At 43.1% G+C, this 71179-nt stretch overlaps 4 protein-coding genes and 1 pseudogene across 7 annotated transcripts in view; 2 read left to right on the forward strand and 3 right to left on the reverse strand.

The window, feature by feature from the left end:
- Positions 1–3035: 3035 nt before the first annotated feature.
- Positions 3036–12643, reverse strand: LOC311140258 (T-complex protein 11-like protein 2). Of its 2 annotated transcripts, none has more exons than XM_084175227.1 (10): positions 12536–12643; positions 8638–8827; positions 8216–8348; positions 7992–8112; positions 7449–7672; positions 7076–7212; positions 6075–6262; positions 5287–5468; positions 5026–5198; positions 3036–4824 (listed from the first exon to the last, which is right to left on the reverse strand). In XM_084175227.1, the coding sequence occupies exons 2-10, from the start codon at positions 8813–8815 to the stop codon at positions 4553–4555; spliced, it is 1608 nt and encodes a 535-aa protein (XP_084031353.1). In that variant the 5' UTR covers positions 8816–8827; positions 12536–12643; the 3' UTR covers positions 3036–4552. The 2 variants fall into 2 exon arrangements, with proteins under 2 accessions (XP_084031353.1, XP_084031354.1); XM_084175228.1 differs by having other exon boundaries at positions 10992–12633.
- A 1805-nt stretch (positions 12644–14448) lies between these two features.
- LOC311140259 (4-galactosyl-N-acetylglucosaminide 3-alpha-L-fucosyltransferase 9-like) lies at positions 14449–22336 on the reverse strand. Of its 2 annotated transcripts, none has more exons than XM_084175229.1 (2): positions 21391–21612; positions 14449–17096 (listed from the first exon to the last, which is right to left on the reverse strand). In XM_084175229.1, exon 2 carries the CDS (start codon positions 17085–17087, stop codon positions 15933–15935), a length of 1155 nt encoding a protein of 384 aa, XP_084031355.1. In that variant the 5' UTR covers positions 17088–17096; positions 21391–21612; the 3' UTR covers positions 14449–15932. The 2 variants fall into 2 exon arrangements, with proteins under 2 accessions (XP_084031355.1, XP_084031356.1); XM_084175230.1 differs by lacking the exon at positions 21391–21612 and adding an exon at positions 22257–22336 and having other exon boundaries at positions 14455–17096.
- A 4382-nt stretch (positions 22337–26718) lies between these two features.
- LOC311139624 (DEP domain-containing protein 7-like) lies at positions 26719–32885 on the forward strand (annotated as a pseudogene). The gene is made up of 9 exons (XR_014615509.1): positions 26719–26853; positions 27354–27771; positions 27926–28074; positions 28329–28542; positions 29004–29239; positions 29380–29522; positions 29722–29847; positions 30231–30309; positions 30862–32885. The product of XR_014615509.1 is annotated as a DEP domain-containing protein 7-like (transcript).
- A 187-nt stretch (positions 32886–33072) lies between these two features.
- LOC311140260 (SCY1-like protein 2) lies at positions 33073–55358 on the forward strand. Its single transcript, XM_084175231.1, has 18 exons — positions 33073–33219; positions 35536–35737; positions 35969–36126; positions 43462–43606; positions 44492–44641; positions 46505–46726; positions 47111–47227; positions 47540–47665; positions 47932–48108; positions 48628–48750; positions 50954–51067; positions 51416–51548; positions 51721–51839; positions 51933–52033; positions 52772–52844; positions 53022–53111; positions 53491–53610; positions 53842–55358. Exons 2-18 carry the CDS (start codon positions 35561–35563, stop codon positions 54460–54462), a joined length of 2766 nt encoding a protein of 921 aa, XP_084031357.1. The 5' UTR covers positions 33073–33219; positions 35536–35560; the 3' UTR covers positions 54463–55358.
- An 11658-nt stretch (positions 55359–67016) lies between these two features.
- Positions 67017–71179, reverse strand: part of LOC311139501 (uncharacterized protein) — a 12146-nt gene continuing 7983 nt past the window's right edge. The window contains exons 7-9 of the mRNA XM_084174382.1: positions 69337–69415; positions 68971–69194; positions 67017–68776 (exon numbers count right to left, since the gene is read on the reverse strand). Coding sequence (XP_084030508.1) covers positions 68721–68776; positions 68971–69194; positions 69337–69415 — 359 coding nt within the window. The 3' untranslated portion in view covers positions 67017–68720. The remainder of the gene's footprint in view (positions 68777–68970; positions 69195–69336; positions 69416–71179) is intronic.

Consider the following 71179-nt stretch of genomic DNA (forward strand, 5'->3'; position numbering starts at 1 on the left):
TGTAACTCTAGTATTCCGGCCCTCCGTGAACGCAGCACGGTTTTGAGCTGCACTGACTGAGGTATTAACCTGAGACAGAGCGCCCTCCCCGGATAGCAATTGCGTCATCATGTCATTGTCTGACTGAGACTGCTGCTTGTCATGAGATCCGTCCACTGCAGTACTCAACAGAGTCTGGAAAGTGTGGTCTCTAACTGGTACCACAAGGTGGCGCCACAATACCTCTTTTTTACTGGTCTCATGAGGTTGCTCAACAGCACACTCTAGGTGTGGTGAGCTGCACTCAGAGCAGTGGGCATTGTTACGTTCTGAATTAACCGGGGGCGCCCATGCATTGGTTACACCTGTAACTCTAGTATTCCGGCCCTCCGTGAACGTCGCACGGGTCTGAACTGCGCTGGCTGAGGCGTTAGCCTGAAGCAAGGCGTCATTCCCGGCTAGCGGCTGCGTCTTCATGTCATACTTAGACTGAGACAGCTGCCTGCTATGTGAGACCTTTACTACAGAGCTCCTAGGAGTCTAGTAACATATCTTTATTAGGTGAGCTAAGGCTACGCCTTGCTACCTTTTCCTCTTTCCTCTCCTGTGTGTGTTCAACTACGCACCCTCGGTGGGTTGAGCTACACTCAGGATGGTGAGAGAAAATCATAGGACGTGAAGTACTCTGCAATGCGTCATGGAAAAAGGGCTCTTTATTATTCACATAACAACAATAAACATTTCCCTCCATGCCCTGAACAATAGGGTGGGGGGGAACAGTGGGCTCTGTCGCGTCCAGCGCCGAGCCGTCATCCGTCCTCTCCCCCTCGTCCCGTCATTGACGCCGTCGTTTCTGGCTGACCTTCTGGTGTTGCCAGGACGGTTTTGTGACGACCTCTCTCGCCGGCGGATTCGTCGCCACCACCGTCGTCGCTGGGGGGGCCGAGCCCGCTCGCCTGCTGTCGGTGGTAGGCGCCTGGCCCGTCGCCTCCCTGTAGTTCTACTGGGGGCGTTAGAGGTTGACGGGTTAGTTGAGGCCCTGCTAAACTTGCCTGCCAATGGCAGGTGTTTAGCCAGGTGCTTCCTCTCTTCGTCTAGCTTGCCAAAACGTTCCGTCGCCTCCTTAACGGCGACCCCAAAGAGGCCCTCGCTAGAGACGGGAGCGTTTAGCAGCGAGGCTCTGTCCGTCTCCTTCATGACTGTCATTGACAGCCAGAGGTGACGTTCCATGACCACCGAGGTGGCCATGGACCGGCCTGCGCATTTCGCCGACGCCTGTGTCAAATGAAGAATAGCGCCAGAAATCCTGGACGCCTCTTCAATCTCCTCGCTGGTCAACTCAGACCTACCCGTTGTTAGACGGGATAGGGAGGCCGCGAGGAGGGCAATGTTGTTAGCCGCTGACACAGCCTGGGCTCCCAGCGTAAAGGACTTCTCAGCCAGCTGTGCTGTGAGTCTGTCCTTTTGTGCTGGCAAGGTGGCTTTCTTGGAGGCCGCCCAGGGACTCGAACCCGGCACTAGATACGCCGCCATGGCGCTCTCGAGCCTAGGGATTCCCTTAGCAGCCCACTCACGTCCAGCCACTCTCGTGAATGGGGTGTACACTTTGGCCGGCGAACGCGCCACCAGGGGTGTATCCCACGAGCCCTCGACATATTTTCCGAAGGAAGGCATAGCAGGAGCCATCGGCTCAGCTGCCTTTCTCGGTCTAGAGTAGGGGCCACCCTCCATCATGTCGACCTCCACAGGGGGGGGAGCAGGGGGCAGCGCTATCTCAAGTCGATTGGCGGCTCTCTCAATGAGTTCGGGAAAGTCCGCACGCAGAGAGGCCGCTGCGAAGGACAGGGCTGCTGACGTAACAGAGCCCGTGTCGTCATCACACAAGGAGCCTTCAGATCTCACACTCCCCAAAGGGAAGGGGGTCTTGAAGGTTGGCGCCAGAGGGTCGGATTGTTCCATTGGAACATCCATCTCTGCGTCTCTCTCCTTGTCATCCCCTGAGCCAGCACTGTCCGACGACGCCTCTGAAGCAGAGGCGAGAAGAGACAGTACATCCTCTAGGGGGATATCCTCCCTAAAGAACGCCCAACGCTGCTTCCTCACCTTCATAGGAAGGAGGGCGCAGGAGGCGCAATTAGGGGGATTGCCGGTCCCTTCCTTGGCATGCTGCGGCCCCAAACACACGAAACAAAGGTCGTGGGGGTCCGCAGATGGAGGAGCATCGGCACTGAGCCCTGAAAAGGGCTTTTGGGGGTGGAAAATCTCCTGGCGTGCTCATTTTAGAAGACGTCAATGGCTGGCTCATCGACGGCGATTTCTTCCTGAGTCTTCTTACTTCTTACTTCTTGGCTTCTTCAGTCTAGTCGTCCAGTCGCTGAAGATAATGGGAGGCTGATTGAGGGGAGGCATCCCCTCTTATAGGGACACCTGTGCTCCCATTGGCTGCAGGTGTGTGCATAATTTTGCTTCAGGCTGTTGCTGCCTTAGGGCAGAGGGTAAACCACTAGGAGCAGAGCTCCCCTATGGGGCGGAGCTCCACGATATAGAACCTTTTTTTTTTTTTTTTAAAGACACTAGGACTTAAAAATATATATTTATGTTTAGCTCACATATAATTTTAAAGTATGCATTAAGCTGTCTGTAATTGAGTAAACGTGGCAAAAACAAAATGTAGACATTAATAAATGCATTTCTAATGTTTCCTAAATATTTTCTACAACGTAGGGCAGCCAAGATGGAGGTGGCTTCAAAACAGCGCCCCCTGGGAGTCATCTGGTGGATATATCGCTCTTGATAAGAGCGTCTGCTAAATGACTAATTATTATATTATATATATATATATATATATATGAATCATTGGTACTCATACACCCCCCAGCCACTGCAGAAGAAAAGGGGTACAATACTTGTCAGGCAGCTGATTTCTCAGGTCACAGAGTTCTTCTTACATTCCTTGTCTGATTGTAATCTATACCCTGTCTTTGACTGTTGTGTCTGTATGTAGACAACTATTTTCAATAAGCCCACACACACAGGTCACTGCAAGACAAATTAGGTAACGCATTTGAGGGTTTATTGTATTATAGCTGCATTACATGAGAAGATAATGTATTTATTCAAGTGAACTTTAAAAGCTAACAACATACAATGTTTATTCTGCATCAAAAAGTTCCATCGTGGGAAGTTTTAGACATTTCTAAACACCCATCTTCAGCACCTCTCATGACTTGACTTATCTAAACCAAAGATAGATATTACATAAAATGTCCAGCTGTTGCATAGCTTTTAAGGAAATATAGGTATAGAAGGACAACTAATACTGATACCTTGAACATATCAAGCAAGTGACTTTATAAATCCACTGATACAAAATAACAAAACAAACACTACATTAAATCAACACATTCAAACAGCCCAACAAAAGTACTGAATACTATCCAAGGGCTAACATAGCATTTTCCAACAAATGTTAAACACAAAATAAAACATGCATTATATATCTCCAAAAGGTCAAAGGTCAGAATCCAGAATGCCATAACAATATCAATTAATCAGTCCCTAAATAAAATAAAATATATATATTAATTAGTCTCCTAATTTAGCTCAAGTGATTTAAACATGTTCGACATGCTGGAAAGCAACAATTAAAACAAGTGTCTTGTTTTCATTCAAGATGACATTTCCTGAGCCCTAACCAGTTTAATGGCGAGTCATCACAAGACGACATCAGTTTAAAACATTTTTTTAAATATTTCTATTCAAATGGTGGCACTTCAATGAATAGGCTAATGGCATGAATAATATAGCATTTTATGTTCTGGATTTGTCAACCTCAACGTGTAACAAACAGTTACAGATCAACTTTATTTAACCTGCTCTGCACAGCATAAAGCTTATGAAATGTGATGTTATAAAAATGGGCAATTATATGATTATAAATATATAGGCCTTTCCCTTTTATGTCATAAAGTCTATGAAATGTGTATAAATGTTCTTTGTAACAGTAGCATTTCATGAACGTTCTACCCTTTTCCGATGACACTCTCCAAAATAACAGGACAACGGATGTCGAGCACTCCCTTCCATGCGAACGCAGATTCACAACGTACCCTAATCTAACTAAAAAGGACCTTGGGAAAGATTCCTCACATAAAACACTAGGGTCAGTTTTTAGGTATGAATCTACACAAAATCTCACTAACAGATCAGATCAGGTGTCACAAAGTGGATGTCGCAATACAAGACAGTGGAAGGTGGATTAGTCAAAGCTTGTACGTGCACCACAATCGCTTGTTGTCATTTTCCTGAAGCACCTCTAATGCACGTACCCCGACATTCTAGACAAAACGTAGCTGTGATACTACTTCATCTAAAGCCTAAGGGAAGGAGGGTTAGGGATAGGGGGGCGATTGCAGTCTCAAGGAATTACAACAACCACTGGGGGGGGGGGGGGGGGGGGGAGGAGTGGATTTAGCTAGCTGCTAAGTCTTTCCTTTCTTCGCCCCTTTTTCAAATAAGGTGTCATCAGCTCCAGCTTTGTATTGCTCCTGGCTCGGTAGGTAGGTTGGCGGTCCTAGTTGGAGCTCACAGGGTTCTGTATGCTGGGGTCCTGGGGAGCGGTGGCCACCGGTGGAGGCGCCGCGTTACTGAAGAGCAGGGTCTTGAGGATCATCATGTAGAAGGGGCTGTATACCTGCTTGTTGAAGTTGACCAGGCTGACGAAGGTGACCGCCAAGGAGGTGAGCTCCGGTTGGATCAGCGCCAGGCCTCCGGGCGTCGGGGGCGGGTTCACGTGAGAGTTGGGCGTGGCGAGGAGCACCCGGAAGTACTGCTGGACCCTTCCCTCTGGAGAGGAACGGAGAAGAGGCACAGAACAAACAGAGTGGTCAGAAAAACAAGCACGTAGCAACTGAGCTCATCAAGCAATTCAATGAATTAACTGTAGCAAGATTTCACACAATGTGCTTGGCTAAGAACATTGCATGAAATATATACAATTAAATAGTTAGTGAGCTATGTCAGGCCCTCAGGTGTCGTGTTGCTTACCCACAAGACTGCGGATAGGGTTGTTTTCCTGGGTGATGCTGGTGATCTGGCCCTTGAGGGTGACCTGGAGTTCTGGGGGCAAGGCTGGGTAGTTCCTCTCAGTCAGGGACTTGTTGAGCTCACAGCAGATCTGAGCACTGACGTTCCCCAGAGCCTCTGACAGGTTAAAGTCCCTGCAGAGTGGAGGAAGAGAGGAGAGGAAGTAGTCAGTCTCAATTTGCACATTGACATTGATGTATCTGTATCTTATGTAGAACCTACGTGCTGTGCATGCCCTCCAGGAGCACGCTGGTCATCCTTTTGAGGCGCTCGGCCAGCGCGGGCAGCCCCGAGATGGGCCCTCCGATGGCGCTGTAGACAATGAGCAGCACGGAGGCCACAGCCTTTAGCAGCTGGAGCCTGCGCTGGAGCTCCTGCAGACGCACCTCGTCTGTCATCAGGGTCTGAGGGGGTTAAAACACACACACACACAGAGAGACTAGACTTTAGACAATGGTTGTTTAACACACAAATGGCCATCACATATCGGGATGAATGATCAATTTAAGCCATATTTTTACTTAGTCTCCCATTGACATCAATGCATGACTAAATGAACATTTGACATTAGTGGAAGTTAGGATTCGCCCCATGGAGACTAGATTTTAGACAATGGTCATTTAATAGACTTGTGGTTGTAAGTTGTTTGAACGCAATGGTACCTCTTTCAGACGCTTGTATCATATGGAATTCACACAAATTTCAGACACAAACAAACATTGTAGGTAATAGTCTATATGCAAATACACACCACAACTTCATTTGACCAAGTATAATACACAGAAACAGAAGCTAACACCTGTCAACATCCTTGTCGCCTCTTTACACAAACACACCCATTTCCCCTGTGAACATTCATCAACACCCTCGTCACTTGACAAACACACTGAATGTCACCTTTTCTTAATAACAAAAGACGAGTAATCCAATGGCAATCAAGGCATGTCTTGAATAAGCAAATAATGATTTTGAAACGGTCTGTGTACTAAGACACGCACAGCCCAACCCACCTCAGGCAGTGGGCTCTTGTGGTAGTCCCAGGTGAGGATGCGGATGAATCCACTGTTGATGACCAGGAGGGGACTTGGCAGGGCTTTCCCCACCTTCCCATGGCTGTTGGGCTGCTCCATGGTTGGCATGGAGAAAAGCACCTCCTCCAGAGAGGACTTGATCCACTCAGTGGTATGGTCCAACGCACCTGAGGAAGTTAGGGCATCAGTCATTTGTATGGCATTTAATAGTGATCGTCATCTTTCATTTAATGGCGTAAAGAAATCACACCCATGCTTCACATGCTGTACATACCACAAATCAAACATCCCCTAATACCATAAAGCAGTACAGGCACCTAATTGCCTTCTTTTTGGAAGAAGGCCAGCTGGAACTAAACATTGCACAGGAGCACACCCTGTTCAAACAATGAATGAATACTAAGCTGGCCTTTAAGGACTCAACTGTATTTGTAAAGGATCAGGGAAATGATCCAAAGGCAAACGAAGACCAGCATGAAACAAACTCAATATATACTTTATAATGACTAAAACCAAATCAAAACTGTGTAGAAATGATAATGGACATCTATTCATACAGTTTATTGACTGTCCAGCTTGTTAATAATCATCGAAAGCTAGACTGTTAGGGAGAATAAAAAATTCCCCAAACTATGGATAGAGGACTACTTTTAGCAAATTTGGACAGAGAGGAAATATAACCAATTTTCAGTGCGGCCCTTCGGACCTCGTTGAAGACTGAAAGCAGCCTCCGGGGCAAAATTAATTTGACACCACTGGACTAGGCTATTACCTAAGCGCATCTTTCATTTTAGTGCTGTGCGGAACGGCGGTGTCATGTTCACATGGCACGATTGTAATAACTAGCATACACTTTTTCTTTCTTCTGGGGGAGGTTGCCCCCGGACCCCCCACTAGGGTTCCCAGAGTTATGAACCCCTGTTATAACCTCATTCATATCAGAAAGGAGCAGTAGGTTAATAATAACAACGCAGACTCACTGGGAGTCTTCTCCACGATGCTCTGGAACTTGGCCCTCTCGTACTCCACTGACTGCCTCTGCAGATCGGGCCGCAGGCTCTGGATGGTGAAGTTCACCATGTCCATCTTCATCAGGTCCAGCACCCGGAAGATCTCCCTGTTCAATGTAATAACATTCTTAAAACATATGCTTTGGATTTGACCTGCTCCAGAAGAAATACCTAGTGACTTGCTGTCATCAAACCCATGCCTCAACATCTGTACTTCAGCCCCCAACCATCTAGCTTTGAAGATCTAAAAGGATCAAATGGGTGCCAGCCATATATAGGGATGGCTACAATTAGTCAAATAAATATTCACAAGGGTTGTAAACAAAATTTGTCGCAAACGTACTTGAACATTGACACAACGTTGTCGGGGTTCTCGCGGAGCTTTTTGACCTCGTCGTCGCGGACGGGGGCGCACAGCTTTCCCATGATGGTGACGATGTAAGAGGCCAGGCCCTGTATGTCCACCGCTTCCTTGTCCGCCTGCTGGCGAATCAGATCCATGTCCAGCACCTCCAGGATCTGAGTCCGCAGCCGATTGGCTCCCAGACTCAGGAACGACAGCAGGATCTGTTCATAGTAAATCGTTTTTTAAAAATGAAGGAAAGAAACAATATATAGCTAGAAGATAATAATCTTAAAAGCTATTAGCCCATTTTAAATACATCCTTCTTGCGTACATTCCTTGAAGTAATCATTGACCTAACACAATTGGACAGGTGAAAGAATGGATTCCACTACATAACTGTTGCTGGTCAGTTATTACAGCTCAGGGAGTTAGAAAGGATACATTTTCAAAGTCTTCCAACAGGGTCATCTTACTGAAAAGATCACCTTTCCAACCATGGATTTCTCAAGTTTGATAGAGGGAAAAAGGGCCAAAGCTCACCTCTCTGATCTCCTCCAGCAGTTTGATGGAGTGCTCATACTCTGGTGGGTCATTATTCAGCTCAGACTCCAGGCTATCCCAGAACGCCTTGTGAACTATATCTTTGACTTGCTTCTCCAAACTGAAAAGGAGAATTGAATATCATCAGTTGTCAATTGGCATTTGAGTAGCCCAAGTGATGGCCATGTTCACTGGGTGTCCATTTCGAGGTGGTAGGTAGCTACCTGTTCTGAGGTAGGTAGGGCTGCTCCACATGGAAGTCACGGTTGACGATGATCTCGTGGGCCAGGGTCAGGTTGGACAGGTCCCGGGCAGAAGACATGACTTCATCCAGTGTTATAGTTTTGGGCGGGCTGGCTATAAATAGGGGGCATTCAAATACAAAAAAACAAGTGTTGAGAATAGCCATTTTGGCATTTGAAAGCTCAACCTAAGTGGGGAGAGGGCACACAGTGTTGCATTCCGATTCTCCATTCTACTCCAAAAGTGATAACACCAATCCAATGCCTTTAAAATCAATGACGGGAAGTGTGCAGGTGCACACTTTTGGGAAAAGGGTAAGAAATCAAAATGCAACTTTTAGGGTGGCATTTTGACAAGCCCAAGAAGCTGTCCTACTAGACAGGGAGGAAGGACATCTACTCACAGGAGGGCGAGCTGTGCTTGCTGCTGGAGCAGTCACTGGTGAAGCTCTGGCGGGAGCAGTCCAAGTCACTGGCAGACATGATGCTGTCATAGCGGTCCGACGACGACTCAGCGTCGCTGCTGGCGTCCTCGCTGCCAGTGGTGGACATGGAGGTGGGCCGCTCGTCATTCCCAGGCATGGCGGGCTAGCGCTGCACGCGGGCACAGCAGTCATATGTTTAGCGTTATTTAAGCCTACATGAGTACTGTAACATGTGGTTTGAATGCACTGGAATGTACCCACAAGTTTCTCTTATGGAAAAATAAGGGCTTTCTAAGTCTTGTGTACTGGGGGTCAGGCAGTTGTAACCAGAGCCTTGAGTTTGACCTTAAATTCACATTCACTGGCCATGAGCTAGTTAAACCTAGCTTAGCCTCCCTTTCCCAAGTCTGAGGTCCCCCAAGAAAAAATGGCACTACCTTACTGAAGACACTACTCCAATCTTTCAACTGCTTCTTTTTGGTTTGGTGTGTTACCACTAGGTCAAAATGTAAGTGTGTGTTGTGTCTGTGTTCCCGTTGCTAGGAGAGGCGGCATGTAAAACACCACATGACAGTATGTTAGGCCAGCTGTTAGGCCAGAGAGGCCATGGCAACAGGAGGAGGGCCATCCACTTGTACCCCAGTCAAGAGAGATCAAAGGATCAACACACACACAGTTTCCAAAACGATTCGGACATTAGTTTTGACTTTAAAGTGTGTGCTGATTTAAAAGAGGGATATTATCACCATAGTTCAGTCCGTACAGCCTACTTCTCCAATAACAAAACAAAGGGACAGTGTTAGGAATGGGATCGCATGCGTCTCCAGGGTAGCGTGATAACAGTGGGCTTCTCAACAGCCAACTGTCCACAGATCCAGTTACACTTCACTGCTTAGATTAACAGGGAAATCATTATCGTGTCTACCTCACATCGGTCCAAGCAACATAAAGGCAGTGCCAGCCATCCCATCATTGAGATCCCAAGTAAACAACTTGGCCTACACTTTTTAGAAAAATAAGTGTTGTTGATGCAAAACAATTGAATTTAAGACCTAGGCCAATAGTTAAAATATTCCTTAAAACATTCCCATACAATTCACTATGTTGAACTACCTGGCCAAAGTGCCATACACATGACACATTATCAGACATGTTCAGCCCTTTTGGGCTATCTGGCAAAGAAAACACCAACATCTTGAGTCCAGAGATACAGTTAGGTGGTGCTTCCTTCTTATGGAGGTAGGCTGTGATTTTATAGTCTCAGCCATGGCCTTACATTCATTATCTAGCTATGTAAGGCACTGCATCTCAGTGCTAGAGGCATCACTACAGACCCTGGCTGTATCACAATCCGGCCGTGATTGGGAGTCCCATAGAGCGGCGCACAATTGGCCCAGCGTCGTCCGGGTTTGGCCGGGGTAGGCCGTCATTGTAAATAAGAATTTGTTCTTAACTGACTTGCCTAGTTATTCTCCAGTCAGACATGGCAAGGTCATAACCCATATCTCAGCAGTCATAAGAGAAAGGTAATGTCTGAAGTTGTTTGATACAGTAATATATTTGCTTGCCAGATCAGCCCATGTCTACTGTGGTGTCTGAAGTGATGTGCCCAGTCCTACCCATGAAGGATAAACAGGCAGGTCATTCAGAGATAATTCCAAATGCAAATGAAAGTCAAAACCATTCAAAATGACTGCATCCGATTAGGTTGCTTTGACACAGAGGCATTCATAAGGCAACCCAGGACAGGGCTCTACGCTTACTTTTTTTTCTTCAAGGAGCATGTGTGCGCCTAAGTTGAAAAATGTAGGGGCACACAAAGACATTTAGGAACACAATGAAAGTAAAAATGTTACCCTAGACAAGAACCAGGGAAACTAGAAAGGCCAGACAACTGGAATTCTTAGCATTTTGGTTGTTGACTGTAAAAAAAATATCACATGCACATTGGGGCATCCTTAATGTAAATCCCTGCAGAGCAACTGACACTTCACCACCACTTGACACTGCACAGTGGATAATATAAATAGCCTAGGATATGTCTATTACTGTAGTTAGGAGAGTTAGTTCGATATGATCACATTACAATCACAAAGCGTTCCGTATCCACATGAAGACAAAATAGCTACCTTGTGTGTGCAGTGCACAGACTATTTCAGTGAACAACAGTGGGGAAAATAGCTTTTCATGGCAACACCCTGTCCTTGGTTGATTCCCCATCGCTTTGTCTAAACAGACTGTTACAATGGTTATCAGTCTGACCGAAGTTTCCCTAAAAAGATGCAATAGTCTCTACAAGCCAGAATGTTGAATAAAATTATATTTACACTTACTTTACCAGTTGTACATGCGGTTGGTCCTTTTGGAGGTAGGAGGGATGTGGTGCCGGGAGGTTCTGTCACTTGTATTTTCAATATTTTCAGGCATTGCACAATATGTCAACAATAGCCTAATGTAACCGAAGGTATTTGACCAAAGCACGTTTCCTTGCGATCAGCTGTGGTTCGGTTAGGCTCAGACATATTGTGCAAGTGTTTGTCACGTACGAAAAGTCCGCCACAGTGGATGCGTCATAATACCCATAATAACACGCAAATAGTTCCAATGGTTTTTCCGTCATTAATTTTTCACATCGTGAAATCTAATTAATTGTGTGTTTGTTTTAGGCTGACCTTAGCATTACTTTTTGATAGCCGTGTAATTCTCTCTTTTACAAGGTGAGTTTTATCAATATATTCGCCTCAATGTACTATCAATAGTTAGCATTGCACATTTTTTAAAGTTATCTTGTCCGAGAGAGATTTGCGCGGTTATCAAAACAATGGAACGAATGGCATCAAACACATGGAAAACATGTGTTTGATGTATTTTATACTATTCCGCACCAGCCATTACCACGAGCCCGTCCTCCCCAATTAAAGTGCCACTAACCTCCTGTGCTAAAATCCCAGATGGAAAAATGAATGGTGAAAAAACGATTGGAACCATTTCCGGGTTTTATGACTCATACTCAATTGCATCAGTATTGAAAATAAAAACCGGAAATACCAACCATATAGACCATTGTACTGAAATTCGGGCTAAGAACACTTCCCTGCGGATACTTTGTGTCAGATTACCTCCTACATAAGGACAAAAATCAGCAGACAAGGGGTAAATGTATGCACTCACTAACTGTAAGTCGCTCTGGATAAGAGCGTCTGCTAAATGACAAAAATGTAAATGAGTAAAGTACGTTCAAATGAAGTTTATTCAACCGTCTGACTTGTGATGGGACTTCAAAAATTGAGCCTACATGTTAGAGACGAGTCTTCCACTCTCAGATTCGTCGCTCAGCCCTACAGGATTTGTTACAGCAAATTGAATTTTCAGTTAAACTGCAGTGCACTGTACGAGCTGCACACACAAAACAATATATCCACACACGCGTCACTGATAAGTACACGTGATCCTGCAGCACCAAAACAAGAGAGCTGGACAAGACCGAGAAGAGATCTGCTTGTCCCAAAAGAAACGCAAGACAATAATGTCGCTGAAAGAGTTCGCATTGATAGCTAACGTTAGATTAATCAGATAAGGAGCAAATGGCTTTTTAATAACTAGATTATATAAATTGTTATTCGTGTGTTTGTAAACAATAATGCTAACGCCAACTCGCCAATTTCTAGTGGGTTCAGGTTTGTAACGTTACGGTTACATACATCCAGCTCAATCACGCCAACATGGATAAACATGACCCCAACAAGACATTGGTAAATAGCAACATAGCATAGGTGATTGTTGACAAGCTTAAAGGGTTTCGCTATCTAGCTAAATTACAAACTAGCATGTGTTACTGATAACAACAAATATACGTCGAAATATAGCTATGTTTTACCTTTTTCACGTCTCCTCGGGGGGAGATTAGGTCATACACCAAAAAATGTGTAGTTTGTAAAGGAGGTTGAGTCTAGTCAACTTACTGTGCTTGAGTATTTTTAAAGGTCCAAGTCCTCAGCTGGCTTGCTGTTCGATTTGGGCTAAACCGTTCCGTGGGGGGGGGGGGGTACTTTGTTGGGTAACGTTAATACAAACCTAGACCGTATAAACGAACAGCAATTTATGGATAGATGGCTATCATTATATAATGAATATATATTTTATTCATCTCAATATATGGTATTATCCCCGGATATAGCTCACTGAAAGAAAACATCCACTTCGATATATGAAACGTCCATTGTTTAAAGTAGACACACCTCCCTTTCCTTCTCGATGAATGGTAGGCTCCGCTTCACATGGGACTTCTTTGTTTACGGATGTGACGTTTGTGAAATATTAATTACATTTTTACAAAACATTAAACAATACACAATGATTACAGACATTGTTTTTGATAATTAGTATCTAGTACATGACATCTCGAACGTCTCACAACTATTTTCATTTTGTGTCGAGAGAGTGTGGAAAAAGGTTAGTGCTATCTGCGGTCCTTGGGGCGTCCCTACCCTAAAAACAAATATTTTTTTTAACTAACCGCTGACCAGGGATCCCAGAGAGCAAGAACCGTGTGGAAAATTCCTCTCACAACTTGTACTTGTCCCCTCCCCCTTTCAAATGAGACTGAAAGGCACCGGAAGGTCACAGCTAATTTATCTTTGTGTCTGTGCTGTGCAATAAGGTTGTATGGTATCCTTTGTTCTGTGTTGGTAGGTAAACGATGCAAAACAAATACATGCAAAAGGACTGCTCTGTTTGACCCAACAGAGCAATCTCCGATATGGGAAGTGGAGTGAATGAGAGCATATTCTGAACTGATCAACCAGGTGGAAATGATGTGGCTGCTGTGAGGCTGTCAACATTAAAAAGACTTTAAAACATATTTTTATTGCATTTACCGTATTTATTGCATTTATTTTTTCTCACATCCATTCCAATTATCTAAAAAAATTTGAGAACAGTATCATAATGATAATGGACAGTATTTTACATTACATGATGTATGTGGGTATCGTTTACATTACATGATGTATGTGGACAGCATTTCACATTACATGATGTATGTGGGTAGCATTTTACATTACATTATGTAGGTGGGTAGCATATTACATTACATGATGTATGTGGGTAGCGTTTTACATTACATTATTTGGTAACAAGTTATATTTTCATAACACTATTTGCTCAGAAACACCTTCAGCATTGTTTCATGGTAATACATTTACATTTACGTCATTTAGCAGACGCTCTTATCCAGAGCGACTTACAAATTGGTGCATTCACCTTATATTTTTTTAATTTTGGTGAAGTTTTTTTCATAAATTCATCAATTTTGGTGAAGTTTTTTCATAAAATCATCATTAAAAAAAATAAAAAATACCACCTTCTTTGTGCTAGAGGGTTAACAATACAAGAACACCATGATAACAGGGTCCCTCTTTTTCATCCCTCATTCTCAAACCCTGTTCAGTGCAATTTACCATTGTTCTTGTGTTGTCAGTTTATTACCCTGAAACAATAACAGAATCACTGGAATCAGCGGGTATCTGGGCAAATAATGAATTAATTGTGAGTAACTATAACTTGTTATCATATTATTATCTGGACTATTACCCGCCCCACCACCCCATCTTTTTACGCTGCTGCTACTCTGTTAATTATTTATGCATAGTCACTTTAACTCTACCCACATGTACATATTACTTCAACTACCTCAACTAGCCGGTGCCCCCGTACATTGACTCTGCACCGGTACCCCCCTGTATATATAGCCTCCCTACTGTTTTTTTATTTTACTTCTGCTCTTTTTTTCTCAACACTTTTTTGTTGTTTTATTCTACTTTTTTATTAAAAATAAATGCACTGTTGGTTAAGGGCTGTAAGTAAGCATTTCACTGTAATGTCTGCACCTGTTGTATTCGGCGCATGTGTCCAATAAAATGTTATTTTATTTGATTATCTTATTACCAATTTTTGCTGTCATGACAAGACATGGGTATGATAGACATTTATATTATATTTCACATTTGTAATCGTAGTATATTCTGTCCAAACAATGAAACAACTATTGAAACAGTGTGCAAAAACAGGACATTCAACAGTCAGGTTTGGTCTCATTTGTTTGCCAATACAATATACAAACATTTCTGTGAGTACATTAGTACCGATGTCTTCCACAGTGGCATTTTCAAGCCTCCTTTTAGGTTTACCACAGGGGTGGAATTGGAGAAAAGGCACTCTGGGAACTGACCTAAAATCCTATGACTTTATGTTAAAATTAAAATGTATTACATGTTAAAATTAATTCATCTTGGGAACTCTCAAAACTCCCACACATTCCCCCTCTATTTTGTATTTTATGTGGACCCCAGGAAGAGTAGCTGCTGCATGTAAAACAGCTAATGGGGATCCTACCATCCCAATTCCATGGTTACAGAATGATGCTGAGACTCAGATATTTCACTTTTAAATGTATGCCAAACAAAAACCATTGATTGCAAAGTTAAACTATACAGCTGTATGCACAAGGACACCTTTTGACCATTTCCACTGAACATTGTATAAAAACACATTTACTTGATGGTCAAATCTCCCTCTGTTTTTTGTGACCAAGTTTTCCAAAAACTCTAAAAATATCTACTCTGAATAAAGATTCAAAGTTGTCTGCAGAAAGAATGGGGTGTCAGCAATGACCTGAATTGTGAAAAACTGAGTTTAAATGTATCTGGCTAAGGTGTATGTAAACTTCCGACTTCAACTGTACCATCTAGGTGTAGAGATCAGTGAGTGACTCATGCTAAGCTACTCTCGGAGATGGCAGGTTAGGTAGAAAGGTGTGGCTGCTATTTATGTTTCCACATCACCTGGTTGTCTGATGCAGGCAGGAAGTTTATCAAAGTACTTGTGTACTTTTATCATAGTTGTATAGGCCTAACTCCACATTCAAAAGGTGAACTTGGAGCATAGTTTATTCTCTCTAATGATTTCTAATCATTTTAAATTATCGTAGAAGGCTGTCAGAGACAGTGTATATAATAAAAGAGGGAGCAGTTAAATGGTTGGTCCACACCCCCTCGACAATGAGTAGCCTTAATGGCCATGTACTCTTATAATCTCCACCCGGCACAGCCAGAAGAGGACTGGCCACCTGAGGTTTTAGGCTTGGTTTCTGTATAACCACTTTGTGACAACTGCAGATGTAAAAAGGGTATTATAATACATTTGATTGATTGAACTTCACATGTTGGTGCTTATGGGTCCTTGCACATGGAAATGCCCCACTACAAATGAGTCACTTAGCCCCAAAACCATTTATTCAGATTATGAAAAGTTCTGTATTCTTTATTTTTTCGAATGTAATCACATGAGCGACAGGCATGCTCAAGTCCAAACCACCATCCCTGGACTTTAAAGTTATTTCGCCAGTTGAAGTACCTCATGTATTCTTCATTATTCTGGTCGAGAAAGAGAAGCTGCTTTGCCAGCTCCTCTGTAGAGGAGAAGTCATTCACATGGATGAAAGAATCCCTTGGGATAAATTGCTCGTAGTTGTCCCTGGATGGACCTAGAACAATGGGCACTGCTCCCAACTTCATAGCGTTGAACAGCTTCTCTGTAGCATAGTCTTTGTAGATGGAGTTTTCAAATGCCAGGTAGAATTTACAGCTGGACAGAGTCTTTGAGTAGTCTTCGTTTTCTAGGTATCTACTAAAATGTCGCCCATAGGCCTCTACTTTGACATGCCTACTGAGCTCGTTGAACACCTGTACCCTCTTGTAGTTTGGGTTCCAGTTGCTCACTACCCAGCAGACTAATTTGTCCTTCTTGGGCAGCTCAAAGCTCTTATCCTCACTGGTTACCTCGACAAGCGACCCATAAGGAACCTTAATGTCAGAATCCAGTCGATAACTTGCAGTCAAATTGAACAAGTTGTCAACACCAGGAATCCTGTTTGTGTTAGCTGGTGATTCTGCATTCCACCACACCCATTTCTGGAACCATGGCCGTTGCTCTTGGGGCATGTTCTTCAGGTCTCCATGGATGTCTCTATGGTGGAAGATGACACCGTGCGCCTTGCTGTAAAGGTTTTTATCTACTGTTAGGTGACAGCCTTTGATGTTAAAGTAGGCACAGGAGTCTATGTCAAAGGCGTGACCAAATGGCCACATCCAGATCAAAATGATAGTATCTGTGTCTGTGTCTCCGTCATCATCGGCCTGAATGGCTGTCTGGGCATGGTGTGTATTCTGCCCTGTGTTGTTCCCTGCCCTACAGACTTGAGGGCAAGCAGGACAACCAGCCTTCCCCTCGTGGGATGCCTGGTCAGTAGGGCATGAGAGGAACTTGATCTGGGGTTTGTAGTAAATGAAGAATATGCCCACGAAGCACAGCATTAAAAAAAAGCCAATCAGAACAGGCCGTAGAACCCCCTGGGAAGCCGGAGTGGACATACCTTGACCCTTTGGAAGAGAAAAGAGACCAATCAAAACCACTCTAGAATATCAACAACAACTAGAAAAGTACATTTCCCACCCCCAATCACACACACACACACAAAATGAGTGTGCTTACTAGCATGTTCTAAAGTATTTATGGTTGTGAAATACGTTTTAGTATTGGTAGTGACTGATTATTGCTGAAAAGTAGGTAGATAGAAAGATTGATTGAAATGTATTGAATAGCCTGAGCATGTGAAGGTTGGGTTGGTGTCTCTATAAAGTTTTGAAAATGTCACATTTGAAATGTCTTCCATTGGGTTCTTGTAGCCTGAAGTAGGGTCTAGAATTTTAAATGTTTTGCCATTTTAATGCATTGAGTTTTATGCAAATATGGCTATAGTATGAAAAGTACTGAAATGCTGCACATTTCAAAGACGACTTAGTGTTGATAGCTCAACCGGTTTAACACTAGGAGAGCCGAAAGTGTCATGTTGACTCAAAACAAAAACTTCTTAAATTCATGATGCTCCTTAAGACCTGTCCTTAACAAATTAATAATATTTGTGACTGCATTTATTTAATTGATTTTAACACTTGAATTGTGGGGTTTTAGTGGTTTTTCCTTAGTACCTGTAGCCTACAGTTACATAAAGAAATTAAAATGCTATTGTGTTCATTCATATACATTTTATTTCATATTCTAATGTTACCTAAGACCTTCATAAACACAATTAAAATGATAGGATATATTAAAATGTATTCATTATGTTGACTTTCAAAGGATGGCCGAGGGGGGGGGGGGGGTCCAAGGATGCCAGGCTTTTCTAGTGTTAAGTGCTAGAGCGGGTGGAATATTAATTCATTTCAGCAAGCACATTAACTATCTTATATGACAATACACCAGAGAACAAAGAATGTAAAATGCATCACTAGTGAAACTAAGGCCAACATCAGGTGTCATTCAGTGCTGTTGATAAATTCAGCATTCATGAGGACAGTCTGATTATCCTGTATAACGATGTAAACAGTATGTACATCAAACACAGTGTACACCAGGGATGGACAACTGCAGTCCTCGGGGGCCTGATGATTGGTGGCACACTTTTGCCCCAACACTAGCTGACACACTCCTGACTCTAATCATCAACTAATCATGATGTCCAGTTTAGAATACTGTGGACGTGTTTAAAGAAGCTCATACCAAGGATCATTTAGCGATTTGATTTAGACGACCCCTTAAAGTATAAAAATATGTATTAACAACAAAGATTTACAAAATTGTACTCGCCCTTACTGCTATTAGCCCATACAAACGCGTTCACTATGTGGAAGAGAGAGTCCCCAAAACAATCTAAAAGGAAGTTTGTTCTGAAGTGTCCTATATCTGAGAGATATGTAAGATCGGGAAATATTTGTTTGGTTTCTTGACATGTATTTAACCCCTTAGTTTTGGAACGAAACAGTCTCCATATATACTTCCATTCATTTTTTTCAACTGGTACCGGGGGACCTTCAGAAGAGTCTTGTGAGGCCGGTGGGCGTCCTAGAGCAAAACAACCGAAAAGTACGTGCTCGTGGTAAGATTTTGTGAGAAGACGGATTTTCGGGATGTATCATGGTCTGACAAACACCGCTCTAGCTCTGTCACCTTTCACTGCAGATGCGGAAAGGCGACATCTGCGGATGTGTGGATTGAGACGTATCCAATACCGATATCTCTAGTTTAAATTGACAGATTTATACGCTGATTTTTTATTTTTATTTTACTATAACATAGATATGTGGTTAGCTGATAAAAAAATCCCTATCCAGGTGTTGTACGATCTGGCATTCGCCAGCAACGGCTGGGCAGAGGAAAGCACCCACTAAGTTTAAGAAGGTGTGTTATGCTGCGTTCACAAAATCCCGTGATTTGGAAATACCTGCATACGACTGGGAAACAATCAACCGGTAATTTTTTATTTTATTTTTTATTTAACCAGGTAAGCCAGTTGAGAACAAGTTCTCATTTACAACTGCGACCTGGCCAAGATAAAGCAAAGCAGTGTGATAAAAACAACACAGAGTTACATATGGGGTAAAAACATAAAGTCAAAAATACAACAGAAAATATATATACAGTGTGTGCAAATGTAGCAAGTTATGGAGGTAAGGCAATAAATAGGCTATAGTGCAAAATAATTACAATAGTATTAAACACTGGAATGCTAGATGTGCAAGAGATTATGTGCAAATAGAGATACTGGGGTGCAAAAGAGCAAAATAAATAACAATATAGGGATGAGGTAGTTGGGTGGGCTAATTTCAGATGGGCTGTGTACAGGTGCAGTGATCGGTAAGGTGCTCTGACAACTGATGCTTAAAGTTAGTGAGGGAGATAAGAGTCTCCAGCTTCAGAGATTTTTGCAATTCGTTCCAGTCATTGGCAGCAGAGAACTGGAAGGAATGGTGGCCAAAGGAGGTGTTGGCTTTGGGAATGACCAGTGAGATATACCTGCTGGAGCGCAGACTACGGGTGGGTGCTGCTATGGTGACCAATGAGCTAAGATAAGGCGGGGATTTGCCTAGCAGTGATTTATAGATGGCCTGGAGCCAGTGGGTTTGACGACGAACATGTAGTGAGGACCAGCCAACAAGAGCGTACAGGTCACAGTGGTGGGTAGCGTATGGGGCTTTGGAGACAAAACGGATGGCACTGTGATAGACTACATCCAATTTGCTGAGTAGAGTGTTGGAGGCTATTTTGTAAATGACATCGCCGAAGTCAAGGATCGGTAGGATAGTCAGTTTTACGAGGGCATGTTTGGCAGCATGAGTGAAGGAGGCTTTGTTGCGAAATAGGAAGCCGATTCTAGATTTAACTTTGGATTGGAGATTCTTTATGTGAGTCTGGAAGGAGAGAGATTACTAGTTGGAAACTCGTCTATCATCCCTGTGAGTTCCCCACTTGCACCTCTCTGACGTCATTTGTCAACAAAAACACACTGAAGCATGGCAGCATCTTCAGCAGTTGTTTATGGTAAGAACAAGATACAAATTGTTGATACTAAATTCAATCTATTCATCTTCCTTTTGATTTAGAATGCATCTCTGGGTGTACTTTTTATGGGCAAAAAATAGTAAACCAATCACAAGCCTTCTGATGACCTCCATGTTTGATTGTATTTCCTAGTTCGAAATGTGAATTCACCCGACTCGTATTTACTGCTACACAATTGGTAATTACCACCTTCCCACTTAGCCATGAACGCAGCATTAGCTAACGCTGGGGGAAAAGGATGACACCAATCAGGCCTCCCTATGACTGGAATTGCCCATCCCTGCTGTACGCAAAACTACCTGGAACTAAGTTACTGAACATTTCTAAACTGGCACTTGAGGGCTTTGTTGGGAGTTACTGTGTGTGATCCGTCTGTGGAATGTTCCAGAAGTGTATTTACCGGTTTTATTTTAAACCAATATTTTATAAAATCAAATTTTCCTCATTGCGTTTACAATGAGTTTACATTTTCCAGGCTCTGTCGTAGCCGGCCGCGACCGGGAGACCCATGGGGCGGCGCGCAATTGGCCCAGCGTCGTCCAGGGTAGGGGAGGGAATGGCCGGCAGGGATGTAGCTCAGTTGATAGAGCATGGCGTTTGCAACGCCAGGGTTGTGGGTTCGATTCCCACAGGGGGTATGAAAAAATTATAATGTATGCACTAACTAACTGTAAGTCGCTCTGGATAAGAGCGTCTGCTAAATGACGTAAATGTAAATTTTATAAACATAATTATAGATGCAATACTTTTAAAATTTCCCCCTCTTTTTGAGCAAAGTGCACTTGTGCTACGCTGTGAATACGTCAAGCGCACGTTCAGCAATATGTCTCAAACAAGGACCAACAATGCCTTGGACAAGACCAAACCATACAACCATGTTATCACATAAAACTCATATCAAATTCTTAAATCCTACCAATCATTAACTAGGACTCATGCCTCATTAACTTTCTATTCTTTAGCCTTGCAGTCTAAAAAAAAATAGGAGGAAGTTGTCACAAAAAGATCTCTGGTCACTTATTAAACTATATTATAATATGCAAAGTCATCTTTAAATCAAATAATACTAAAATAAAAGTAACATAAGAAATAGTTTATGAATGTGAAGTACAAGATTCCTTATGATTTTGATGATTACTCACAATGCTCTTATTTAGAGTAACAGTTACATATCTTATTCATAACCAGTCAAAACGTAATTATTACTTCTATTACAATGAATAGTTCCTCATTATAATGAATAGTTCCTCCTCCAAGCCAAGTTATCAAACTTACCTTTGTATCCAAAATGCCAGGAGAAGGTGAAGAATTGTATTACACTGCCTCCATATACAATCTAGGTGTAGAGATCAGTGAGTGACTCATGCCAAGCTACTCTCGGAGACATCACGTTAGGTAGAAAGGTGTGGCTGCGATTTGAAAAGCAACCTATGAAAATTATATTTTACATAGTGACATCCTGTGACCGTGTACACCCGATATGATCGCTTTCTGTATAAACCTATTAGGGAAAACAATACTTCACAATAGGATTTATGGGATGAGTTATGGGATAGTATATTCTTGTTTTTCCTGTTTGAATGTTTCAGTTGGATTGTGAACCTGGCACACCATAAACTCCATGGTCATTCCCCTAAGGTTAAAACCAGTTTGATGAGATCTTAATCTGACAGTAGAAGAAAAGGTATTTATTATTGTATTCCCAAGTGACCTTACCTCTTTCAATTTGTCTGACTTTGTGGTTATGCCCACAAAGAGAACCTGATTTTAGAAGATCAAAAATATAAAACAATAAATAAGAATTAAGTATTTTAAATAACTTTAGATTTTTTTAAACTAAATTGTGATATTATGTGTAACAAAAGAGCATTCCCACTGAGAACGCACTGGTTGAGTCAACATTGTTTCCACGTCATTTCAATGATGTTGGTTCAACGTGGAATAGATGTTGAATTGACATATGTGCCCAGTAGGTTAGTCTCTTCCTCTCTAAACTGGTTCCACCAAGTATCTTATAAAACCAACAGTGAAACTGAACATAACAACACCACCACCACCTATACTGTAATTTACTATATTTGATAGACAAATGATATTCATTATTGGGTTATCACCCTAAAGAAATTAATAATTTTCTCTACCTTAAAACAAGCTTGAGTGTTGAAGGTATGCGTGTTGGATAGTTGTTCGATAAGCAGTATGTCACCAAATGTTTCCCCCACTGTCTGGTGACATTCTGCTTCTGGTTTAGTCTAGTAGGAACCACATACGTTTGTGGTCTAGACTAGTCTAGCATTGTTGGTACAGGAACTACGTAGATATGGTCAAGTGAACCGTGCCTCATCACTGAAAGCAAAACTACTGTGGATTCTATTGCATTTCAAATTAATTAACTTAAACTTTACTTTTCAACTAAAGCTTTTCAAAATAAAACATCATACAATTTCAAAGAAGAACCATTTAATCAATCTACCAACTAATACAACAAAGGCCCTCAAACTGTTTATTAATTCAGCATTCATGTGGCCCACGTGTCAAACTCATTCCACAGAGGGCCGAGTGTCTGCGGGTTTATGTTACTCCCTTAGTGGCGGCTCCTGAAAAAATTCTCAGGGGGGGCAATTTTTCTGATGATTTAGGTGACCTACACACATTTAAAAAAAGATATGTCCAGCAACAACATGAAGACAGGGGCAGCATATAAGTCAATACCAGAAGCATTTATTGACTGATCTCAAAAGTGTTGGCTTACAAAAGCAAAAAAAATAATCAAGGGTGTTCTTTCCCATTCCTCAACACTGCATAAACAATATGCATTTCCATAAATCTATCTATGTACCTCAGCACAAGCACCAGCTGTGTCTGTGTAGAAACGTCCGTGGTCTCGTCAGCTTGGATAGCTACGAAGTTCGCCGACTTCACCTCCTCCACAATATGTTCCCTCATGACCGCTAGCATACACTCCAGTAGCTCGTTTTGAATGGTCTTTGATGTGCCCTTGAAAACTTTAGCATTTTTAAGATGGTCATCAAACACCTCATCTAATTGTGCCACAAAGTTGACAAGTCCAAGAAAAATACCAGGGTTGGTGGAGCCCTCAGTTTCATCTTTGCCTCGCAAAGCTAACTCAAACACTCCGCAAAACTTCACACACTGGATTAGCCGGCTGAGGATGTGGCGGTTCTTGCTAACCTCATCGTTGTGGCGGCGGACAGCTAGCCTGTATCCCTCATCCAGTTGAGTGGCAATGTTCACTCTCCCCAAAGCAGACAATCTCAAACAGCTATCCATGTGGGTCTTTGACAGCTCATGTTTCTTAATCTTTTCTGAAAGATGGTGCATGTCGGTTACACCAGTCGCTGTCCAAGCGGTGCTGTCTGCCGTGCCGCCTTCAGGGTGAAAGAGTAAGAAGGGGTAGCAGAAAACTGCATTAGCTACATCGCAGCCTGCTAGCCAGATTTTTCGTTCGTACCAATTTTTGGAAAATCCTCGGGTGTAGGACTTTCCCCCTTTAGTAGAAACCTGTTGAATTATTAAATTTGGTCTGGGAGGTCCTAATTGTTTCGTTGCCAATTTATCTTGATTTGTTCGCCGACAAAAAGGAACTTCTTTCAAAGAGACAATCGAGTTGCACTGAACGCTAGCCATCTTGACAGTAGTACGTGAATTGATTGACGCTGCTACCCGCTCTTTTCTTAGTTACGTTCATGGTTATGTTACGTATGACGAAAGCGCTTAAGTGCAAGCCCTCCCGGAACCCATAGAGATTGTATTGAAAGCTCTGATAAAAGATTTTACATGAGAGTCTATGAGAGACTTCTGGGGCGATTTTCAACCTGACTGAAATCGCCCCAAAAGGGGCGGGGCCATTTGAAGCACGACTTTAGCCTGATTGGACATTTAGTGGCAGATCAGACGTCTAGATTAGAACACTGATAACTACTGTTGCCGTGATATAATTGATTAGAAAAAAAATCCCTTCCTTCTCCCGTTTGGCAGTGTGTCGCCCATATCGCCCTAATGAACACACCGCCCCTGTCCCTTATACTTGATTAATGAATGAGTAAGGAATTCCTCTCACCTGGTTGTCTAGGTCTTAATTGAAAGGATAAACCCGCAGACACTCAACCCTCCGTAGAATGAGTTTGACACCCCTGATGTGGACTTTCTGGTTGTCCTATATGGATGACGTATACACTACAACCCTCAAATGCAACTCTGGACCTCGAAGCCAGTTCCACTGCATTCTTTTATTGTTCCCTTCTAATAAGGGACTGATTTAGACCTGGGACACCAGGTGGGTGCAATTACTTATCAGGTAGAACAGAAAACCAGCAGGCTCTTGACCTCGTAGGGTAAACGTTGAATACCCCTGCACAATACATAACAGTACTTTTGTACATTTCTAGATTGGCCCTTGAGGGCATTGTTGGGAGTTACTGTGTGTGATCAATCTGGAATGTTCCAGAAATACATCAGTTTCTGGTTTTACATTTTTAAAATACTTTTATCATAACATTGTCCTGTGTTTACATTTTAAAATCAATTAAACATTTTGAAGAAAGTCCACTTGTGTTATCCTGTGAATACGGCAAGCATACATTCAGCAGTCTCATTCAAGGTACAACAAGGCCTTAGACAATACCAAACCATGACTTGCACATGGAAATCATATCAAGCATTACCTAGGACTCTCTCCCCTCCCCTATTGCGCCACCTACTGTACAGGGTGGTAAAAAAAAACATATTTAGTCAAGTACACTTTAGTTTAAAAAGACAGAGCAGCATCAAATAGAACATGATTAGAGTTTCTACTTATAGTCATTTGGAAGAATGAAAGCATGGGTGAGTAGCAGGCCAATTATCTAACTCACCACACCTGGCTGCAACCTGAGCAATCAACTTGGTAGCAAACAATTAAGGTCAGGCACACCTAAAATGGTGGATAACTATGCATGGCAATATATACTTTTAAGCATTTTAGATTATAATATTAAAATATAATGGGCCAGGCTAAGGCTGCATCGTCACATCCCCAAGCCAAGTTACCAAACTTACCTTGGTATCCACAATGACAGGAGAAGTTGAAAATTGTATCACACTGTCTACATATACCATCCAGGTGTAGAGATCAGTGAGTGACTGAGTGAAATGCCTTATCAAAACCCCTAATGCTTAACTTTCAGAGAGGGGGCCGGGTCAGGTGAAAAGGCACCTGACCCGGGCCCCTGGCTGTCTCATCACCTGGGGTGTGTTCAGTTCGCCTCAACGGTTGCGTGATGGTTTGTACTGAATGACATGTTTCCCCCAAAATGGTGCGCACCGTTCTTTAGCAACTTTTGAAGTACATTTCCTACGGTTTGGTGGTTGTGGCGAGGTCTGGCCTGATCAATACAGGTGTGAAATGGAAGTGAATAAGGGTGAACTATCGGAGGTGGCACGTTCTCAGAGCTTGCACAGGATAAAGATGAGTCTGTGACGGTAGGAGTGACATTTTTTGAGAAAGTGAACCCCTGCCTTTTGGCTGATCCAGATCTGGTTTCAGGGTGGGTGAAATCAAAGTTGGGTGCAGTGGAATCGGTGAAGGTAACCCGACGTGGTCTTGTGGAAATTGTTTGTATTTCTGCCGGTCAGAGGGAGCTGGCGCTCCACACCACATGATAAGGGACAAGAGATTTAACTTGTTTTGCTCTCAGGAAAAGGGCACCATTGAAAGGAGTGATTACTGGGGTAGCTGTAAATGTGAAAGTTGACCAACTGAAGGGGAAGATTCCCGGTGTTTGTGATGCTCGTCGTTTGGTGCGACTCAAACAGGGTGGCATGAATGGAGAAACAGTAATTGTCTGTTGTTTTGATGTTAAGTATTTGCCCGACAAAGTGATGTTAGGATATTTAAGTTTTCCCGTACGAGCCTTTGTGCCGAATCCATTACGTTGTTACGTGTGAAGCTTATGGGCATTTGGCACCAGTGTATAGGAGGAAGGTTCCTAGGTGTGAGAAGTATGCAGAAGGGCATGAAACAAAGGAATGTGTAATATTGGGGAAAGAAGTGGTATGTGTTAATTGTATGGGTGCCCATGGGGCTGGGGATCAGAAGTCTCTGGTGAGAGTCAGGTTGAGGTTACCAGGGTTAGAGTAGTGATGAGGCAGAGAAGAAAGTAGAGGAAGATGGGTTAAGGGGGAGGGATCCTGAGAGGAGTCATGTGAGTAGTAGATCTGTGCCAGCACAGAGGGATAGGCCATTGAGTGATATATGCTTCAGTAAGACTGGCCTTTTATGGCTCATATCAATGGTTATCAACTGTACCGCAGAGATGGAATGTAAGTCGCAGAAAAGAGGGGGTGGTGGTGGCAGCAGCAGAGAAGTATGTGGGTGTATGAGATTTGACGTCAGAAGAGTTACAGGGTGTGTTGAGTGGTGGTGTCCGTCTTCCTAGGCCATTGGCCTGAGGTAGGATCAGATAGGTTTGAATAGGGTGGTGGGGGTTTTTAATGTGTAGGGTTAGATGGCAGAGTATTTCTATTTGTAATTTTTTTCATTTTCCCACTTAAAGTATAAGGGATTTATACCCTAGTTGTTGGCGGTAAGGCAACATTTATTGAATGCCAACCGCCGATAAACCTCATCCGGAAGAAGAAGCTACGTCACATCCTATTTCACGATGGCGGTTGATTTGACTCCGAGGTTTAGACGATTGAACAGTCAAACACGGAGCCTTCGTGAAAATGTTAAACCAGGTGAGAAATTGACATGTACATCCTTAAGGTTATAAACCGTAACATGCTTTCAACTTTTTGTTTTCCTATCCAAAAACCCAGCCAGCGTACAAAGCTGTGTTGGCTTTGCTGGCTAGGCTAGCTAGTTAACCTCGTTAGCTTAACTGCTAGCTAAGCCATTAAACACATGACATTCTAGCTAGCTGTCATGTTTTTATGGCTTATAGCCACAACCCTTATCTTTTACACAACTGTGAGTAAACTGAAGTTAAACGACCATACTAGAGGCTAGTTATTAATATAATTGAAGTGAGTGGTAGCTAACTAACAAGGTGACGTCGTCACACAGCGGGGCGACATCCCACACAAATCATTAACCCAAAAAAAAATCAGAACTGACGAGCCAACAGTGGCTGTATTGGCAGATTTTTTACTCTGTCGTGGTGTTTTTTGTTGTTGCATGCAGTCGCCATACTGTTAATTATATATTAATGTACTACCTTGAATGTGTCATCACATAGGATTCTCGGGGCCCTTCCACGCTACACAGCTGTGGCACAACATTATCCAGGCGCTGCAGACACAGGTGGAGGTGCGACGACGGCGGCGCCACCTGCGTGTCCACCCTGACTGCTTCACGGGCTCAGATGCTGTAGATGCTGTGCTCAACTACCTGATGCAGAACGTCGTCTTCTGCGCCAGCGAGGTGTCCCGCCTCAAGGCCGCCAGGCTCTGCCAGGCGCTCATGGAGGCCAAGGTGTTTGAGGCGGTGGGGACCAAGCTGTTCCGACGGGACAAGGAGGTCACTTTCGAGGACACGGGCTGCAGCCTCTACCGTTTCCAGGACTGCGGCTCGCTGCCCGGCTCAGCCAGGAAGGATGGGGACACAGAGAATATGGCCCCCGAGGACTTCGTGGGCAAGAGGAAAAAAGGCTCCAGGTTTGTCTGAGTCACAAACATGCACACACACACTCTTATTCTTTCTGTGTTTCTCTCTTACGCACAAACACGAACACACACACTTGCTTTTACTATACCTCACTACATCATCACTGCCCTTGATGTCGATGATAATCTCTCCCTCTCTCTGCAGACTGAATGAGCTGAGGATCATCTCCAACCCCCTGGCGCTGGGCCCCTCTGACCGGAGGGTGGAGAGGCTGCTGAAGACAATCAACCTACAGCTCTTCCTCCCTAAGGCCATGACCAAAGCCCCCACCGCCACCTTCCTCTCAAAGACGGGTGAGATGGCAAAGCCTGGCTGTCTTCACCTGGCCATGTTGGAAATTACTATATTGAAAAAGGAAAAGTTCATGTACTTGCTCACTAGTCCTGTCCCCTTTTCCCCTCTTTCCTTCCCTCTTTTCCATTCTTTGTATCTCTCCATCCCTCCCCCCCCCCCCCCTTCTCTCTTCCTATTTTTTCTCACTCCATTTTTTTCTTTCCCACTCTTGCTTCTCATTCTACCCCCCTCTCTCTCCCTTCCCCTCTGTCAGTGGTGGAGGAGGTGTGGAAGCAGCAGACGCTGCTCCAGCTGCTGCAGACGGTGGAGCTGCCCGTGCTGGACTGCATCCTGGCGTCCCCGACCCGGGGGGCTCAACCTCACCCCCAGGCTGGAGCCCTGCAGCCGCTGCAGAGCCATCACCAGGACCTGGTCATCTCCAACACCTGCCTGGACCGCGAGCTGCCCCAGAGCCTCAACCTCCCAGAGTTAGTACCTAACCAGCCGCCATAGAATGACTGACATATTGAGCGTACCCATGAAGGTGCAGTCAAATTGCTGTGGTGTGAGGGCCTTTTGCCGTTCAAGTTATTCTGTTTATATGCTACCTGCCTCTACATGGCATGGATCAGGAGTGGTTGACCCTTCTCCTGGAGAGGATTTTGTTCCAACCTTTCTCTAACACCTGATTCCGTTGTGTAATGCTGTGATGAGCAGCTGATTAGGTGAATCAGCTGTGTTGGTGCTGGAACAAGGCCTGAACCCCTAAACACATTCCAGTTCATGTCATGATGCTCAGCGCTTCAAGCCAAGCTTGAAGACTGTAACAGAACGAAAAAATATGAGGGTTCGGTCAAAACGCTAACAACCTCCCATTGAATTATATTAAAGCTCTTTTGACATTAAAAGAATGCCCTGACGTTTGCTTCCTCTCCCTGTGATACTGTAGGCTGGACGCGTGGCTGGTGGCAGCCGCCGACTGCCTGGAGCTCTTCCCTGACCAGCTGATCGTATTGGCGGGGGAGCACCTCCTCCAGCAGGGCGGTACCACGGGGGCAGAGAGGATGGCCAGCCAGAAGAGACTGCTGTTTGACACCATGGCTAAGCACTACGGAGGCCAGGAGAGGTCCCCGCTGCTCACCGGACGCTACCTGGACATCCACACGGCCATACTGGACCTGCTGGGTGAGACTGGCTGGTTGAGGAAGTATGGTGGGGTGTAGCGTTAGTGTGTTTTCTACATGTAGATCCGTGTGTGCCTACGTGTCTCTTTGACACACCCACTCACTGTCTCTCCCTATTTTTCCTCTTCGTGTTGTTCTCAGACGGTGGGAAGGTGGATGATGCTATCAGGGCCTATCAGCTGTGTCTGCGTCTGCTGGAGCCTGCTGGGAGAGATGAGCTGAGGAGACTCCTGGCCTTCATGGCCACAGCAGCCCATCCGGATGCATGCCGCCTGCACAAACAGGTAATCTCACTCCATACACACACTATTTTAAAACGATTGTTTCTCAAATAATGGGTCAGGGCCCAATGATAAATACTATATACATCAGTGGTGGGCAATCATACCCTGCGACGTGGCTGTGGGTGCAGGCTTTTGCATCAGCCAAAGTGGTAACACTGGTGGTCCACTGTGTGACTGAGCACTCTGTATGTCCCAACAGACAGACAACAGGTCCCTGGTCAGCAGGACATTTCTGAAGGCCATCGTGCAGAATAAAGAGCTATCTCGTACCCAGAGCGAGAGGCTGCTGCTGTTTCTGATGGACAACCACACTCAGCTCTTCAAGGTAAGCACATGAAATCCCTGATCCTCTTCCCTGGCCCTCTTCTGTCTTCACCTGGCCAATACCAAAATAAACAAGTTGTAGGGCCGCATTGTTGAACGGAAATAGTAGCTACAGAGGGAGGAGGCTTTAAAATCAGGATTTGGACACCTTGCCTTTTTAAAGTCGGGCATCTGAAGGCTTAATACTGCACTCTATTCTCAAGGGTGTAATCTGTACTACAGTAGGGAGGAGGTACTACAGTAGTTTCAAGCTCTTTTGTTGTCTTCAATTTGTTTGCTGTATTTCTGACATTACCTGATGCATTAAGTGCAGCATGTATATGATTTGTTTATGTGAATGAAATAACCTTTTTATCAACCCTTCTCTATCTATAATGGAAATAGACCCCCACATCGCTGATTGAAGCTGTGAGGAGGACACTGCAAATCCTGCAGCAAGGAAGAGATCCGGACAACATTGCGAGTGAGTTCAATCCAACTTGAGTAAATTCGGTCCCACTTGATACATAATTTTAGGACTTGGTGATATACAGTATATGCCTTTCTGTGCTGATGCTATTATCATAACAGTACTACATGAGCTCCCGAGTGGCGCAGCGGTCTAAGGCACTGCATCTCAGTGCTTGAGGCGTCACTACAGACCCCCTGGTTCGATTCCAGGCTGTATCACAACCGGCCGTGATTGGGAGTCCCATAGGGCGGCGCACAATTGGCCCAGCGTCGTCCGGGTTTGGCCGGTATAGGCCGTCATTGTAAATAAGAATTTGTTCTTAACTGACTTGCCTAGTTAAATAAAGGTTAAATAAAAAAATTATAAGAATGAGTCATCCTCAATAATGGAATAAACCACCATCAGTGTCATGTTCACTAGGCACGAAATGAAAGAAAACCGACTGAAACAGGCAGGGACTACCAATGAGAAGCTAATTTCCGTTTTCCGTTGCAAAATGTTTTCTGATGTGTTCCCTAATAAATACACCCCCTGTATTGACTCCCTTCTCCTCCTCCGTTGCAGTGTTCACGTTCTGCCAGCAGGTGTCGCTGCAGCAGTACGAGGACCAGCGCGAGGCAGCCACCCTGGAGAGCTTGACGCAGCTGATCAGAGACATCAGCCTGAGCGAGGCCCTGTCTATCAAGGAGAGGAGGCGGCGGGTCAAGGACTTCCAGAAACACCATCCCATAGTCTTTCTCCAGCACTTCTCCTCCACCTTCTAGGGGGAAAGAAATGTAATGAGTGGTGGGAGACCCAATCCAAAATCAAGCCTTACCTCTGCCATGCATTTGTAGATTTGAAAGGATTGGATCAGTTATAAGCAATTCAAGGTATTAAGTATTCCACTTACCCAATCAGAGGGTAAGGTCATTCCAGGGCCATGTTCAGTTGCAGATTGAAATGAGCCGATGTGATTCCTTATTCTACATGTCAGAGGCATGTTTGATCTACATAGTGTATTTATATCTGAACGTTCTAAACTTTCAACCTGCTGAACGTGCCTCTGGTCTACACAAGGGCATACTGCATAGGGGATGGGCCTAGGGGTTGATTTTTTTGGAATTGGGCAGTAAGGGATCCTTGTCGCCTTAAGAAGTGCTTTGGTTCTTTGTTATGCAAACAGTTGTCACAGTGCTGTGCGCGTTACGTGGGATGAAATATCTATTTTGATTTGATGTAGGCCTAGTTTGTGTCATATTTTAGTGTTGTTACTCTTACGAGGCTTTGCTTTTCAAGAGGTCTTATGCATCCGGCTTCGGAATGCATTTGCACTAGTTCCTAGGCCATAGTAAGTTCTCATCAACACTAGATGCTAGTGGTATGATAGTAGCAATTGTTTTGTTCTAACACGAAGAGATGCACTTACCCAAGTGCCTCGAGTTTATTTCTGGGGAATGAGAGCATTCTCTGCTTTCCTTAGCTGATGCCTGTCAGGGAAAACTCTTGATTTCGTTGAAATCTACATCTAATGTTGGTAACACATTTGCACATGTATTTGTTTCCAACTAACAGGCATAGGATCTGGGAATCAATTCAGGGGTTGTTTTGGTATCAAGTAGCTAGTTTTCTCAGGTAGTTTTTTTTATTTAGGTACTGTGAATAGAAGTTTACTGTAGATTAAGCTTGAAGAGAAATCGCTTTAGACGAATAAGCATTACACTATTTCTTTACCTTAATTGAAATTTAACACACTTGTGTTTTTAAGACCGTCATTTAGCAAATTACTTATTGTTTTGAATTTCGTCAATTGCATCTTAAAACTGGTAAGGGAATAATGCTGGTAGCACTACTTTTATATTTGTACATTTTCTGTAGGGGACAGTTCTGTTGCAATGGTATTTATCTACTGTAGTTATTTGTGGAACTGTTTCCCACACTTATCAATAACCTATTACATATCTGTTAATCACATAGTTGACACTAACTATTTTAATATATTGACTTGTAATAGGTTTTGAGCATATGGGTTTGTAAGTTTAATCATAAATTGGTAAATGGTGGAATGTTGAAAATGCAGCCAAGCTTCAAGTCTTTACGTTTGTAGTTTATTGGTGGTCTTACAAATGGATGATTTGTCTCTAAGTGCCATATATTTTTAGCTCAACTTGAAGGTTGAGTGAATTAACTTGTTGAAATGAGTGTAAATCATAGAATCCAGGGGTGTATTCATTAGTTGCACACCCTAGCAAAAAGTTGTGCAACAGAGAACTTTTCGCAACGAAAATGAGTTTCTATTGGACAAATTGAAATAGGTCCCTCCCTGTTTAGTTCTGTTTGGTTCTTAGTGAATACACCCCAAGTTACTTGTTGTGAATGTTACATTGTTAATTAAGTTGTTGCATCATTGGTACTATGTTTTAAATTCAAGAGCATTTACTGTACTGTGCATGTTGCTGCCTCCTTTGATGTTTACATATCTTAGTCAACAGAATAGTACACATGACATGATCTGTAACGTTGCCAAGTGAGGTTTTATGGTTAATTCATTGAATTTTGAAATGCACTTTGTTGAATACAGTACAATAAAGTACTTTTATTGAACATCATTGGAAGTTCCAGTAGTCATTTGAGCAACCATTGGACGTATGGATATGCATGAAATATACAATATTCAAACACTATACAGAACAGAAATGGGCTATACAGAAGGGTATAATCATGAAGTACTCTTAAATCAACACGCAGCACATGACTTATCTGCTAGAGTAGCCGGAAGTGACGCTACCAGTAAGTGGCAGGCTAGCTTAGCAAAGAAGCCAAGCAGAAATTTAGACTCTGGAAGAGATGGAGGCTGTGTACCACAGCAATCAATGACAGCTGTGTTGGTATTCAACCGCGACTTGGAATCATAAAACCACTTCCATCTCCTTCGTGACACAGGTAAGCGTGATATAGTTGGTTTCAGACCCAGAAACGCCACACGGCATTTCAACAAACATGTCAAAAGTGTCGTCCCCCTTTTACTAGTCTACTGCTACGCGATAGCTAACTGGGTAGCCACATGAATAAAAACAATTTGGAAGTCGGGTGAGGCCCAAACCGGTTAAACAAACAGGACAGGTATTGGTTTAGCCAATACGGTAGCTAGCTAAATTATATGGTGTAGCAAGCTAGCTAACCATGTCACACAACCGTGTTCCTCCTTCCGCAATTGCTCAACTGGCCGTCGGCAGACACTGGTATGGATACCCTATCATAGGAGCCAGCTAACGTTTGCTAGCTGCTTGTGTTAGTTCAGCTACCCTACCAGAGTCACGTGTACTGTCTACTTAGCCTGCTACACAGACGGTGAGGTGCGGAAGGGGAAACCCACTGTGATTGGCTCTTTCACATTTCCAGTAGGAAATGCATCCAACAAATTGTAACAGCTTATTGATTCCACTTTTATAAATAAAAGGACCATATTGAAACGGAGAATGTTACATGTAGACTAACCTATGCAATAGCCAGAGACCGAGAGAGATATACTTTGGTAATATCATATTCCAACTTTACATTGCATTTTGCTGAGGATCTAGCTAGGTCTCGCAGTTTGCAGACATACATTTTGGGCTAATTCATAAATTAATTGAGCGCTATTTCAATATCTGTCATCAATGTGAGAATCTCAAAAGCACAGTGCTGGTTGAATACAATCGGTCAGCTCTTCTTGCCACTTGAATAAGGGCCAGCCATTTGTATTCCCAGTCATTTTTCTTATCTCACTTGCTCGCCTGCTTGTAAGGAGAGATTCTGGAAATTGAAATACTGTGTATTTAAATGACAGGACTGCATACAGGAATAATACTGTATGATTCATTTCTCAGCAGACAGACAGAGACTTTGATACTTTTTAGGCTACATCAATCTTGATTAAGGAGGGGATTGAATGTCTCTGCTCTAACCAAGAAGCTTGATCTTGACATCTAGCCACTTTGCTAGCAAGTTAGCAAACTAAATCCATAGCAGGAGCCCTGAGCTGGACATCATTTATTTGATTTCTTATAGTTTATATTTAACTTAGTTAGTTATAAGCAGTGGCGTAGCACCCCCCCCCCCCACATAAAAAAAAAAATTGTAAGCAGTATTTTAAATGATACTGTCTGTATTTCAAAATACCTTGGTATACGGTATATCGCCCAACCCTAGTCCACATACATTTTGTTTGGCACTGAACTTTCATTTCTTTGTAATGGCAACCGATGTGTGAATCATCAGTTTGTTTGTTCAACAATTTGTCAGGAGGGATTTGGCAGCAATGAGAGAGAGACAGAAAGTCAGACACACAGAGAGAGGAACAGACTGATTAAGTAATGGGTTTTATGGACCGGTTGGTTTCCTCCCTGCTCAAACCCTTTGCTTTGTCCACATCCAGCAGTGTCCACTGACTCAATTATGGCTGTTGGCAACTACATCAGTGCTAGGCCCAGGTGTTGAGGAAAGCAATGACATTATACCCTGCCTGCAGGAGACCGACTTGTACAGATATAGGCTTCAGACAGTGACTCAATGAGGTTTATAATTAAACATGAGATCAATGGCTTCCTCACTAGTCTGTTGTTTGGGGTGCGAACCCACATCTCCAGGCTGCGTCCCAAATGGCATCCTATTCCCTATATAGCGCACTACTTTTGTCCAGGGCCAATAGTGCACTAAATAGGGAATAGGGTGCCATTTGGGACGCAGGCCCACTGCTTGATATGCTAATAGGATATTATGTCTGAATGTGTTCATTCACTCTGATTCTATTGTTGCCGTGCCGGAGTTTGGACAGCGCTTGTCGGGATTTGTCAGACGCGAGTGCAGACAATGCATACTAATAATACAGAAATATTGACTCTGTTTCGGATCTGTCTCTCTCACTTCTAAGTCACTGTGATTTAGGAGATTTGTTTGTTTGTGTGTGCGTCCGTGTGTGTGATTGCACTTGCCCACTGTGTGTACTCTGTAGTACTGTGTAGGTGGATGTGCATATTGTGTGTGTGTGTGTGTGTGTGTGTGGCACACATCAGACACCACGACAGCTCTGTCTACAGCCATTACAGGACACTTTCATGTGTGATTTTGCTCTATGTGGCAATCTGGCAGGTGCGTCAATATGTGTTGCTAATAGACTAGTTTTTTTCCCATACGAAAGTTGTGTGTGTTTGCAGCCTCTATTTCAGTACACCATATAGCTGAACCCTCTGTGACCTCTTTCTCTCTCTTCCCCCCCAGGGGTCAAAGGTCAGGCTGAGTCACCATGGAGTCCATGCTAAACAAGCTCAAGAGCACTGTCACCAAGGTGACGGCCGACATGACCAGTGCCGTCATGGGCAACCCGGTGACGCGGGAATTTGAGGTGGGCTGCCACATCGCCAGCGGCGGGCCCGGCATGTGCTGGAGGATCTACAACGGAACCAAGAAGTCAACCAAACAGGTGAGGCTGCCTGAGGGCTTCATGGACTGATAAGTATAGGTCTGTTCTATACTTAACTTGCTTAACTAGAGCAGTGTCTACCAACCCAGTCCTGAGGACTTACACATGTTTGTTTTCCACAATTTGTTCAAAGGATGGATGGGACTCATTTTACCATCTCCAACTGACACAAACTGTCAGTGGTTGTCCTGATGCAGGTGGTCATTCCTGTTTTATTCTTTGTTCTTCCAGGAGGTGGCTGTGTTTGTGTTTGAGAAGAAGATGGTGGATAAGTATCAGAAGTTTGACAAGGACCAGATCATTGACTCTCTGAAGAGAGGCGTGCAGCAGCTCACCAGATTGCGCCACCCTCGTCTGCTCACTGTCCAGCACCCGCTGGAGGAGTCGAGGTAGGTTAAGATTACCGTATGCTTCCCAGTCGAAACAGTTGGCGCGTATATTCAGACTACGTTTTTGTTCGTTTTGGTGTTCGGCAACGTTCTGCAGTTTTTTTTTCGTCAGTTCGAGCACATTATTTTCTTTCTTGAGGCTTGTCCAAGTTCGGTAGCCGAAGTCTACGCCCTTTCGTCTGTAATTGGTCAACAGTAGGGATTCTTCAATGAAGTGTTTATTGTCATTCGACAGATGACTCGTTTTCATGCAAATTCTTTCACTTGAGAAATACTGCACCAAACATCTTGGTTAGATGTAAAATTGCGCGACTAAGACCGCCTCTGCAAAAACATAACATTTATAATTACAGACCTCTTGACTAATCTTAGATGAATTCAGACTATTTTAAGCACGTGTACTAGTTGCTACGGTGTCTCAAGAGGGACAAACAGTAATATTGCTGCTTTTTTTTCAAGTTTTTCAAGCGAGCACAGACGTTCACTTTGCCTAGCTGAGTTCTGCTAGGAGCCTTTACACACAGTCACACACGCATAACACACACACACACACACAAACAAACACACACACGCACGCAAGTCATACATACACACTCTGAGGCATATATCTGTACCTGGTGCAAAGACTTTGTGTTTTCCTGGGGCAAAAGTTCAGGATATCACTGGGTTGCTTCCCGAGGCTGTGAGTCAGTCACCGGGGGCTGATACTGTCATGGTTCATATGGGGTCAAATTACATTATGAAGGGCAGCTCAGAACAGCTGAATATGGATTTCAAATCAAATCAAATTTTATTGGTCACATGCGCCGAATACAACAGGTGCAGACATTACAGTGAAATGCTTACTTACAGCCCTTAACCAACAGTGCATTTATTTTAAACAAAAAAGTAAGAATAAAACAACAACAAAAAAGTGTTGAGAAAAAAAAAAAAAAAAAAAAAAAAAAAAAAAAAAAAAAAAAAAAAAAAAAGAACTGATTGGGTCTCTACTTGACACCAACAAACGCCCCATAATATCTGGCCCTCTGCCCTCCCTAAATCGTGGCATTTAACGGTTCAGCAGACTTTTAGCCCTCCTTCACTGGCTACGAGACTATTGCAGCTCTGTGGGTTTAACATTTATTGACAATTTTGATACCTTATGGAAACAAAGCTTGTATAATAAGGAGGATGGGATCCACACAAATATTTTGGGTTCCTGGATCCTTTCACAGCATTATAAGGCTGTGTTGAGTCAATGACTCAAGTCCAGGTCATTTAATCCCTACCATTGTGTCGCTGAGTTGTCATAATGAATCAGCAAATGTACATTATCCTAGGGGCGTTGGAAGACACAATGTAAATAACCTAATTTATGTCCATCTTTCTGCCCGGAATGCCTCTGCTCATCCTACAGCATGCAGTAATCATATGCCTATGAACCAGAGTAATACTGTTAGCACTGAGGTGGTGTGCCCTAGTAGGAAGTCCACTGTGTGCAGCTCACCCTGCACTAATAAAAATAACCTGAGTATGTTTACCTCTGCTAAGCTTCCCAGTAAAGCAAGACAAAGCATCCCAGAAAAGTGTTAGAAATAGCCCACGTTAACATATGTAGCTAAAGAAACAAGGTTCATGAAATCAATAATTTGCTAGTAACAGATAACATTCATATTCTATATCTCTGAAACTCACTTAAATAATACCTTTGATACAGTGGTAGCAATACAAGGTTATAACAGTTACAGAAAATACAATGGGGGCGGTGTTGCGGTCTATATTCAGAACCACATTCTTGTAAAGCTTAGAGAGGATCTCATGTTAAATACTGTTGAAGTAAGATGGCTACAGGTTCACCTGCCTCACCTAAAGCCCATTCTGGTGGGAAGCCGCTATAGACCACCAAGTGCTAACAGTCAGTATCTGGATAACATGTGTGAAATGCTTGATAATATATGTGATATCAATAGAGAGGTATACTTTCTGGGTGATTTTAAATATTGACTAGCTTTCATCAGGATGCCCATTCAAGAGAAAGCTTCAAACTGTAACTAGTGCCTTCAACCTGGTTCAGGTTATCAATCATCAGCCTACTAGGGTAGTTACAAACTGTACAGGAATGAAATCTTCAACATGTATTGATCATATCTTTACTAATGCTGCATACATTTGTTTGTAAGCAGTATCCAAATCCATCGGATGTAGTGATCACAATATAGTAGCCATATCTAGGAAAACTAAAGTTCCAAAGGCTGGGCCTAATATTGTATATAAGAGGTCATACAAGAAGTTCTGTAATGATTCCTATGTTGTTGATGTGAAGAATATTTGTTGGTCTGTGGTGTGTAATGATGAGGAACCAGACGCTACTCTTGACACATTTTATGAAATTGCTTATCCCAGTTACTAATAAGCATGCACCCATTAAGAAAATTACTGTAAAAACTGTTAAATCCCAGTGGATTGATGAGGAATTGAAAAATTGTATGGTTGAGAGGGATGAGGCAAAAGAGATGGCAAATAGGTCTGGCTGTACAACTGATTGGCAAACATACTGCAAATTGAGAAATCATGTGACTAAACTGAATAAAAAGAAGAAGAAACTACACTATGAAACAAAGATAAATGACATGAAGAATGATAGTAAAAAGATTTGGAGCACCTTAAATTAAATTTTGGGCAAAAAGGCAAACCCCGCTCAATCATTAATTGAATCAGATGGCACATTCATCAAAAACCCACTGATATTGCCAACTACATTAATGGTTTTTTTCATTGGCAAGATCAGCAAACGTAGGCATGACATGCCAGCAACAAACGCTGACACTACACATCCAAGTATATCTGACCAAATTATGAAAGACAAGCATTGTAATTTTGAATTCTGTAAAGTAAGTGTTGATAAGGTGAAAAAATTATTATTGTCGATCAACAATGACAAGCCACCGGGGTCTGACAACTTGGATGGAACATTACTGAGGATAATAGTGGAGGATATTGCCCCTCCTATTTGCCATATTTTCAATTTAAGCCTACTAGAAAGTGTGTGCCCCAGGCTTGGAGGGAAGCAAAAGTCATTCCGCTACCTAAGAATAGTAAAGCCCCCTTAACTGGCTCAAATAGCCAACCAATCAGCCTGTTACCAACCCTTAATAAACTTTTGGAAAAAATAGTGTTTAACCAGATAAAGTGCTATTTTACGGTAAACAAATTGACAGCAGACTTTCAGCACGCTTATAGGGAAGGACATTCAACAAGCACAGCACTTACACATATGACTGACTGATTGGCTGAGAGAAATTGATGATAAAAAGATTGTGGGGGCTGTTTTCATAGACTTCAGTGACATTATCAATCATAGTCTGTTGCTGGAAAAACGTATGTGTTATGGCTTTACACCCCCTGCTATATTGTGGATAAAGAGTTACCTGGGCCCCATGTAGCTCAGTTGGTAGAGCATGGTGCTTGCAACGCCAGGGTTGTGGTTCGTTTCCCACGGGGGGCCAGTATGAAAAAAAAGAAACAAAATGTATGCACTCACTAACCGTAAGTCGCTCTGGATAAGAGCGTCTGCTAAATGACTAAAACGTAAACCTGTCTAACAGAACACAGAGGGTATTCTTTAATAGAAGCCTCTCCAACAAAATCCAGGTAGAATCAGGAATTCCCCAGGGTAGCTGTTTAGGCCCCTTACTTTTTTCAATCTTTACTAACGACATGCCACTGGCTTTGAGTAAAGCCTAAAACCAAATCTTGTAATGAATAATGTGGAAATTGAGCAGGTTGAAGAGACTAAATTGCTTGGAGTAACCCTGGATTGTAAACTGTCATGGTCAAAACATATTGATACAACAGTAGCTAGGATGGGGAGAAGTCTGTCTATAATAAAGCGCTGCTCTGCATTCTTAACAGCACTATCAACAAGGCAGGTCCTACAGGCTTTAGTTTTGTCGCACCTGGACTACTGTTCTGTCGTGTGGTCCGGTGCCACAAAGAGGGAAAATTGCAATTGGCTCAGACCAGGGCAGCACGGCTGACCCTAGGATGTACCCAGAGAGCTAACATTAATAATATCCATGTCAATCTCTCCTGGCTCAAAGTGGAGGAGAGATTGACTTCATCACTACTTGTATTTGTGAGAGGTATTGACATGTTGAATGAACTGAGCTGTCTGTTTGAACTACTGGCACACAGCTCAGACACCCATGCATACCCCACAAGACGTTCCACCAGAGGTCAAGAACACACTATGGGAGGCGCACAGTACTACATAGAACCATGACTACATGGAACTCTATTCCACATCAGGTAACTGATGCAAGCAGTAGAATCAGATACAAAAAAAAGATACAAATACAACTTATAGAACAGCGGGACTGTGAAGAGACACACAGGCACAGACACATGCATACACACACATGATAACATACACACGTACACATGGCTTTTGTGTTATAGATATGTGGTAGTGGAGTAGGGGCCTGAGGGCACACACTTAATGTGTTGTGAAATCTGTTATGAATGTATTGTAATATTTTTAAAATGTATAACTGCCTTAATTTTGATGGACCCCAGGAAGAGTAGCTGCTGCCTTGGCAGCAGCTAATGGGGATCCATAATAAATACAAATGAATGCACACACACTACCTCTTTCAATTTCAATTCAAAGGGCTTTATTGGCATGGGAAACATGTTTACATTGCCAAAGCAAGTGAAAAAGATAATAAACATTACACCCACAAAAGTGTCATTATGTCTATATACAGTGTTGTAATGATGTGCAAATAGTTAAATTTACATAAATATGGTGTTTGTTCTTGTTGCTGTGATTGCACACTGGTATTTCATCCAATAGATATGGGAGTTTATCAAAATGTGATTATTTTTTTAGAATTCTTTGTGGGTCTGTAATCTGAGAGAAATATGTGTCTAATATGGTGATACATTTGGCAAGCGGTTAGGAAGTGCAGCTCAGTCTTCTCTTGAGAGCCAGGTCTGCCTACGGCGGCCTCTCTCAATAGCAAGGCTATGCTCACTGAGTCTGTACAAAGTCAAAGCTTTCCTTCATTTTACATTGCTCTGTTTTTTTGTTAATTCTTTCCAATGTGTCAAGTAATTCTCATTTAGTTTTCTCATGATTTGGTTGGGTCTAATTGTGTTGTTGTTGTCCTGGGGCTCTGTGGGGTCTGTTTGTGTTTGTGAACAGAGCTCCAGGACCAGCTTGCTTAAGGGACTCTTCTCCAGGTTGATATCTCTGTAGGTGATGGCTTTGTAATGGAAGGTTTGGGAATCGCTTCCTTTTACAGTGAGGAAAAAAAGTATTTGATCCCCTGCTGATTTTGTACGTTTTCCCACTGACAAAGACATGATCAGTCTATAATTTTAATGGTAGGTTTGTTTGAACAGTGAGAGACAGAATAACAACAAAAAAATCCAGAAAACACATGTCAAAAATGTTATAAATTGATTTGCATTTTAATGAGGGAAATAAGTATTTGACCCCTCTGCAAAACATGACTTAGTACTTGTTGTACGTGACTTAGTACTTGATTGTTGGCAATCACAGACGGCAGACGTTTCTTGTAGTTGGCCACCAGGTTTGCACACATCTCAGGAGGGATTTTGTCCCACTCCTCTTTGCAGATCTTCTCCAAGTCATTAAGGTTTTGAGGCTGACGTTTGGCAACTCGAACCTTCAGCTCCCTCCACAGATTTTCTATGGGATTAAGGTCTGGAGACTGGCTAGGCCACTCCAGGACCTTAATGTGCTTCTTGTTGAGCCACTCCTTTGTTGCCTTGGTCGTGTGTTTTGGGTCATTGTCATGCTGGAATACCCATCCACGACCCATTTTCAATGCCCTGGAGGTTCTCACCCAAGATTTGACGGTACATGGCCCGTCCATCGTCCCTTTGATGCGGTGAAGTTGTCCTGTCCCCTTAGCAGAAAAACACCCCCAAAGCATAATGTTTCCACCTCCATGTTTGACGGTGGGGATGGTGTTCATAGGCAGCATTCCTCCTCCTCCAAACACGGCGAGTTGAGTTGATGCCAAAGAGCTCAATTTTGATCTCACCTGACCACAACAGTTTCACCCAGTTCTCCTCTGAATCATTCAGATGTTCATTGGCAAACTTCAGACGGGCCTGTATATGTGCTTTCTTGAGCAGGGGGACCTTCCGGGCGCTGCAGGATTTCAGTCCTTCACGGCGTAGTGTGTTACAAATTGTTTTCTTGGTGACTATGGTCTCAGCTGCCTTGAGATCATTGACAAGATTCTCCTGTGTAGTTCTGGGCCGATTTCTCACCGTTCTCATGATCATTGCAACTCCACGAGGTGAGATCTTGCATGGAGCCCCAGGCCGAGGGAGATTGACAGTTCTTTTGTGTTTCTTCCATTTGCGAATAATCGCACCAACTATTGTCACCTTCTCACCAAGCTGCTTGGCGATGGTCTTGTAGCACATTCCAGCCTTGTGTAGGTCTACAATCTTGTCCCTGACATCCTTGGAGAGCTCTTTGGTCTTGGCCATGGTGGAGATTTTGGAATCTGATTGATTGATTGCTTCTGTGGACAGGTGTCTTTTATACAGGTAACAAGCTGAGATTAGGAGCACTCCCTTTAAGAGTGTGCTCCTAATCTCAGCTCGTTACCTGTATAAAAGACACCTGGGAGCCAGAAATCTTTCTGATTGAGAGGGGGTCAAATACTTATTTCCCTCATTAAAATGCAAATCAATTTATAACATCTTTGACATGTGTTTTTCTGGATTTTTTCGTTGTTATTCTGTCTCTCACTGTTCAAATAAACCTACCATTAAAATTATAGACTGATCATTTCTTTGTCAGTGGGCAAACGTACAAAATCAGCAGGGGATCAAATACTTTTTTCCCTCACTGTAGGTGGTTGTAGGATTTAACGGCTCTTTTCTGGATTTTGATAATTTGTGGGTATCGGCCTAATTCTGCTCTGCATGCAATTTGGTGTTTTATATTGTACACTGACGATATTTTTGCAGAATTCTGTATGCAGAGTCTCAATTTGGTGTTTGTCCCATTTTGTGAATCATGGTTGGTGAGCAGACCTCACAATCATAAAGGGCAATGGGTTCTATAACTGATTCAAGTATTTTTAGCCAGATCCTAATTGCTCGCTCTCTCTCTACCTTCTTTTATTACTCAATCCTTCCTCTAGTTCACCATCATCCCCGTCTCTCTTTCTTCATCTAACTGTTCCTCTTCTCCTTTTCTCTGTCATTCTGAACACACTCCTTCTTTCTTCATCTTTCTCTGTTTTGTAATAATTGACACACTAATGTGAGCATTGAAGTTGAATTCTCTCTCCCTTCCTCCTTCAGGGACTGCCTGGCGTTCTGTACAGAGCCAGTGTTTGCCAGTCTGTCCAACGTGCTGGGCCAGTGGGACAACCTGCCCAGCCCCGTGCCCACAGACATCAAGGACTACAAGCTGTACGACGTGGAGACCAAGTATGGCCTGTTGCAGGTGAGACCCAATACACACGCAAGTGTGTAGATACACATTCACACACATGTCTTGTTGCTATGTGTATTGCTTGGCAGATGTTTCAAACCCAATTGAACTAACCACACCTCTCTTTCTGTTTATTAAGTTGTGTCCCAGGCATATTTTTGGGGGGATAATTGATTAGATTGTGCTCCCATGCCAAGTCACACAGCTACTTAAAAGGGCAATCTGTGATTGCTACTTCAATTTTTGGACTTTTAAATTAATTATATGTACCCATTGATTCTTGAAGAATATAACTTAATGCCTCATGAGCTTAGTTCAACTGTCGTACACCTTCAGAACCCAAAGCTTGTTTTACTCAGTTGTTTGTAAACAATGTTATTGTAAACAAACACTTGCCTCAAAACATGGTTCAAACTATAATGTTGATTTTTTATGGATGGTCAGTTCTTGCATCCATAGCTCTGTCTAGGAATTTGGGAGTGGTAAAAAAAAAATCAAGCCCCACCCTTCAGCTTTTTACCAAAACATTGGTGGGGTTTCACTGTTATTGTTTGAATTGCAGATTGCCCCTTTTTAAGGAGGAATGCTGTGAAATGTCACTGCTGCATAATTGATCTGGGTTGAAAAAAAACCTAAAGTACAGCTTGAATTTGTGTGTTATGTTGTGAATGTTTTTCTTTGTAAGTGTTATAAAATGCCTGGAACAAGCGAGATGAGATGAAATAATTAGACTTTATTAATCCCCAAGGGGAAATGAGTTTGTCAGTAGTTAGTATCACAGATTGTCTTTCTGTTTCTCTTGTCACTGTTTTACCTCTCCTGTCTTTTATCCTCTGACTACTCTCCTCTCTCTTCTCCCTCCCTCTCTCCCCCTCCTTCTTTCCCTCTCTCCCTCAGATCTCGGAGGGCTTGTCGTTCCTCCACAGCGGGGTGAAGATGGTCCATGGGAACTTGTGTCTGGAGAACGTCATCCTCAACAAGAGCGGAGCCTGGAAGATCATGGGCTTTGACTTCAGCATCTCCTCCACCAACCCCTCAGACGCCGAGGTGAGATGGTCAGCACAGTACAGAGAGAGGGAGATTGTGTTGGTGTGTGTGTGTGTGTGTCTGTTGACCTCTGTAGTTGAGTGGGTGTGCATCTCTCTGTGTGTGTGTGTGTGGCCTGTGAGCACCTGTATGTATCTCTTCCTCTGTGTGTGTGTGTGTGTGTGTGTGTACAGTTGAAGGCGGAAGTTTACATACACTTAGGTTGGAGTCATTAAAACTTGTTTTTCAACCACTCCACACATTTCTTGTTAACAAAATATAGTTTTGGTAAGTCGGTTAGGACATCTACTTTGTGCTTGACACAAGTAATTTTTCCAACAATTGTTTACAGACAGATTATTTCACTTATAATTCACTGCATCACAATTCCAGTGGGTCAGAAGTTTACATACACTAAGTTGACTGCCTTTAAACAGCTTGGAAAATTCCAGAAAATGATGTCTTGGCTTTAGAAGCTTCTGATAGGCTAATTTACATCATTTGAGTCAATTGGAGGTGTACCTGTGGATGTATTTCAAGGCCTACCTTCAAACTCAGTGCCTCTTTGCTTGACATCATGGGAAAATCAAAAGAAATCAGCCAAGACCTCAGAAAAAAAATGGTAGACCTTCACAAGTCTGGTTCATCCTTGGGAGCAATTTCCAAACGCCAGAAGGTACCACGTTCATCTGTACAAACAATAGTACGCAAGTATAAACACCATGGGACCACGTAGCCGTCATACCGCTCAGGAAGGAGACGCGTTCTGTCTCCTAGAGATGAACATACTTTGGTGTGAAAAGTGCAAATCAATCCTAGAACAACAGCAAAGGACCTTGTGAAGATGCTGGAGGAAACAGGTACAAAAGTATATACAGTAAAACGAGTCCTATATCGACATAACCTGAAAGGCCGCTCAGCAAGGAAGAAGCCACTGCTCCAAAACCGCCATAAAAAAGCCAGACTACGGTTTGCAACTGCACATGGGGACAAAGATTGTACTTTTTTGAGAAATGTCCTCTGGTCTGATGAAACAAAAATAGAACTGTTTGGCCATAATGACCATTGTTATGTTTGGAGGAAAAAGGGGGTTGCTTGCAAGCCGAAGAACACCATCCCAACCGTGAAGCACGGGGGTGGCAGCATCATGCTGTGGGGGTGCTTTGCTGCAGGAGGGACTGGTGCACTTCACAAAATAGATGGAATCATGAGGAAGGAAAATGATGTGGATATATTGAAGCAACATCTCAAGACATCAGTCAGGAAGTTAAAGCTTGGTCGCAAATGGGTCTTCCAAATGGACAATGACCCCAAGCATACTTCCAAAGTTGTGGCAAAATGGCTTAAGGACAACAAAGTCAAGGTATTGGAGTGGCCATCACAAATCCATGACCTCAATCCTATATAAAATATGTGGGCAGAACTGAAAAAGCGTGTGCGAGCAAGGAGGCCTACAAACCTGACTCAGTTACACCAGCTCTGTCAGGAGGAATGGGCAAAATTCACCCAACTTATTGTGGAAGCTTGTGGAAGGCTACCCAATACGTTTGACCCAAGTTAAACAATTTAAAGACAATGCTACCAAATACTAATCGAGTGTATGTAAACTTCTGACCCACTGGGAATGTGATGAAATAAATAAAAGCTGAAATAAATCATTCTCTCTACTATTATTCTGACATTTCACATTTTTAAAATAAAGTTGCGATCCTAACTGACCTAAGACAGGGAATTTTTACTAGGATTAAATGTCAGGAATTGTGAAAAACTGAGTTTAAATGTATTTGGCTAAGGTGTATGTAAACTTCAGACTTCAACTGTATCTGTATCTATCCTTACATACCTGTCTCCACCCCCTTCCCCGTCCCTCCCTCTCTCCCCCAGCCCAAGTATTCCTGTAAGGAGTGGGAGCCCAACCTGCCTCCGCTCTGCCTGCCCAACCCAGAGTATCTGGCCCCCGAGTACATCCTGTCGGTGAGCTGCGACGCTGCCTCGGACATGTACTCGCTGGGCGTGGTGATGCATGCCGTCTTCAACGAGGGCAAGCCTGTGTTCCAGGTCAACAAGCACGACATCTTCAAGAGCTTCAGCCGACAGCTGGACCAGGTGAGGGGAGGGGGGGAGAGATAAAGGCTTGATGGCCAAAACATGTCGACGTGACTTCTGATCAAAATACAAATAAATCAAAGTTAAAATGAAGTTGTGAGTGCTGGCCCTCTTCATAAAGTTAGATTTCTCTTGAGTGACAGCACAAAGGACTCATTCAGGCGACAGACCTTAGTTAGAATGTATCACGTCTAATTTAGCTTTGTTAAGAGAAAGGGACCGAGGGAGAGATATTAACGCCATAGTTCACTGCAATATTTGTAATGCATAATTGATTCCATACCTTTTTGAATTAGTAGATCTCACCCTCTCCCCCCCCCTCCCCATCCCCTGTCTGTCTGTCTGTCTGTCTGTCTGTCTGTCTGTCTGTCTGTCTGTCCATAGCTCAGCAGACTGAGCCCCACCATGTTGAATAAGATTCCTGAGGAGGTGAGGGAGCACGTCAAGATGCTGCTGAGTGTCACGCCCAACGTCCGGCCTGACGCTGACCAGATGACCAAGGTCAGATCACTCCCTGTGTCACCACATATGACCTTTTGTCACTAATACAACAGGATACACTTTACTTTTCACATATATTAAAGCAGGATCACCAAGTCAGCTAGCTAACTTTGATAAATATTTAGAAATACCTTTTAGATTTTCTGATTCATTTAATAAAGCTAAATTTGAATATGGGCTTTTGGTTGAATCAATCCATGCCCGTTTCAAGTTATTTCAGAGCATTTAAGCAATATTAACTCTTTTATCCTGCTTTATGACATACCACCCTGTTCAGTTTAATAATCCCTTCTCTCCGTCTGGGTGCTTCAGATCCCCTTCTTTGATGACGTGGGGGCGGTGACGCTGGCCTACTTTGATTCCCTCTTCCAGAGGGACAACCTGCAGAAGTCCCAGTTCTACAAAAACCTGCCCAAGGTCTTGCCCAAGCTACCCAAGGTTAGTGTTCACTGTGTGTGTTGCTCTTACAGTGCATTTTAGAGTGGCCTAGCAGTACATTCCTACAGTAGAATGCTTCATGCTCAGTGTACAGGTAGTTTGGAACGCGGTCTTCAATAATCCAGTCAAATTGGGATTGGCCATTTCTTTGTTGTCCACTTTATTCAACCCCAAATATGTGCTCAAAAGTGACCTAATACAAATCATTCTGATCAAAGCCACTATTCCTAAACCCTTTGCGTCCTGTCTCTTCCTCTCGACCCCAGAGAGTGGTGGTTTACCGTATCCTCCCAGCCCTCACCTCAGAGTTCGTGAACCCAGACATGGTGCCGTTCGTCCTGCCCAACGTGCTGCTGATCGCAGAGGAGTGTACCAAGGACGAGTACGTCAGACTCATCCTGCCGGACCTCAGCCCTGTGTTCAAGCAGCAGGAGCCTGTCCAGGTACACACACACACACACACACACACATACATACGCACAGTGTATCCCCATACCCAGTTTTTAGGCCTACCTTCTATGTTGGCTTGATGTGTGTTACAGGGATGGCATGGTTAGATAACAGACTAGAGAATGCTGTAAGCTTTATCTGGTGACAGGGCTGTATGTATCATACTGTTTCTCTCTGTCTCCTTTCCATGCCTTCAGGCAAGCAATATGGTGAGTGGTCTTTGCTAAGCGTAGTTGCTAAGACATTGCTTGTGCGTCGCGCGTGCGTGTGTGTTTGTGTGCGTGCGTGCGTGTGTGTGTGTGTTTGTGTGCGTGCGTGTGTGTGTTTGTGTGCGTGTGTGTGTGTGTGTGTGTGACACCCTAATGCTTAAAAAAAGAGCTCACTTTATTCCTAGTTTCAATTCACTGGTAGTTACACATCTCTCTTTGTATCTATCACTCTCCCATCATTAACCCTGGATGAGCCGCGTTTAACCCTCTGTGTTAACCCTCTGTGTTAACCCTCTGTATCAGATCCTGCTGATCTTCCTGCAAAAGATGGACCTGCTGCTGACCAAGACCCCACCAGAGGACATTAAGAACAGCGTTCTGCCCATGGTCTACAGAGCCCTGGAGGCACCCTCCATCCAGATACAGGTACCACAGACAACCACATGATGATTGTACGACGTGTTTATTCCACCGGCAGAAAGACAACTGCAATACAAATGAAATAAGGTTAGGTTTAGGATTGAGGTTAAGGTTAGGCTTAGTTTGAGTGTGATTAAGGTAAGGGTACATTAGCATACTGTTGTCCGTTGCCATTCATTTTCTGCCGGTTAAATATACACTGCCTTGATTTAATGATAATTTGTTGGCCGGGTACTGTGCATTGTAAAAGAGAGAGATCTCTATTTACCTATCCAAATGAGTCAGTGATGTAGTGAAGGAAGTAAAGGGAGGTCAATTGCGGCGTTAACGACTAACCACTGACCCCAAATCCTGAACGTACACTACCGTTCAAAAGTTTGGGGTCACTTAGAAATGTCCTTGTTTTCAAAAGAAAAGCAACTTTTTTTGTCCATTCAAATAACATAAAATTGATCAGAAATACAGTGTAGACATTGTTAATGTTGTAAATGGCTTTTGTAGCTGGAAACGGCTGATTTTTAATGGAATATCTACATAGGTATACAGAGGCCCCTTATCAGCAACCATCAGTCCTGTGTTCCAATGGCACGTTGTGTTTGCTAATCCAAGTTTATCATTTTAAAAGGCTAAACCCTTTTGCAATTATGTTAGCACAGCTGAAAACTGTTGTGCTGATTAAAGAAGCAATAAAACTGGCCTTCTTGAGACTAGTTGAGTATCTGGCGCATTAGCAATTGTGGGTTCAATTACAGGATCAAAATGGCCAGAAACAAAGAACTCTTCTGAAACTCGTCAGTCTATTCTTGTTCTGAGAAATGAAGGCTATTCCATGCGAGAAATTGCCAAGAAACTGAAGATCTCGTACAACGCTGTGTACTACTCCCTTCACAGAACAGCGCAAACGGGCTCTAACCAGAATAGAAAGAGGAGTGGGAGGCCCCGATGCACAACTGAGCAAGAGGACAAATACATTAGTGTCTAGTTTGAGAAACAGACGCCTCACAGGTCCTCAACTGGCAGCTTCAATAAATAGTACCCGCAAAACACCAGTCTCAACGTCAACAGTGAAGAGGCGACTCCGGGATGCTGACCTTCTAGGCAGAGTTGCAAAGAAAAAGCCATATCTCAGACTGGCCAATAAAAATAAAATATTAAGATGGGCAAAAGAACACAGACACTGGACAGAGGAAGATTGGAAAAAAGTGTTACGGACAGACTAATCGAAGTTTGAGGTGTTCGGATCACAAGAAGAACATTTTGTGAGACGTAGACCAAATGAAAAGATGCTGGAGGAGTGCTTGATGCCATCTGTCAAGCATGGTGGAGGCAATGTGATGGTCTGGTGGTGGTAAAGTGGGAGATTTGTACAGGGTAAAAGGGATCTTGAAGAAGGAAGGCTATCACTCCATTTTGCAACGCCATGCCATACCCTGTGGACGGCGCTTGATTGGAGCCAATTTCCTCCAACAGGACAATGACCCAAAGCACAGCTCCAAACTATGCAAGAACTATTTAGGGAAGAAGCAGTCAGCTGGTATTCTGTCTATAATGGAGTGGCCAGCACAGTCACCGGATCTCAACCCTATTGAGCTGTTGTGGGAGCAGCTTGACCGTATGGTATGTAAGAAGTGCCCATCAAGCCAATCCAACTTGTGGGAGGTGCTTCAGGAAGCATGGGGTGAAATCTCTTCAGATTACCTCAACAAATTGACAACTAGAATGCCAAAGGTCTGCAAGGCTGTAATTGCTGCAAATGGAGGATTATTTGACGAAAGCAAAGTTTGAAGGACACAATTATTATTTATATTAAAAATCATTATTTCTAACCTTGTCAATGACTACATTTCCTATTCATTTAGCTATATTTCCTATTCAAACTCATTTCATGTATGTTTTCATGGAAAACAAGGACATCTCTAAGTGACCCCAAACTTTTGAATGGTAGTGTATAACTTACCATTGAGAGGATAAGAAAAACCTGACCCTGGACCAGCGGTTAGCAGCAAATTCAACCAACTCTGTAAAGCTCACATGGGAACCACCATAGAGATTCTATAATACGCCTGACCAAGACAGACAATATTTTGGCGTTGCTATGATCCCAATGTCCATTCGAGAGTTCTAGGCTATATGTGATTCTATGGAAACCGCTGCCATTAAGTCATCACCAATGCTGTGCCCTATATTTGTGTGCCCCCCCCCCCCCCAGGAGCTGTGTTTGAACATAATCCCCACGTTCGCCAACCTGATCGAGTATCCCTCCATGAAGAACGCACTCATCCCCCGCATCAAGTCTGCCTGTCTACAGACCTCCTCTCTTGCAGTCAGTCTCTCGCTCTCATTTGACTCTCTCTCTCTCTCTCTCTCTCTCTCTCTCTCTCTCTGTCTCTGTCACTCTCTCTCTCTGTCTCTCTCACTCTCTCCCTCTGTCTCTCTCTGTCTCTCTCTCTCCCTCTGTCTCTCTCTGTCTCTCTCTCTCTCTCTCTCTGTCTCTCTGTCTCTCTCTCTCTCTCTCTCTCTCTCTCTCTCTCTCTCTCTCTCTCTCTCTCTCTCCCTCTCCCTCTGTCTCTCTCTGTTGATCAAATGCACATGGTTGTTTTTGACTGACCATTGATTGCCAGTTAACTGTACAGAAATATTCTGATTGCGTATGTTTGACCTGTGTGTGTAGGTGAGGGTCAACTCCCTGGTGTGCCTGGGGAAGATTCTGGAGTACCTGGACAAGTGGTACGTCATTGACGAGATCCTGCCCTTCCTGCAACAGATACCCTCCAGAGAACCAGCCGTACTCATGGGGGTTCTAGGTAACGGAACATCTAGAACGTTTTAGAATCTAGATGATAGTCCTAGGGATAGTTCTAGGCTAACACTTAAAAACATGAACTATCCATTTAACAATATTGATAAATTTTCTGTTGATGTTTGTTGTGGCTCTGATCTATTGTGGAATGGTTGTATGATTGTTTCCACCCATAGGGATCTATAAGTGTACCTTCTCCCATAAGAAACTGGGCATCCCCAAAGAGCACCTAGCCGCCAAGAGTCTGCCTCACCTAGTCTCGCTCAGTATAGACAACAACCTCAACCTCAACCAGGTAGGTAGATGCGCACACACACACACACACACACACACACAAACACACACACAGACAAAGGTTTTATTCGAACCCTCTCTCTGTGTGTTTCAGTTTAACTCCTTCATGGCTGTGATCAAAGACATGCTGACTCGTATGGAGGCAGAACACAAGACCAAACTGGAGCAGCTACACAGCATGCAGGAACAACAGAGGTATCAATCAAATCACTCTTTCCCTCCTGTCTTCCCCCTCATGTTTTAATGTCAGGTGGACAACTACAGTGAAATGCCTTTCTTGCAGCTCTAACCCCAACAAAGCAGTAATCAATAACAATGTAATACTCAAAATAACAAGGTAGAACAAAAACACACGAGATATAAAAATAAGAAAAAAACATGATAAAGTAAGTAAGCATACTATATACAGGGTTAGTCAGTTCCAGTACCATATTTACAATGTGCAGGGATACTGGTTCAATAGAGGTATATCTGTATGGTGGTAAGGTGACTAGGCATCAGGATATATGATAAACAGAGTAGCAGCAGTGTATATGATGATTGTATGTGAGTGGGTGTGTGTAGAGTCAGTATAAATGTATGTGCATATTATGTGTGTGTGAGTAAATGATGGAGTGTGTGTTGGAGGATCAGTGTGTGTAGTGTGGAAGGCCCTGTGAGTGCATAGAGACAGTACAACCTTTTGTATTTTTGCACTGTCTATGCACACTCACAGGGCCTTGCACACGTTATAATGTTTTAGACTGTTCTGTTCTTTCTGTATTTACTATATCTTCCTACTTCTCCTTTTCTTAGTCAACAATGACTCAGGAAATACTGTCTGATGCAAGTTAATGTTCAGAATCTGATGGGTTGAGTAATGTTTGATTCTGTTTGTGCGAGACAAATTCCCTTGAATGCAATAGTTTGAGCTATTCTGTCTGTCCTCATCAGGAGTATGAATATCAATACCAGTCAGACGAACCAATCAGAAGAGACAAAGCACACCCCCAGCCCTGGCAACCAGGTGAGAGGTCATTTCCTTGACAACAAGGGGAGAGGCGATTGCCCAGATGAGGCAAAAACGTGTGCATGAAGGCTTGATGTATGTGATTTCATACACTTGTAGGGCCAAATTTATAATAAGAATTTATCTTGGCATGGGTTATTGTTATGGCTTATTGAAACCGTTGTCTTTTTCCAGATTGATGATGTCTTTGGAGGGAGTTCTGGGAGTGCAGGGGTTAATGGGAAAGTGAATGGAAGCTATGCACCAGCTCCCCAACTCAACAGAGTACGTACTCAGCATCTTATTCAGTAGGCACAGACCGGAGCAAACGTATTGCAATGGAAGTCAGTTAACATTCTTATTAAATAAGCTTGGGTGGTGCATGTTCTGTTTTACCTTCTTTTTGTGATTGAATGTTACCAAACCCATCTTATCTATCCTGACCTTGTATAGCTGCTAGTGTATATTTCTGTTCTCTCTCTCTCTCTCTCTCTCTCTCTCTCTCTCTCTCTCTCTCTCTCTCGATGTCTCTGTCTATAGATGTCTCTGTCTCTCTCTCTCTCTATAGATGTCTCTGACTCTCTCTTTCTCTCTCTATAGATGTCTCTGACTCTCTCTTTCTCTCTCTATAGATGTCTCTGACTCTCTCTTTCTCTCTCTATAGATGTCTCTGACTCTGGAGGAGAAGCAGCGGTTAGCCAAGGAGCAGGAACAGGCAGCCAAACTAAGAAACCAGCCAGCACTAGCCCCCCAGAGTATCAAACCAACTACTCCTTCTACCCAGGTAGTAGACACACACATACATACATACTCGTGTGAAAATGTATAGTTTCTTACTTGGTAGCCATCCATGGTTACACTTTTTTAACTCCTCATATAGAACAGTCACAATTACATCTGCATCATTTATTAGTTTGATGTTTAGATCGATGTAATCTGCTTTAGTTTCCACTTCAAACCTGCCACCTATTTGTCATTGAGATGATAAGCTGATTTGACCTGATGTGTTTGGCAGGCCAAGGACCTGACCAGCAGCCTGCTGAACAATATGACACCCCTGGGCAGCCTGTCCCTCACCTCTCCCCCCAGACCAGGCCCCGTCCAGGGCAGCACCATCTCCTCCTCAGCCTACCCCTCCACCACCCCCATGGGCTCTATGGTCAGCAACGGTTACAACCCAACCATGGGCTTCCAGACAGGGGGGATGGGCATGCGGCCCCCCGGCCTCGGCCTCTACGGAGGAATGGCCACCACCACCAGCACCCCTAACTTTGGTGCCCTGACCCAGAACCAAGGGTGCACCAAGACCCCTGACATGTCTGCCTTGGACTCCTTATTCACTTCCAACAAGCCCAAAGTCGGCCTCAACCAAATGGCTCCTCCCAAGCCCACCCCCGGGACCACCGCCATCCCCTGGCTTAATCAGTTTGGTTCGGCCCAGCCCAGTCAGACTGCCCCGATGCAGGGAGCACCATTAGCCATGGGAGGGGTGGCCAGTGGGTTCGGGATGCAGGCCAACCCTTTCTTCAGCCCGCAGAACTTCTCTCAGCCCACGGCCGCTCCCGGAATGAATGCGGATGGTGGGCTCAGACATAGTGCGTCCGTCAACAACGACTTGAAAGACATATTTGGCTGAAAACAACTTTCCCCACTTTTAATGACGACAGACTGATGGAAGGGGAGTTGGACTTTTGAACTGCAAACAAGAAGAAAGAAAAATATACTTTTTGGACCAACTGTGAAAATGATGATGAATCCACTTGATATTTGTTGCTATTTGTATTTTAATCTGCTGTGGTTTGGGTTGCAGTGTGGTTCTTCTAAGCTCCCATCGGACTGGACACTGAAGACCCAGCTTTTCGATCTGCACACGGATACCAAACCTTCTTGATTGGAGAGGGAGGGAAAAGACTCACGTTGTGTGCTGCTCTCAGTAATGCTTATGGGGGTTTCATATCGTTTCTTACCTGAGACACTGGGGTGAAAGGTTTATTGTAGAATACATATCTTCTCCATAATCCCTATTCTATGTGATGGGATGAGCAGTGGCATAGAGAGCAGTCTTTCTCAATCCATTCCTTTTTAGCCCAGCACTAACACATCTGTTATTCATGCTGCACATCTCAGCAGCCTGCTATATCATATCAATGTGGTTCCTGAGACATTCAACACTTCTCCAGAGCGGACTGCAAAAAAACAGTACCCAAAATTCCACTCTTGATTCGTTGAATCAGTTATTAGTGCTGGTCTAAGTCTAAAATGTGTGGGACCTTTTAGTGGGGTCCTGTTGTCGCTTTGAGGACGACAATCCAAAAGAGCGGTAGAATCGCCGGCTAAACCGCACGGCCGGAAAGGCCAAGTCTCCATGGAAACGGTCTCCGCAGTAACACCCTGCTCCATTTTGGGATTTTTAGTACCTATGCTTTCTGTTCTCTGCCTCGAATGAGATTATGAATAAGGATTCGACAGTGATGTCATAAATGTCAAGATTCTTAAAGTATAAATTAATCCAAATAAAACTGGATGGAAGTGAAAATCAAATCAAAGTTTATTGGTTGCGTACACAGTTTAGCAGATGTTATAGCGGGTGCAGCGAAATTTTACTAGCGCTTCTGAAGTCTCTACATCTGACCTAAAGAAAGGGTATTTTCCGAGCAGAAATCCAATTCAACGAACAGTTTGAAAAGGGAGGGGTTGATTGTGTTTAGGCAATTCGTCTGGTTAGGGATTGCTGTCCACACAGAATTCTGTGCGTGAATACTGTGAGGGTGACCGTTATATACGGCTATCTTCTTAATTGAATGAAGTAACTCACCTGTATATGTACTGAATGGTTTGCTGTAAGTGAGTGATTGGTCAATATATATACTGGGAATTGTGAATGAATGTGAAGGAGTATACGTAAATTGGTACATAATGAAATGTCAGTGCAATCATAATCCATTTAGTTTGTTTGCCCGGTGTCTGGTAACTTTAACCTTACGTGTCCCTGTCTTGTAACAGCCCCTCTTTCCTTCCATCATGTTACTGACCTGACCAAGATGGGAGACCACAAACGATTCGTTTTATCCATTGACTGCACTGCTAAATCAGTGATTCTGTTGAAATGTAGTGAATTTAGTAATTCATGATTTTATTCCACACATCAAACCAGGCTGCTTTCAACAAAGCAAGCAGACCATGCATTTTAAGTTAATCGTTGGACATATCAAATGTACTATCAAATGAAGGTATATCAGTCCTTTTTTATATATATATATATTATGAGTTGAGCACTTTTTCATTAAAGGGGACCTGTCCTGCATTGTTGATATATAAAGCTATTTAAAATGGGAGCGCTCTTAAAGGGGCACTTGTATTGTTGTGCTTTTGTGATGTTGAATGAGAGGCCTTAGAGGAGTGCTGTGTGCAATAATAATCCATGGGGGTGGAACTAAGTCTGGGGCTGCATCTCATTAGTAAAGAAGTAGCCTCCTTTCCTCGTACCCTTTGCTTATCTCCTTCCCTTCATCTGCACTGATCTGAAATCCCAGGATAGGTGAAAGCCCTATGGGCCAAATGGGACAGGAAAGTGTCATCTCACCTGTCCACCTGTTGCAGACTAGTGCAGGTGAAGGAAGGAGACTAGGAAAGGACGCCGTTGTAGACTTTTGAGACCAACCCCCTTGTGTGAATCCTCACTGAATGCTGTTTGCTGACTGGGGGATGTAGGTTTCGTTAACAGAACACATGCTAACTTATATTCACAGGCCTTTGTCGGATAGTAAAAAATAAAAAGCTTACTGTCCATGACTAGGTGAGCTGTCACGGAGTTGGCACAATGATAATGTCATTGGCTAGTGTATAACAAAAAAGTGGGCCTTCTGGGTTCTAAACCTCTTTCTATTGGACACAAGTGATGGAGGTCTGTCCTGTTTGGGCAAAGACCTCTCTGACACCCATCTTTCACGAAAGGTAGCCGCAATGTTCATGTGATTGTAACTATGATGACGGAAGCTTTTTGAGGGCGAGAACTGGATTACATTTCCTGTCATCGTGACTTGGACGCGAGGACAAAAAACGAAAGCCTATTCTTCTACAAGAGTTCTGATCCTTTGTATACTACTGCTGTCATATGTGTAGTGTGGCCTCTATGAACTTTGTATTGTGTGGTGTTTTCTGAGGTGGTTCAAAGAAAATCTATACATATATATGAAAATACACAATCTAATATTCTCTATGATGTCTGTGTATTTGAGTCTGAGCCAGAGATTTGAAGAGTAACTTTGACTTCTGGAATAAGATGACCTCAATCAGTAGATACTCAAAAAGCACCTTTATTCGAAATAGAGAATGGCAATGAAAATGTACATGGCAGAACAGGCTCAAAAGGCTTGTTGCTTTTGTACCATTGGCAGTGATAGGGTGGAGTGTTCTTTCCAGTTCACATTTCAAAAAATATTGTCAGAAGCTACTTTTATAATAATAGTATTGGTTTTTAAGTATATGCACAATGTCGAAAAAATTACAGTAATTCCATGAATACATATGTAAACACTTTATTTATTTTATTTTTTCAGTATCTCATCTTTAGGAGGAAGTGGAATAGAAGGGGTTCCATCTCAGTACTCTAAAGTGACTTCATCTTCACTGTGCACATGAAGAAATGGAGTTGAGAGGAAGCCACTTTAGACAATTGAGATTCACCCAGGGTACAGTGGAGGCTGGTGGGAGAAGCTATAGGAGGATGGGCTCATTCTAATGGCTGGAATGGAATTATGGAACGGAATCATGTGGTTTCTATATGTTTGAGTTTGATACCATTCCAATGATCCCATTCCAGCCATTACAATAAGCTCGCCCTCCTACAGCTCCTCCCACCAGCCTCCACTGCCAGGGTATTGGACAGAGACAGAGGATTAGGTCAGTTAGGAAAAGAGGAGTGTAAGGTTGAGGTCAGAGGTCACCCACTACGCCCATCATCATAATAGCAGGCTGTGTCTCTACATTCTAAAGTGGTCTCCTCTCCTCTATGTAGTTGTACTGATCCAGAGGGCCTGGACAGCCAAAAACACACCCACCTGTAGTTCTCTGCATTTCTCATTATAAAAGAAAGGAAGCTACTTTAGTGTATTGTGATACAGCCGCAAAGCAGTTCTTGGCTGAGTGGGACAATCTCAGTCGTCATGTCATACAGGGAATCTTCTCCCCTGACAGAGGACAGTGTCGTGGGCAGTGATAAGTTCAGACGTCGAACAGATCGGGTGGTCTGAGTGGACAGGTTTCTTTGGGTCAGGGCTGCAAAAGACAACAAATCAAACCAACCAACTGTTAGGTCCTGACAATAATGTTCTCCAATACAGGAAACTTTATTGGTTTGGAGTTTGGATTCATCAAATCAATGAAACTACTCCTGAATCTTCAATCAACCGCTATCCTTTACCCGCTAGGCCCTTGTCAAACTCGTTCCTCGGAGGGCCGAGTGTCGGCGGGATTTCGCTCCTCCCTTGTACTTGATTGATGAATTAAGGTCACTGATTAGAAAGGAAGTCCCCTTACCTGGTCGTCTAGGTCTTAATTGAAAGGAAAAAACAGCAGACACTAGGCCCTCCATGGAATGAGTTTGACACCCCTGCCCTAGGCCCATGTGACGTTCTGAGAAGATTACATATTTACCCGAGAAGTCCAGTTGATAGCTGAAGCTCCTGGTAGTGAAGTTCATAGTTCCATTTGGGTTCTGCTGGTACTGGGCTTCAATGTCCTGGCTGGATACACTGCAGGTGCCTCTTCTCTACAGGATTAAGTCAACACACACACTGCTTGGTCATACAATGTGTTTTTAATGTAGTGGTATGAAGACCACTCATATGGAGTCTGATGAGAGAGAGCAGTAAAACGGTTCATCTTACTTTGGCAAAGTCTTTCCAGCTTCCGTCCACGTCTTGAAATTACCAACGGGACTGTAAACCCATACCTCCACTGTGAGAGGAGGACAGGAATTAGACATTGAGTTTTTCATTATTTGTCATATTGCACAGTTGTTACACATGGGTTCTCTAGCATGTCAGAAAGGCCTTGACTAATGGCCAGGACTTCTTCCTGACCACATGACCAGACCAGGAAAAACTCTTGGCCCTAACCTATAGGGACAATACTTTTTCCTGGTTAGGTCACATGGTCAGTAAAACTCCTTGCTCTAGGTTCCCAGCCTGTTTTATCCATACCTGCTCATTTGTTGAGCTTCACATTGAGTTCTCCTCACAGTTCTTTTGGTCCCGATGCGAACGTTGGTCTGACACATGCCTGGAAGAGACAGAGAAAACTTCAGGAGTGTTCCTAGACAGGTCACATGTTATGGTACACCTGTATTTAACTCTGTCTTACCTGAGAAGTCGAGGGTGTAGGAATATCTCCCAGCTTTGAAGCGTATCTGTCCCTTGGGGTTCTGCTGGTAGTGTCTCTCAATCCCAGCGCTGTCCAGTGAGCAACTCTGGAAATAGCCACAGATTACATGCTGCTATACCATGATTGTCTCCCTCCTCCTTTCTCACCTTAATGAGGGGCTGAGTTGAACATATACAATCTGTCTTGTAGTGTGCTATTTGCAAGGGTTCAAGGAATAAAGTAATGTCCCACTCACTGGAGTCTGGTATTCTGTCCACACTCCCTCCACGCCCATGAATTCCCAGGTGTAGCCAGCAGAGGGAGGTGGTGAGGCAATTACGGTGGGGGCTGATGGGGCAATGGATACACTGCAAAGAAATAGACACACAAATACTGAATTACACTTCAATGTTGCTGTGACAAGAAACTAGGTATGAAACTATAGATGATCACACTTGCATATGTCAGGAATGTATGTAAAGTTATCTTGACACTGAGTTGAGGTCAAAGGGGAAACCAATCACACTAGAGAGAAGCTGGAGTTTTTTTGTTGTAAATAATGTTTATTTAATGCTATTATTATGTTGTGGCTATTTTGTTTTTGGTGTTTGTAATTTTTTCTGTAAAGATTTGAAGATTTCTATTTAATAACATCTACAAGATTCCTATAGGCCAGTTTGTATACAGAAAGGCTGCGTTCCAGGCTGACTACATTGCAGACGCCTGCCAGATCTCACAACACCTGGATGGGTGTTTAAATAATCAGCTAACCACATCATATAATACAGCTGCCTGACTGCGCAGTCGATGATGCAATACAACGAATGCAATGAAGTTGGCCTGGAACTCACCCATTCAAACAACTTTGGCAACACTACCATCACACAGGTGAAATTAATGAGGCAAGTGCCTAACGGTGTATATAGATGAGGCATCATAATAACTGCTGTTCACCATAGGTCCTAGGGGCAGAGGCTAGGGGCCAATATACCTGCTGTTCACCGTAGGCCCTAGGGGCAGAGGCTAGGGGCCAATATACCTGCTGTTCACCGTAGGCCCTAGGGGCAGAGGCTAGGGGCCAATATACCTGCTGTTCACCTTAGGTCCTAGGGGCAGAGGCTAGGGGCCAATATACCTGCTGTTCACCGTAGGCCCTAGGGGCAGAGGCTAGGGGCCAATATACCTGCTGTTCACCGTAGGTCCTAGGGGCAGAGGCTAGGGGCCAATATACCTGCTGTTCACCGTAGGCCCTAGGGGCAGAGGCTAGGGGCCAATATACCTGCTGTTCACCATAGGCCCTAGGGGCAGAGGCTAGGGGCCAAAATACCTGCTGTTCACCGTAGGTTCTAGGGGCAGAGGCTAGGGGCCAATATACCTGCTGTTCACCGTAGGCCCTAGGGGCAGAGGCTAGGGGCCAAAATACCTGCTGTTCACCATAGGTCCTAGGGGCAGAGGCTAGGGGCCAATATACCTGCTGTTCACCATAGGTCCTAGGGGCAGAGGCTAGGGGCCAATATACCTGCTGTTCACCATAGGTCCTAGGGGCAGAGGCTAGGGGCCAAAATACCTGCTGTTCACCATAGGTCCTAGGGGCAGAGGCTAGGGGCCAATATACCTGCTGTTCACCATAGGTCCTAGGGGCAGAGGCTAGGGGCCAAAATACCTGCTGTTCACCGTAGGCCCTAGGGGCAGAGGCTAGGGGCCAAAATGGAATAAGGCTGTGGATGAAGCCTCATACCTGCCATTCCCTGAGACAATGGAGTTGAACTTTGGACGCCGCCGGACGTTTCTCTGTACCCGGGTGGCTGAATTGGTCTGTGTCATAGCTGAAGAAGACATACATATGGTAAGAGAAACCTTTGTATTGTAAGGGAAAATGCTGTCTGGCAGGATATGCAGAGTATTGTCGATTGCCACTTTAAGCTTTCTTTTTTTTTTGTAGAGCAATCAGCTGTTGAAACAATAACAAATCATTCTCCACGCCCCTGTTTTGGTAAAAAGGTAAGGGAGGAAGCTGGAGAAATGTAACCAATCTCAAATTCATAGACAGCTATGATATCAAAATTATAGTTTTAACCATGTTTTGAGGCTATTAAATGTTTGTTTACATTTCATTTGTTTACAAACATTGGAGTAAAGCAAGCTTATATTGTGGGTTCTGATGGGGAACAGCAGCTGAACTAAGCTCATGAGGCATTTATAAGTCATAGTGGGAAAAAAAAAGTATTTAGTCAGCCACCAATTGTGCAAGTTCTCCCACTTAAAAAGATGAGAGAGGCCTGTAATTTTCATCATAGGTACACGTCAACTATGACAGACAAAATGAGAAAAAAAACCCCAGAAAATCACATTGTAGGATTTTTAATGAATTTATTTGCAAATTATGGTGGAAAATAAGTATTTGGTCAATAACAAAAGTTTCTCAATACTTTGTTATATACCCTTTGTTGGCAATGACACAGGGCAAACGTTTTCTGTAAGTCTTCACAAGGTTTTCACACACTGTTGCTGGTATTTTGGCCCATTCCTCCATGCAGATCTCCTCTAGAGCAGTGATGTTTTGGGGCTGTCGCTGGGCAACACAGACTTTCAACTCCCTCCAAAGATTTTCTATGGGGTTGAGATCTGGAGACTGGCTAGGCCACTCCAGGACCTTGAAATGCTTCTTACGAAGCCACTCCTTCGTTGCCCGGGCGGTGTGTTTGAGATCATTGTCATGCTGAAAGACCCAGCCACGTTTCATCTTCATTTACATTTTTACATTCTTCAATGCCCTTACTGATGGAAGGAGGTTTTCACTCAAAATCTCACGATACATGACCCCATTCATTCTTTCCTTTACACGGATCAGTTGTCCTGGTCCCTTTGCAGAAAAACAGCCCCAAAGCATGATGTTTCCACCCCAATGCTTCACAGTAGGTATGGTGTTCTTTGGATGCAACTCAGCATTCTTTGTCCTCCAAACATGACGAGTTGAGTTTTTACCAAAAAGTTCTATTTTGGTTTCATCTGACCATATGACATTCTCCCAATCCTCTTCTGGATCATCCAAATGCACTCTAGCAAACTTCAGACGGGCCTGGACATGTACTGGCTTAAGCAGGGGGACACGTCTGGCACTGCAGGATTTTAGTCCCTGGCGGCGTAGTGTGTTACTGATGGTAGGCTTTGTTACTTTGGTCCCAGCTCTCTGCAGGTCATTCACTAGGTCCCCCCGTGTGGTTCTGGGATTTTTGCTCACCATTCTTGTGATCATTTTGACCCCACGGGGTGAGATCTTGCGTGGAGCCCCAGATCGAGGGAGATTATCAGTGGTCTTGTATGTCTTCCATTTCCTAATAATTGCTCCCACAGTTGATTTCTTCAAACCAAGCTGCTTACCTATTGCAGATTCAGTCTTCCCAGCCTGGTGCAGGTCTACAATTTTGTTTCTGGTGTCCTTTGACAGCTCTTTGGTCTTGGCCATAGTGGAGTTTGGAGTGTGACTGTTTGAGGTTGTGGACAGGTGTCTTTTATACTGATAACAAGTTCAAACAGGTGCCATTAATATAGGTAACGAGTGGAGGACAGAGGAGCCTCTTAAAGAAGAAGTTACAGGTCTGTGAGAGCCAGAAATCTTGCTTGTTTGTAGGTGACCAAATACTTATTTTCCACCATAATTTGCAAATAAATTCATTAAAAATCCTACAATGTGATTTTCTGGAATTTTATTTCTCAATTTGTCTGTCATAGTTGACATGTACCTATGATGAAAATTACAGGCCTCTCTCATCTTTTTAAGTGGGAGAACTTGCACAATTGGTGGCTGACTAAATACTTTTTTTCCCCACTGTATATTCTTCAAGAGTCAATAGGTACATATCATTAAGTCCAAAAATGGATGTAGCAACTGCAGATGTACCCTTTAAGGGCTCGATTCAATCCATAGTGCGGAAGACCTGCCTTGTAGCGCGGTTGACATTTAAAGGTAATTTATGATTGAGCCAAAATATGCAGTGTTTACCGTGAATGCAGTCTCCGCGAATGTGGTAACATTGCCTTTAAATGTCAATCGCGCTAAAACACAGATCTTCCACGCTATGGATTGAATCAAGCCCCAAGTGACAAGGGGTGGGTGAAAGAAGAGAGAGAGAGAGAGAGAGAGAGAGAGAGAGAGAGAGAGAGAGATGAAATATGCAGGGGGAATTTCATTTTTATTTAATTCCAATTTAAAACTTTGTGTTATAGGACCATTTGGGAACTTTCAGATTCACTCACCAAAGAACCGTATTCACGCCATATCCGATTGTCTTTGAAATACCACCCGATGTCTTCACTTTGACCCTGAGGTAGGAACGTGAGTCGCCGTACGCCCATGGCAGCATTTTGAGCCTCAATCTGATCAAAATCTATATAGACCTGCCTAGAATAGACAAAGCAGAAAGGCTACACACACAATCCACCTGTGTTTGTTCAAAAACGTATAAGTCAGACCTTAAGTTATTGAACTATTGTATAACATACAGTATAACAAATAAGTCATCAGATCCTAGGTTAGTCTTAATACTCTTAAAATGCTTCCTCTCCTGTTTTTAATTTTTAATTTTTTAATTTAACCTTTATTTAACCAGGTAAGCCAGTTGAGAACAAGTTGTCATTTACAACTGCGACCTGGCCAAGATAAAGCAAAGCAGTGCGATAAAAACAACAACACAGAGTTACATATGGGTTAAAACAAAACATAAAGTCAAAAAATACAACAGAAAATATATATACAGTATGTGCAAATGTAGCAAGTTATGGAAGTAAGGCAATAAATAGGCTATAGTGCAAAATAATTACAACTAGTATTAACACTGGAATGATAGATGTGCAAGAGATGATGTGCAAATAGAGATACTGGGGTGCAAATGAGCAAAATAAATAACAATATAGGGATGAGGTAGTTGGGTGGGCTAATTTCAAATGGGCTGTGTACAGGTGCAGTGATCGGTAAGGTGCTCTGACAACTGATGCTTAAAGTTAGTAAAGGAGATAAGAGTCTCCAGCTTCAGAGATTTTTGCAATTTGTTCCAGTCATTGGCAGCAGAGAACTGGAAGGAATGGCGGCCAAAGGAGGTGTTGGCTTTGGGGATGACCAGTGAGATATACCTGCTGGAGCGCATACTACGGGTGGGTGTTGCTATGGTGACCAATGAGCTAAGATAAGGCGGGGATTTGCCTAGCAGTGATTTATAGATGGCCTGGAGCCAGTGGGTTTGGCGACGAATATGTAGTGAGGACCAGCCAACAAGAGCGTACAGGTCACAGTGGTAGGTAGTATATGGGGCTTTGGAGACAAAACGGATGGCACTGTGATAGACTACATCCAATTTGCTGAGTAGAGTGTTGGAGGCTATTTTGTAAATGACATCGCCGAAGTCAAGGATCGGTAGGATAGTCAGTTTTACGAGGGCATGTTTGGCAGCATGAGTGAAGGAGGCTTTGTTGCGAAATAGGAAACCGATTCTAGATCTAACTTTGGATTGGAGATTCTTAATGTGAGTCTGGAAGGAGAGTTTACAGTCTAACCAGACACCTAGGTATTTGTAGTTGTCCACATACTCTAGGTCAGACCCGTCGAGAGTAGTGATTCTAGTCGGGTGGGCGGGTGCCAGCAGCGTTCGATTGAAGAGCATGCATTTAGTTTTACTAGTGTTTAAGAGCAGTTGGAGGCTACTGAAGGAGTGTTGTATGGCATTGAAGCTCGTTTGGAGGTTTGTTAACAGTGTCCAATGAAGGGCCAGATGTATACAAAATGGTGTCGTCTGCGTAGAGGTGGATCTGAGAGTCACCAGCAGCAAGAGCGACATCATTGATATACACGGAGAAAAGAGTCGGCCCAAGAATTGAACCCTGTGGCACCCCCATAGAGACTGCCATAGTTCCAGACAACAGACCCTCCGATTTGACACATTGAACTCTATCTGAGAAGTAGTTGGTGAACCAGGCGAGGCAGTCATTTGAGAAACCAAGGCTATTAGTCTGTCAATAAGAATGCGGTGGTTGACAGAGTCGAAAGCCAGCTGTTCACCTCCTTGAACCAATATTATCTATCAAGGAAAGGGGACAAGGAAAGAACACCATTGACTATTGGGATGCAGCCGTATACATTTTTATGCCACTAAACGCCTACAGTACACTGACCCCATGTGTGATGGGTAGATGTTCATTCCTTTGGCCCCAGGCAGGCAGTAGTGGGTCTCGATCACATGGTCATTGTCAATACGCAGCCACCGCTGTCCTTCATACAGCTGCCACTCAAAAGTGGCTCCCCCTGGCAGTCAAAATTAGGAATAGCAATTGTGCATCATCTGTTGCAGTAGAAGTAAGTTGCCCCTTTGCACTGATCTAAGGTCAGTTTCTGTAGCTCTTGCCCTTTAACTTACCTGAGGCAGACTGGCTAGGTGTGCTCTGCCCATAGAAGTCCTCTTCCTCCTCCTCCTCCTCCTCATATTCCTTCAATAAGGATTAGACTGGTAAGTCTGAAACTATTTCCTATACATAATGTACATGTACAGAATGATATACCGGCAGGCCTATGGGTTCCTATTAATTCAATACTTGATTAGATATTTTTGCTGTGGCCTATTTATTGCTCAAGTAGTCAGCGGTGACATCAGCATTAGGCATACGACAAGAAAGTGTTTTGTTGGTGTGTTATTGACAATCGCCTATGCAAGCAGTAATGTAGATAATAAGGTGCAACTGAAAAACTTTTGTCAATCCAATTGATAACTGAGTAATTTTGACCTGTAATGCTCGTGAACATACCAACCCCCTTAACAATACTGTAATTAACAGATACAAAAAATAAAATGTATCATTATAACAAACAAAGTGAAAAATCATGTAGTCAATTTAAAGTGATGAGCATTCAAATGAACATTTCAGATTCTATTCTGCTATTGATCAAAAACATATTTTATGGAAACATACAGTTTATCTTTATTCATTGTGTACAGTAACAATATGGCAGTTTAAGCTTTCAATCATATTGAGGTACATACGACAAGCGTCAATCCCCTTTTAGGAACATTTTAAGGCATTACATCGATTTTTATAAAACACATGTAAAATATTTGTCTTCAATGAATCAATTCATCATTGCTAAAAGTCAAACTGTTCGTAACAGGATTTGTTTACTCACAGTTCTTCTGAGCATTTATTATTGCACCAATACATTTTACTCATCTAGGGGTATTTAGAACAGCCATGTAAGAAATTAACACAAGCGAGATGACCTATGACTACCGTTCAAAAGTTTGTCACTAAGACATTTTCTTGTTTTTGAAAGAAAAGCTATTTTTTTGTCCATTAAAATAACATCCAATCCAGTGTAGACATTGTTAATGTTGTAAATGGCTATTATAGCTGGAAACAGCTGATTTTTAAATGGAATATCTACATAGGCGTACAGAGGCCCATTAACAGCAACCATCAGTCCTGTGTTCCAATGGCACGTTGTGTTTGCTAATCCAAGTTTATCATTTTAAAAAGGCTAATTGATCACTAGAAAACCCTTTTGCAATTATGTTAGCACAGCTGAAAACTGTTGTGCTGATTAAAGAAACAATAAAACTGTCCTTCTTGAGACTAGTTGAGTATCTGGAGCATCAGCAATTGTGGGTTTGATTACAGGCTCAAAATGGCCAGAAACAAATAACTTTCTTCTGAAACTCGTCAGTCTATTCTTGTTCTGAGAAATGAAGGCTATTCCATGCGAGAAATTGCCAAGAAACTGAAGATCTCGTACAATGCTGTGTACTACTCCCTTCACAGAACAGCGCAAACTGTCTCTAACCAGAATAGAAAGAGGAGTGGGAGGCCCCGGTGCATAACTGAGCAAGAGGACAAATACATTAGTGTCTAGTTTGAGAAACAGACGCCTCACAGGTCCTCAACTGGCAGCTTCATTAAATAGTACCCGCAAAACACCAGTATCAACGTCAACAGTGAAGAGGTGACTCCGGGATGCTGACCTTCTAGGTAGAGTTGCAAAGAAAAAGCCATCTCTCAGACTGGCCAATAAAAACAAAAAGATTAAGATGGGCAAAAGAACACAGACACTGGACAGAGGAAGATTGGAAAAAAGTGTTATGGACAGACGAATCGAAGTTTGAGGTGTTCGGATCACAAAGAAGAACATTTGTGAGACGCAGACCAAATGAAAAGATGCTGGAGGAGTGCTTGATGCCATCTGTCAAGCATGGTGGAGGCAATGTGATGGGCTTGGGGTGCTTTGGTGGTGGTAAAGTGGGAGATTTGTACAGGGTAAAAGGGATCTTGAAGAAGGAAGGCTATCACTCCATTTTGCAACGCCATGCCATACCCTGTGGACGGCGCTTGATTGGAGCTAATTTCCTCCTACAACAGGACAATGACCCAAAGCACAGCTCCAAACTATGCAAGAACTATTTAGGGAAGAAGCAGTCAGCTGGTATTCTGTCTATAATGGAGTGGCCAGCACAGTCACCGGATCTCAACCCTATTGAGCTGACCGTATGGTATGTAAGAAGTGCCCATCAAGCCAATCCAACTTGTGGGAGGTGCTTCAGGAAGCATGGGTTGAAATCTCTTCAGATTACCTCAACAAATTGACAACTAGAATGCCAAAGGTCTGCAAGGCTGTAATTGCTGCAAATGGAGGATTCTTTGACGAAAAGCAAAGTTTGAAGGACACAATTATTATTTCAATTAAAAATCATTATTTCTAACCTTGTCAATGACTACATTTCCTATTCATTTTGCTATAAATCCTATTCAAACTCATTTCATGTATGTTTTCATGGAAAACAAGGAACTTTCTAAGTGACCCCAAACTTTTGAACGGTAGTGTATATATACACACATCATTGGAGATTACCCTTGATTCAAAGTGCTAATATTTTAAGTGTGTATACTAAGGCTTATTTAATTATGGCTTTAAATACTCCCATCTTTTCAAACAACAGAGATAAAAGGTATTATTACCTACATTTCAACATCATGCACACAAATGTTATCTAACTAAAGGTCCCAGTTACTTGAGCATGGCAGTCTCCTACAGCATTCATCATATATGTATACCCTATAAAGGCAAAGTGCACTATCTGCTTAAAATAAGTATTTATCTGTCCAGACATACAGCAATTTCTGGTACTTCATGATATATTCTGATTGACTGGCTTGTTCTTGTCAGGAAACTAAATGCCTTATTATCACATATTACCAGGCCATTACAACAGATAAAATATTTGTTTTTACCACATTTGCAGATACTGCACTTTGCTTTGCAGGGCAACAAAAAAAACAGGCACAAAAAAAGGTAAACAGTTTTTTCTTTTGTGTGTATGTTGTTTCATACACAGTGTCTACAGGAGTACAGTATATCCGATATCTGTAGTCAAAAAGTATTATTATTGTTATTATTAAGTACAGTACAGTACTGTAGGCCTTTTCTGCAATAGACATGTATTTCGTTAGTGAGCTAATGGCAGGTTCTTGCATGAAAACAACAGCAACCCAACAATTCTACTTTCGCCTGATGTTGCGAGTCACCCTTGTAGACAGGTTGGTTTGCGTCATGGCTGCAAAAGACAGACATATAGAGAATGCTTCAAACAAGGGCTAAATACATATTGTCATTCCTTTCCTAGAAAATCTAATTGATTAAGACCTACTATAAGAATGACTACCTTCAGAAGTGATCACACTAAAGTTGTCTCCTCTAACATGAGTTACACATCGTCTACAAGGGTACACACTTCTTGAGGCCTCCTACCTGAGAAGTCCAGCTTGTAGGCCTGTCCGTTCACAGTGAAGGACATGGATCCATTGGAGTCCTGCTGGTTCTGTTCTTCAATGTCAGCACTGGACACTGAGCATACACTGTCTTTGAAGGTGTGCCATCGCCCACTTTTCCCCTCAAACTGCCACTCTGGAGATCCACTCTGGCCCGCTGGGGACATCTTCATTGTCTGGAAAGCAGACGTCACTCGACCAGTTCTGTTCAATCAGAGAGACCGTTCCGTTTACCTCAAGTAGATTATCAATACATTAAAAATCAGCATATTCAAATAATAAGGGTTTTATCTATGGCACAGTCAATGTCTTCTCCTAAAGGGTCAATCCGTTCAATTGTACTTACAGATTTCCGCTTTGGGGTGGTTGGTACTTTGGACGACGGACAACTTTTCTCTTCCTCTTGCTGCTCACCTGTCTCATTTCTGAGACACACACACACACAAATAATGAACAAAGAAACTAATAAGCAACGCAGAAAATGTAATCTTATTCACATACTTTCACTTTGCCAGTTACGTTGAGTCTTTCTGTTTTGAGTGAGTCACAGACTGGCATAAGCTTGGCATCGACCACAAGGCGCTACAGTGGGTAGTACGTACTGCCCAGTACATCCAGGAGCTCTATAACAGGCGGTGTCAGAGGAACGCGCTAAAAATGTGTATATGTATACATACATATTACGTTACAGCCTTATTCTAAAATGGATTAAATAAAAAAAATGTCCTCAGCAATCTACACACAATACCCCATAAGGACAAAGCGAAAACAGGTTTAAAGAAATGTTTGCAAATTTATTAAAAACAGAAATACCTTATTTACATACAGTACCAGTCAAAAGATGTGGACACACCTACTCATTCAAATGTTTTTCTTTATTTTTACTATTTTCTACATTGTAGAATAATAGTGAAGACATCAAAACTATGAAATAACACATATGGAATCATGTAGTAACCAAAAAAAGTATTAAACAAATCATTTTATATTTTATATTCTTCAAAGTAGCCACCCTTTGCCTTGATGGCAGCTTTGCACACTCTTGGCATTCTCTCAACCAGCTTCATGAGGTAGTCACCTGGAATGCATTTCAATTAACAGGTGTGCTGTGTTCAAAGTTAATTTGAGGAATTTATTTCCTTCTTAATGCGTTTGAGCCAATCAGGTGGTATACAGAATATAGCCCTATTTGGTAAAAGACCCAAGTCCATATTATGGGCAGAACAGCTCAAATAAGCAAAGAGAAACGACAGTCCATCATTACTTTAAGATATGAAGGTCAGTCAATCCGGAAAATGTCAAGAACTTTGAAAGTTTCTTCAAGTGCAGTCACAAAAAACATCAAGCGCTATGATGAAACTGGCTCTCATGAGGACCACCACAGGAAAGAAAGACCCAGAGTTACCTCTGCTGCAGAGGATAAGTTCATTAGAGTTACCAGCCTCAGAAATTGCAGCCCAAATAAATGCTTCACAGAGTTCAAGTAACAGACATCTCAACATCGACTTTTCAGAGGAGACCGCGTGAATCAGGCCTTCATGGTCGAATTGCTGCAAAGAAACCACTACTAAAGGACACCAATAATAAGAAGAGACTTACTTGGGCCAAGAAACACGAGCAATGGACATTGAGATTTTTGGTTCCAACCGCCGTGTCTTTGTGAGACGCAGAGTAGGTGAACGGATGATCTCCACGTGTGGTTCCCACCGTGAAGCATGGAGGAGGAGGGGTGATGGTGTGGGGGTGCTTTGCTGGTGACACTGTCAGTGATTTATTTAGAATTCAAGGCACACTTAACCAGCATGGCTACCACAGCATTCTGCAGCGATACATCATCCCATCTGGTTTGCCCTTAGTGGGATTATTATTTGTTTTTCAACAGGACAATGACCCAACACACCTCCAGGCTGTGTAAGGGCTATTTGACCAAGGAGGAGAGTGATGGAGTGCTGCATCAGATGACCTGGCCTCCACAATCACCAAACCACAACCCAATTGAGATGGTTTGGGATGAGTTGGACCGCAGAGTGAAGGAAAAGCAGCCAACAAGTGCTTGGCATATGTGGGAACTCTTTCAAGACTGTTGGAAAAGCATTCCTCATGAAGCTGGTTGAGAGAATGCCAAGTGTGCAAAGCTGTCATCAAGGCAAAGGGTGGCTACTTTGAAGAATCTAAAATATATTTTGATT

This window comes from Coregonus lavaretus (genome assembly GCF_964263955.1).
Source record: "Coregonus lavaretus genome assembly, chromosome: 13".
Classification (NCBI taxonomy): domain Eukaryota; kingdom Metazoa; phylum Chordata; class Actinopteri; order Salmoniformes; family Salmonidae; genus Coregonus; species Coregonus lavaretus.

What these genes read in the sequence shown, in the direction of transcription:
- LOC311140258 (XM_084175227.1), bottom strand. Translation starts at nt 8,815, where the DNA reads ATGCCTGGGAATGACGAGCGGCCCACCTCCATGTCCACCACTGGCAGC. An exon ending in CAAGCACAGCTCGCCCTCCT is followed by an intron (nt 8,349 to 8,637) that starts GTGAGTAGATGT and finishes CCCTATTTATAG; the next exon opens with CCAGCCCGCCCAAAACTATA. An exon ending in CCCTACCTACCTCAGAACAG is followed by an intron (nt 8,113 to 8,215) that starts GTAGCTACCTAC and finishes TCTCCTTTTCAG; the next exon opens with TTTGGAGAAGCAAGTCAAAG.
- LOC311140259 (XM_084175229.1), bottom strand. Translation starts at nt 17,087, where the DNA reads ATGTCCACTCCGGCTTCCCAGGGGGTTCTACGGCCTGTTCTGATTGGC.
- LOC311140260 (XM_084175231.1), top strand. Translation starts at nt 35,561, where the DNA reads ATGGAGTCCATGCTAAACAAGCTCAAGAGCACTGTCACCAAGGTGACG. An exon ending in TCTTGCCCAAGCTACCCAAG is followed by an intron (nt 47,666 to 47,931) that starts GTTAGTGTTCAC and finishes TCTCGACCCCAG; the next exon opens with AGAGTGGTGGTTTACCGTAT. An exon ending in CAACTACTCCTTCTACCCAG is followed by an intron (nt 53,611 to 53,841) that starts GTAGTAGACACA and finishes TGTGTTTGGCAG; the next exon opens with GCCAAGGACCTGACCAGCAG.